General features: G+C 36.6%; 1 protein-coding gene and 1 long non-coding RNA gene across 2 annotated transcripts; one reads left to right on the top strand and one right to left on the bottom strand.

The window, feature by feature from the left end:
• The first annotated feature begins 34,225 nt into the window (after window positions 1-34,225).
• Window positions 34,226-46,492, top strand: LOC143570400 (uncharacterized). Its single transcript, XM_077056083.1, has 4 exons — window positions 34,226-34,647; window positions 34,746-34,828; window positions 34,897-34,966; window positions 46,432-46,492. The coding sequence occupies exons 1-4, from the start codon at window positions 34,226-34,228 to the stop codon at window positions 46,490-46,492; spliced, it is 636 nt and encodes a 211-aa protein (XP_076912198.1).
• A 3,789-nt stretch (window positions 46,493-50,281) lies between these two features.
• LOC143566195 (uncharacterized) lies at window positions 50,282-51,782 on the bottom strand. Its single transcript, XR_013141206.1, has 2 exons — window positions 51,382-51,782; window positions 50,282-50,452 (listed from the first exon to the last, which is right to left on the bottom strand). It is a non-coding gene; the product is annotated as an uncharacterized LOC143566195 (long non-coding RNA).
• Window positions 51,783-72,089: the final 20,307 nt, after the last annotated feature.

The following is a 72,089-nucleotide window of genomic DNA, read 5'->3' as shown; positions in this document are numbered from 1 at the left end:
TTCGTTTAACGAACGAACTGTCACGAATCAAGGGTAATTCGTTACTCTTTCCCTTAACGAACCAGACACGAACTAGAGCTAGTTCGTTATGCCCCCTTATACGAATCAACTAACGAATCACCTTTTAATTTGTTAGGTTTCCATAGAAAACTAGGGTTAGGTCAGGGAATGTCAGAACATTCTCTGACAACCTCGTACATGTTTTTCTGGCGCCGCCATTGCCGGAATACCGTAAAACTCACCGGAAAAACGTATTTTCACCGTTTTACACCGTTTTTCATCGTTTTTCGTCCCGTTCGACCCATATATGAGCTAGGGTGACCCCTAAGCTCATCTTAGTGGGTTTATACCCGATTCCACCCGAATCTCGTGACTTTAACGGTGTCGGCTCGTCGTTTTGTGATTATATACAACGGGTTTAAGCTCATACAATATCGTACTATCTTACCTTAGATCGGGATCGGTTCTTCTTCTATGTTTCGGCTAGAGATCGAGAGAGCTTAAGTGTATGTTTTGTTGGTGTATGGAATATGTGTAAAATGAGGGAATTAATGGTGATTATGGTTTATATATTTAGGGATCATGGGCTGAAGCCCATGGTCTTTCCGTCTTTCTTTTCATAACCCAAGTCCATAACCCATAACCATTCACCCAACACTAGCCCAACTCATATTCTATTCATCTAAACCGATAACGACCCACTATGAAATAAGCGAAATTTATTTTATTATTATAACCAAAAGTAGGATGTTACATCGCTGACCTAATTCGTTATCTTAACGAATTGGGTGGGTAATGAATCACGTGATTCGTTATCTGATCATAGCGAACTGGGGAGACTGATTCGTTATTTGAGCATAACGAATTGATGAACTAATTCGTTATCTTTCCATAACGAATTGGGTTAATTAATTCGTTACCTTCTCCTAACGAATTACACCCATCTTATCCAAACTTTGACTCAGAGGTCAAAGTCAAAATTATCAAGAACACCATATAGTCAACATATCTTAGATATGCAATTAAACCTTCGTTTCTTAACTAAATAACACGATTTAGGTATCAATGGTTTCGGAATTACAGCGCCTACAAACTCTAACCCTTTGTTCGTCCAAATATTCATGTTTATAGGGTGCGGTATGTTCATACATACAGGTTCTTTATACACAATTAATCCATCAAATGTTAATCTGTTTCAATGAGGTTTGTTTCGTTGGATTCGTTTTTACCTCATAAACTCAGATCTAGGATTATTAAATGAATCCGAACTTAAATGAACAATATCCCGTTATAAACGTACCTTAAACGAGTCGGTTCACGAACACGATTAAACCTTGTTGTTGTCTTGGTTCGTCTCAACGTTCTAGCACCAATGAATCTCGGGTTTTCGCCTTCGGATCTTGACTCGGGTTAGTGAATAATGTTTGTGTGTGTTTATCAAGGTGTAGGCTATGGTGTAGAGTAAAATGGAAAGGATTACGTTTGAAGGGGTATTTATACTCCCTTAAGCCCATGGGCCTAAGGCCCATCTTTCCTTTTTGGTCCATAATTAATTCCATCTAAAGCCTACTTATTCTTTCATCTCTATTATTTTATTAAGTCTCTACTAAATTAAGTAACTTTTCCATCATAGGTAAATAATATGTAAAATATTATGTTTGGAAATTTCGGGATGTTACAATAACGAATTAACAGCAATTCGTTATGCCCATTCGTTAAGAAGAAATAACGAATTAGCAGCAGTTCGTTATGATCATTCGTCAAGGCCAGCTCATTATAAAGGCCAGTTCGTTATAAAGGCCAGTTCGTTATAAAGACCAATTCGTTATAAACTCACCTGAGTCCTGCCGCTTAGAACCTGCTAGGGGCTGCCGCCCCTAGAACCTCGCTGCCAGGGGCGCTGCCCCCGGACCTCGGTCGTTAAGGGTTATGATTAAACTAAAAACACGATATGGGTAGTGATAGTTAATTGATACGTGTAATTGTGATACAGTTAGTCGCGCACAAATAAAGAAAGGAATAACCATTAACGGTGAACGTAATAGGACTCAGGTGAGTTTCTAGCTCCACTTCGTTGTTATGTTTTTAGGGCTGTGTGCATACTCAATGTGAATGTTAATACACTTACTTAAATGTGAAGTGTATGCTATTATGATCTATGTGATAGCATGTATGAATGAAAGCTCGTCGGCGCGTGAACGATCTTCGGATATTGCATGTATCGACGGAGAAAGTAATATTAGTATGCCTTGTATGATATATGTAAGTATGAAAGTATGTAATGAAATGAGAATGTACGAAAGTATGATTATGTAAAGAATGGTATGTATGGTTCTAGCACGAATGAAAGGTATGGTTTAAGGAATGTAAGGAACATAATCTAATAATATATGCGAATGTAGGGAACATACCCTAATAATATATGCGAATGTAGGGAAAGGACCCTAATAATATCCGTGAATGTAGGGAACAGACCCTAATAATATCTGCGAAGGTTATAGGGCAGAATGCTCTTTAAAATGTATATGTATGAATGAAAGTATGTATGTATGTAAGTATGGAAGCAAGAATGAATGTATGAATGTATGTAAGTATGTAAGGAAAGATGAAGGTATGTATCTTCGGATACGTATTTACGTAAGTATGTGAATGTAATGCATGTTGCCTGATTAACTAGAACTCACGCAGGTTAATAGACTGAGACAACTGGTTTGAGTGGGACACATGGCAGGATTGAAGAGGCTGGCATATGAAGATTTGTCATGATGTTTTGAATGCTATAATTTATGTTATGTTTTAAAAGACAAGTTATGGACATTTGTAATGAATGGTTGACTTTTATAATTTTTTCGCGAAAGTTTTAATTAACTCTGATATTTAGAACTGTGTTTATAAGTAAATTCAACGATAAAGTAGGGCACTAGGATCAGTGCCTTACAATTAACGCAAATAACCTTTTGAAATTAAATACAATAATAATAATATATATCATAAAAACTTAAAAAAATTAACGAAAAAACCTAATTTATAAAGAACTATGAATATTTAATAGTTAACAAAGGCCGATCTTAAATATATAATAAAAGCCAATCAATTTTAGGTATATATACAGATTAGGGGCAATGATACAACTTACTTATTGAATTTGATATGATATTAGCATAATAAGAAAAGGACGCCTGCAAAAAAAATAAGGATTCAAAATTAAAGCGCAATTAATATGTTGCTGAAGCAATGAAATCGCACCATTGAATCGTTGATTGAAAGGTAAGGATTTGCAATTGTGAAGATAGACAGAGACTTTCAATCCACTTCGCTCAGTCTTCTCCCTGTTTCAATCCACACTAGCGATAAGGTGGGTGCGAGCAATGTCATGTAGGCAGAGGAAAGAGGAAAATGTTAAAATGAGTTGTTATGACCCGTGGGCTATCCGGGTTTCATTAGAAGCCCCATACCGGTCAAAGTGGGTCAAACACATAAAAAGACTCAATTTCCAAATAAAGAAATCTGGTGGCTTGAGAGGGACGGGGAGTGACCAGAGCGCGACACATAGGATATTAAAGGTTTCGTTCGTATTACGCGATTATTTTATATTACTCGTTTCTAATATATATATATATATATATATGATTTTAATTTTATGTATTGTAAGGAAGTTAATAATTATATACTTATGATTTGATGATGAAAATTGTTTCACAAATAAATTAGATGTTATAACCCGGCTTAAAAGTTATATGGGCTTGGTAAAGCCCATGACCCGCTTCTTTTTTTATAATATAAAATTGTTTCTTAATTATAACATATATTTTAAAAAAAATATTAATTTTTAGTATTTCCCTATTTTATAGGATTTTCATATCAAATATTTGGTGAGATTAATTTTTGATTTAATTAGATATTATAACCTGTTTAAGGACTGGTTGGATTTAGTAAGACCCATACAAGTGAATTCGGGTCAAATGAATGAGAAGCCTCCATTTAAAAATCAAGCAATCTGGTGGCTTCCATAAAAGGGGGGAGCGATCACATCGCGAAACGTAAGATTTTTGAGCTTTCGTTTATATATATTATAGATACTAGTTCTATCTCCCCGTATTACGGTGATTGTTTTACATTACTTGTTTATAATATTTATATACTTTTTTTTGATTTTTATTATTTTTTTATTTATTATAAAGAAGTTAATAATATACTTAGAGTTTTTTATTGGAAAGGTTTTACAAATAAATGAGGTGTTATAACCCGGTTTAAAAGCTATTTGGTGCAACTCATGACCCACTTATTTTTTACTATAAAATTGTTTCTTAATTATAAATAATATATTTTCTTAATTGGATATTAAATTTTAGTATATATCTATTTTATAGGATTTTTATCTCAAATATTTGGCTGGACGACGAAGCTTTATTTCAGGGCGGACGACGCTTTACTTCGGTCATCTGTCAAGAATCTCTACGGTTCCTCACGGATCTTTGGAGATTACAGATGGCGGAGACTATTTTTGGTGGCGTGTGTCTCCGGTAGATCTGCGGGTGTTACAGAATTTTTCCGTCGGTGATATTTAAGAACAAGAAGCTTTACTTTGATAGCAAAACCTCTTAAACCCTCTGAAGGTGATTCCGTTACTCGATTTAATCTTTCGATTCCTGTTAAATTTTAATGTTTTAGATTCGATAATACGATGTAATGCTATGTTGGATCTAATTAGGTTTAGGAAGAACAAGAGTGTAGTAAGAACAATGCTTGTGGAATGAATTTGTAGACGACGTTAATTTGTAGTAAAAGCATTTTTTTCATAAACCACGGTTGCGACAGAGACAACTATATCAAACATCGCCGTTGATATTCTACAATAAGACGTTGTTGCCGCCGGAGTTAAGAACGTTGGCAGTTTTTCATTGGCAGAGAAAACCGTCATCAACCTTAACTAAACTCTCGTTGACACTAGAAAAGAAGTGGGCAATTTGGTATGTTTTGGAGACAATGGACATTTGTTTGACTTAAAATCTAAAAGGGACATTATGGGGATTTCCCCAAAATCATATATTAATTTTTAGTATATCCCTAATTTATAAAATTTCGATATCAAATATTTGGTGAGATTAATTTTTAATTTAATGAGATGTTATAACCCGTTTAAGGAATATATGGGTTTAGTGAGACCCATACCCGTGAATTCGGGTCAAATGAATGAGAAACCATCATTTACAAATAATGCAATCTGGTGGCTTGAGAGAATATAAGGAGCAACATGAGAGCTTTTAGAGGTTTCGTTTATATAGATTATAGATTACACCAAAAATCATTGTATTTTCTCTCTCATGTTCAATTAAATAATACTTTTTTATACGTTTATCATTATCTTTTCTCTCTCGTCCATTCACAACCACTTTAAAAAATATTAAAAAATTATACGGAGTGAATGGTGAAACCCCAACTTTAATTTTCCCATATTGCATTTTCTCTTTTCTCTACTCACAACCATTCGTAATCATACTATATAATTTTTAAAATCTCTTTTATAGAAAATAGGCTGAGAATGCTTAAGGTGTTGTTTGTTTTTCCTCAAAAGCACTTCTCCACCTCTTTTGTCTGCACTGAGAAGAGGGCGCGCAGACGTTGGGCTCTGCAGTGTGTTTGTTTTTCCGAAGATGTTTCATTAAAAAACGTCTGCGCGCCCTCTTCTCCTAGAAGTGATGCTATTGTTACTCCTCACCTCTTTTAACCCATTTTATTCCATCGTTCTTCTTATTCATCAGATACTCCCAAACCTTAACTCCTCTCCTCCTCTCCACTGCCGCCCAACTCCTCCACCCTGCAACCCGCCGGCTGCCTCCACACCGCCGCCGCTCCTCTGCACCACACCGCCGCCGCTCCACTGCTCCAGCGTCGCCGCCGCTCCACCGCTTCAGCCATCCGCCGCCGCCGCCCGCCGCTTCAGTCATCCACCGCCGACCTCTTTTCTCTCTGTCCAGGTTTAATACTACTCCACCACCACCACCATTGCTATAATCTAATTGCCTATTCTTTTAATTTCATAAGTGTGTTAGATTGTTAAAGTTTAGATTGTTACATTTTGTTAGTTTTTTGTTAATTTTGTTAATTGTTAGAGGTTTTTGTTAATTTTGTTAGATTTTGATTTGTTTGTAGAAATTTAGGTTTATTGAATATTGTTAATACTTTGTTGTTGAATAAAGTTTGTAGTTTTTTGTTAATTGTTAAAGGTTTTTGTTAGTTTTGTTAGATTGTTATTAGTTTGTAGAAAGATTAGGTTTGTAGAATATTGCTATGAGTTTGTTGTTGAATAAAGTTTGTAGTTTTTTGTTAATTGTTAAAGGTTTTTTTTTAGTTTTGTTAGATTGTTATTAGGTTGTAGAAAGTTTAGTTTAGTTAGATTGTTATTTGTTTGTAAAAGTTTAGGTTTGTAGAATATTATTATCAGTTTGTTGTTGAATAAAGTTTGTAGAAAGTTTAGGTTCGATGAATTGTTGTTTTAATAGAATTGTTGTTTCTTGTTAGTTGATCATAAAAATGGGAGAGAAACAAAAATGGTCGAATGAGCAAATAAAATATTTATTAGAAACTTGCATTGAAGAGATAAACACAGTGGGTGATGTACATAAAAATATACATCTTTTCGGCATCAAATAATCTCTAAAAACTGCAATTTCTGTCAAATAACATAGCATAAAAGACTACTTATCATAATAAAACATAATTTCAGGTGAAACCAAGCCCCAAATGAAGAAACAAGCAAAAAGACGAAGAAAAACATAAGAAAACACAAGAAAACAAAGAAACACGCCCCCATGCCTCAAGAAACACGCTCCCATGCTTCTAACACAAGAAAAGATAAAATCTGGAAGCAAAAGCACGGGGCCGAGCTAATCATCCACGGGGTCGTGGACGAGAATACAGAAAAAGACAAAGAAGAATTGAGCACATGTCACTAAAAAGCATGGGGCCGTGCCTACCAACCACGGGGCCGTTGCCACCTCACAGAAAAGACAAAACAAATCTGGCACATGTCATAAAAATGCACGGGGGCGTGCTCATCAAGCACGGGGTCGTGCCTCACAATCCAGAATGCCTATAAATGGTGGATTATGTTGCACTCATTTGGTGTGCCTTGAAAATATTTATATCCGATTCTCTCTTATAAAAACACACACTAACACTCACTTTAGAGATTTAGTGAAGAGTTTGAAGGCTTGGAGATCATCACCATCAATCATCATCATCAACAATCATTACCATCATTAAGAAGAAGGATTCATCTACATTTGCTTAGAATGTTCCAAGTTTAATTATATATTTGTTACTATCAATCATCTTAATGTTTATCATCATGCTCATTATGAGCTAAACTCCTTTTACCATCTAAAATCTATGAAGAAGCTTTGTTTTACTTGATAATTAATCAAGATAAGTGATGTAGTCTAGTAAAGTACATGGTTATATTACAATTATCTTTTGATGAGAAATGTTTCACCATCTTAAATTACTAAGTCAATGTTGGTGGTTGTCAATTCCATTGGCAATCGTTCATGATCGATTCATGTTCTTGAAAGATAGAAATACTTTGATACATTATCGAAACATGGATCCTTATATTGTACTTAGAAATGATGAGATATAAGTTATGATGTATTTTCTAAACCTTGGTAATCCGAAAATGACTTTGCTTAGGATATAAAATTAGTTAAAGAAATCATATGTTAACGGAATGTGTAATTATAACCTATATAAATCAACCAAGGGGAGGTTGTGTGATGAACTACAACCACCCGAAGTTGTTAGAATTGGTATTTGAGAAATCGAAGTCAATCCTTGTAACGATTCCGACGAAATCAGGTATACCCTAACCGATAGACGTTAGTTCGTCATATGTAATGTCGGGTACATAAGTTACCATGGTAATCATACGAGAATACATGGTTCATTGTATTGATTGTACGTGAATATATAATTCACCGTATTGAATATGCGATCAAACGATCGATAGTTATTGAAACCCGAATGAATCGAGGGTTCAATTATAGACGAGATATATGATATTTAGTGATGTTACGAAGTATTAAAGCTTCGGGATAAGTGGATTAAAGCACAGAAAAAGGATTTCAATTTAATAGTACGTCGGTACGTTAAACGAAACCTTTAATACCAAACCGAGCAAGAGACGATCGATCAAGCCGAAAAAGATGCGTAATAACTAATAATATGACGTTTCAAGTTAATAAATGTCATGGGTTAAGTTTTTTAAAGTTTTTAAATCGGTTTTATATAAATTTTATTTTTAAGCCGAAAAACGACCGTTTAGGCCTCGTTTTGAACGGAATTAAACGTTTAACCGAAAAACGAACTGAACCAGATTATCCACAACATTATCCGGATTACGAGAATCCAAATATGTGGCCTAAAATGAAGAGGTGGGTCCCACCCCACCCCCTAAGAGTGCCGATCGGACCCAAGGGGGTCATTCCCCATTCCATTTTCTTTTTTTCTCATCAAATTCTCCACAATCTTCAACTCTCTCAAGATCATAAACTCAAAACCGATATTTGGAGCAAGAAAACCGAGGTAAAAACCGAGTTAATCACGTTTCCACCTTCGTTTCTTGAGTTTGTTTGCAAGAAAATGAGGTTTCAAAGATGAAAACCGATTCTTGCATGATCAAGTGATGTATACGGGTTATACAAGGGATCTTGGTCCAAGAAAGGAGTTAAACGAATCAAAAACGAATTTTTACGGTTAAATCTTTGTTTTTGGAATCATAACCGAAACCATGAAAGAAATGGCTTGATCGTGAGTGTAACTTGCTTGGTATTGTGGTATGTTGTTTGTAGGCTCTGTGTTTAGTGGTAGATAAAGCGGAAAGACGAGTTTGTAGCTTGTAGTGGCGGAAAACGAAAGGTATATTCGGTTATGTTCGGTTTTGGGAAATTTGGACAGATTGTTGATGCTTTAGATTTAGGTCATGAAATTTTACAGAGGTGTTAAACACATGAAAATATGAGTTCTGTGAATTTTTGGTAATTTTTGGATAAAGGATGAATATTTGGTGAATTTAATGCTCGGTTTTGGCCAAAAATGGTGAAAAATAGTTAAATATCAAGAAAAATTCTGGAAAATTGCAGATAAGCTTTTCATATCATGTATAAGTCACACATAAAATTTGAGGTCCGTTGGAGGAGTCTAAGTAGGCTTTTCGGTTAAACGAGTTCTAGGAATTTCTAGCTCGGTTTTAGTAAAAAGGGCATGTAAAAGTAGATTTAGGTTCTGGAAAAATTACAGGGGACTATGTGGATGGCAGGGGACATCCAGGAAAAATTTGGGATTTTTTGAAGATCGTTTGGTATTTACGATATATTTAGCGTTTAAATGGTGTTTAAAAATAGATAAATAAATTTTAAATATAGAAATTAATTCTGGAAATATTTTTATAAAATTCCCCACTGTTAAAAAGTGATTTGTGCAAAATTTCAAGATCCGAGAGTGAACGGATAATTATTTGTGCTAATTATCAAACTTTTAAAGTTAAAACGTGTAAACCGGTGAAGTTCGCTTAAGCGAGCTGACTGGTGTATAAAAACCCTAAAAATGAACAATTTTCATATAAATGAATTAAACAAGTAAAAATAAATCATCCGAAAATAATTCGGATGATTTGAGTAATTTTAACAGTTTCCGGTACGCTAAAGACGGAAACGGGTCCCGCGGCAAACGGGGCGTCTAAATCGAGCTCAAATTTCACAACTTTACTTAAACTATCAGTCAACGACTATTTTCGGGTCGTGTGTGACCAAACTCATTTTTGAAACATAAAAACGAATAACCGTGCTAGGCACGGAAAACGAGAAAAATAACCGACTAATAGTAATGGTGACCATGGAACTCTAAACGACATCACAATCTGAGTCCGGAGAAGTGTTTCTGGGTTAACATTGCCCCCGGAACAGGTACAGTACTGGGTTAACAGTGTCCCCAGATGTACCAATTAATAAAGTTAAAGATTATGTAAACAATAATTGTATAGTAATGATCGTATGGATCATATTACAGATTGGACGGGTTAACTGATATTGATTGTTGTTACCTGCTTGCATGCGCTAAGGTGAGTTTCACGAGCCCCTTTTTACTGAACTGTTTTAAATAATTTCCCGGGGCGGAAAGCATGTTTCTATCAAAATGTTAAGTACATGCTGATCGCATGGAAATGAATGTATTTATATAATGTTTATTGTACGGGAATCATACGGTAATGTATTAAGATGGTAATTGTCTGAGTTACTAACATTGTAAGGCCCGAAACAGTGTTCTGGGTTAACAGTGTCCCCAGAGGTTATTAAGTGGGTTTCTGGGTTAACAGTGTCCCCAAAGGGTATTAAATGTGTTTCTGGGTTAACAGTGTCCCCAGAGGGTATTAAATGTGTTTCTTGGTTAACAGTGTCCCCAGAGGTTATTAGATGTGTTTCTGGGTTAACAGTGTCCCCAGAGGTTATTAAAAGTGTTTCTGGGTTAACAGTGTCCCCAGAGGTTATTGGATGTGTCTCTGGGTTAACAGAGGTTTCACTTGTGGGCTCAGCATAATTACATAGCTAAGATATGATTACTATAATGATTTGTCATCGATTACTTAAATTAGTGAAACTCACCAACTATTCGTAGTTGACCCGTTTTCTCACATGCTTTTCAGGTACAACTAAGATGAAGTAATTGCTTACGTGCTAAGTGCTTGATGTGTGTAAGATTTGCGTGTTGAATGTTAGGATACATTATAATAAATAGAATTATGTATCGTATTGTATGATGTGTGTATCACCTAGACGGTAATGAAATACAAGATAATGTAATTTGAAGTATATTAATGCATTCAGTTTTCTTTATAAACAATGTGGTTGATATCAGAGGTGTCTGTTGCATCCCGTTTACGTTTCCGCTGCGGTTACGGGGTGTTACAGAAGTTGGTATCAGAGCCATTGGTTATAAAAGAATTAGGATGTCTTTAAAAAGATACCTAAAATATAACCAGTAGCTCAAGTATTATAGTATCTGAATATCAACTAATAATTTATAGTGACGAGGTCTGGATGAACTTGGATGGACAAGTGAGTTGTTATGGTCCGGAACATAATAACAGACTTGTCCGCACGAGGGAATTCAGGGGAAGTCACGGGGTACATTAATAGGTAAAAATGGCAACATATGTGTAAAGTATATAATATTATTTATGTGTGCTAATGTGTATATATATATATATATACGTGCATATCTTGTGGGTACATGTATTGAGAAATGGGACCCGGATAAGGAACCGGGGGATGAAATAATAAAAGTACCGAGGATGCCGAAATTTCTAAAAGCATCGGTTGATGATGAGTCTGACTTATCGGGTCATAATTATGATAGTACCAAGTTAGATCTCTCGTTTGACATTAACCAGAAATATCTAGTAACCGTCACTCCCAACCAAAATTGATGAATCCCTTACCCTACCAACACCGGTACCGTATATCCTAATAACCCCAGATGTTCACCTGAACCGTCGACCCTCACGTACAGACGGATCCGTACCTGAACCCATTCTTATTCCATTAAGGTAAATGAGTAAATAAATAAATAAATAAAATAAAATAAAATAAAATAATATATAGAAATATATATATATGTATTGCTCACTCACAAACATATGAGACAAACCAACTTCAGATCGTGAATTACCGATTTTAGCAAACCTAGAACGCCTAAGGACATTGACTGAGCAAGTGTAGAGTTTCCCATAATAGTAATTAATAATATTTGAAGGCAACCCATGTTGCGCAATTACCTTGAACCTTGCAACTCCCTATGTTATCCTTGCATCCGTTAGATGTCTACACCCATGTATGCTCGAATAGAATGATTACCTATACACAAAGAAGTGTTGGAATCATTATAGCATAGTTGGTTGTTCGTTCGTAGGAGGTATACTGTGTATGCCGGATATACGCATAAACACGGACATTATAACTCCATGGTATGTAATCGTTTGGTGCTCACGGTGAGCATGTAACGGTTATGCTGACATGCAGAAGGATATTGAAATCAAGCATATTAAACATTGATCTTTGTTGAGAAAGATCTATATGTCAGTTGGTGACAAGGGTTATGAAGCGTATTTAAAAGTTAACCGACGTCAGGTTAAGTCCATATGTTATTATATTTGTGGGACATATATACTAGATACCGATGTGTGTAATATGTATGATAATATTCGGTGTGTATGTGTACATGTTGTTATGATTGAGCTGGTAACGAGTTATATGGTGAGATTAGTATTGATTACTGCGTACGGGATGAGTACGGCAGAATGACATAAAATGAGTAACTCCAATGATGGAGATTGATATGATTCAGTTGATTGCTCAAGGATAGCAGATGATGATACCGAATGTCGTATCACAGATCACTGCTAGTGTTGATGCAAATGTGATCGCGGACTTATAGATCGAACAATCACATGATTATGAATATTTCAATTCTTAGTATTATTACTAAGAGTGTTAATGTCCCACCGAATACTATTATGACTACAAGTATTAGTTATAAACTAAACATGAATAGTAGTCGTAATGAATTAGATCCGGTATGAAGGATATGTTTATCGGTTGTGTTAAGGGGATTATTAATAGTTTACTGATGGTAAAAGGAGGAATAGATTAGCGAGTGGATAGAAAAGATCAAAATGGTTAAGGATATTGGTAAGAGTCTAGAACATTGTGTAGTGAAATATGCTACAGATATGTTGGTAGATTATGTTGTATCGTGATGGAACACGATGGTACAAAATTATAGTTAGAAAATTATTGCTCAGATGATATGGTCAGGATTTAAAATTCTTGTGCTAGAGCACTTTTATTCGAGTAATTAAACTCAGAGATTGGAAACTGAGCTATGAAAAATAGAAATGTTGTGTGCTGATCACTTAGAACACGCTAATCGTTTGAAGGAATTGTCATGTCTGGTAACTTGGCTAATTACTCCTGAAATTAAGCGAAGTGAGCGCTATATTGGGAGCTAACTCCATCGATAAGGAGTATAGTCAACCCTGTAAAATATACAACCTTTGGAAGGGTTGTGTCACAAGCCAGCATTGATATATCTGATTCTATGGGAAGCGGAATGGAAGGACGTTAGGTGAAACGTCGAGTGTTAAAGAAGGGAAATGATAAAGGTATAGTGCAAGATAGACTTGTGAATAAGTAGGTATGTCCTACAACCCAGAATTATACTAAGACTAGTTCTGGTGTGAAAACATGAACCGCATAAAGGGTCATTCCTTAAATGTGGAAAATATAGTTATCGGCAGAAAGAAGAATGTCGGGTGATAGTAGGCCACAGGTATGGTAAAGATGGACGTAATGCCCCAATTGTAGAACCAACTGAAGCCATGTGGACCGGCAACCCCAACCCATTCGTGTACAACTACTCCGAACCCAACAACCTCAATAACAATCCATCCAAAGAAATCAAATTATGCCAAACAGTTGTACTTGCTATGAATGTGGCAGTACAGAACGTTTCAAGAGAAATTGCCCAAAGTTGAACCAAGGTGTCATTGGAAGACGAACCTCAAGACAAGCATCAACCTCGGATCAAGCAAGGAGTCGTGCTTTTGTGAGTAATTCGAATAAAGCACGTCATGATCCAAAGGTGGTATTAAGTACGTTGTAGTTTTAAATTAATAGGCTTCAGCGATATTTTTACGGTCGTCGATAGAAGTTAGTTCCTGCTAACCTCCTATCATTTGGAAAGATACCGATTAGTGAAACTATAGAACCCCATACGGTAGAATAGCTAACGGTAAATCCCTAATGGTTAACTAAATTGTACGGAATTGTCCTATTATTCTGAACGATTAACCTTTCCTTATTGACCTACGACCAGTAAAGCAAAGAAGTTTTGACGTAATAGTTAGCATGGATTGGCTAACTCAACATGAAGCAGAAATCAAATATGAAAAGAAGATGATTAGAAGCACTCTTTCGGACGATGAAGCGATTAAATACAGAGAAAAGTGTACGGTATTATGTTGCCACTCAAATCTCATCTTGAGATGTTATAATATTTACGACAAGAAGACGTGGTGTATTTAACAAACGTGATTGCCAAAGTATTTAAAAGAAAACATATAGAAGATATCCCGGTGGTACGCAAATTTCCACAAGTTTTCCCAGAAGAACTCCCTGGATTACCGCCAACCCGACAGGTCGAATTCAGAATCGATTTAATACCTCAAGTTGGCCCTGTTGCTAAAGCATCTTACCGACTTGCGCCAACTGAAATGCAAGAATTGTTGGATAAGGTTTTATACGACCTAGTTAGTCACCATGGGGTGCACCAGAGTTATTTGGGAAATGAAGGACGGAAGTGTTAGGATATGTATTGATTAGGGAGAATTGAATAAAGTGATGATCAAGAGTAGGTACTCACTTCTTCGAAGTGAATGATCTGTTTAACCAACTGCAAGGGGCGATTTATTTTTTAAAAAATTGATCTTAGATATAGTTGCCACCAAATGAAAAATCCAAGAGGAGGACGTTGCAACAACAGCGGTTCGGACTCGTTACGGCCATTATGAATCCTTATTTATGCCGTTCGGTCTAACAAATGCGCAGGAAGTGTTCATGGAACTCATGAACCGAGTCTGTAAACTTTATTTTGACAAATTTATCATAGCATTCATTGATGATATTTTGGATATATTTGCAACGTAAAGAAGAGCACGAACGACGTTTAAGGAAAATGGTAGAAGTATTAAAGCAAGAGGAGCTATACGCGAAGTTTTCGAAATGTGATTTTGAATAAAGAAGGCATAATCCCTTGGTCATGTTGTAAAGCAACAAGGATTTCACATAGATCCAAATAAGATAGAAACCATTAAAATTAGTAGTCACCCAAGGCGCCAAAGGAAATGCGCCAATTTTTAGGACTAGCCAGAGATTAACAGCGGTTTATTGAAGAATTTTTAACATTACCCAACTCATAATCCTTTGTACGACGCTAATGTACAAATTTTATAGATGATAAGAGTCCGCAGTCTCATATTCATCGAAGATGGGTCGAGTTGTTAAGCGATTATGACTGTGACATCCGTTATCACCCCGACAAGGCTAACGTCGTAACCGACGCCTTAAGTAGGAAGGATCGGGTTAAGCCATTGCGAGTGCGAGCGCTGGGGATGATAGTTTAGTCGAACCTTCCGGACCTGACTCGAGTCTCTCAACGTGAGGCGTTGAGAGAGGAACAATTGGAAAAGGAGGAACTTTACGGCAACGAGAAGAATTTCGAACAAGCGCGTGGACGAAATTCTCTATTTCAAAGATCGGGTTTGGATCCCGACCCTCCATGACCTTCGTGAATTAATCATTGACGAAGCGCATAGATCGAAATAATCCATACATCCGGGATCGGATTTGACTATTGATGATACGGATATCTGAAAGGATTTTTATTAATGGTCGAGTTTGGAGAAAGATATGGTTACGTGTATTGGTGAATATTGAGTTATGCAAGAGATAAGGCTGCACACCGAAAACCCTAGGGAACGCAGCAACGACAGAAAAAAATTCGCCAATGATAGTGGGAATAAATTACAATGGATTTCGGGACGCAAATTCCCATGATATATCAAAGGCATGAGGTAAGTTAGGTAATCGCGGATCGATTAACCAGTCCTCGCATTTCATCCCAATCTATGACGATTACCACAATGAATTCTCGCCCAAATTCATGATGATGAAACGGTAACTCGTCGTGGAGTACCATTTTCAATGATCTCAGATCAAAATAGTCATCCCACTTCCATTATTGGAAGGAGGGGAAGGAAGCATCGAGAGCTTGAAGCTTTCTATGGGTGAAGTAGTTATCACCAATTTGTTAAATTGAAATTGGGCGTCAATCAAGCCATAAGATTTGAATTGATTCGAGAAACAACCAATCGGATTTATAATATTTAAGACAAGTTGAAAGCAGCGCGTGATTGGCAAAGGGTTTATGCCAACGTTCAAAGGAAACCATTGTCACGGAATAGAGGTGACAAGGCATTTTAAGGCAGCACCTTAGAGGGAGGTGATATGAGGTTTGGCAAAACCGAAAATAGCTTCTTAATATATTGGACCCCATGAGAACTATCTCCATGGTTGGTCATTTAGTTTATCGATTAAAGTACTCTAGGGGCTAAGTACTATACATGATATTTTGCCATGTATACGGATTGAAAAGTGCCTAAGCGATGAGGCAACGAAAGTACTAGTAATAGAGGTACTCATAGAAGACATGCTTGATATCATAACTAATTCCGTAGAGATAGTAGACGGGAAAACTAAACAGTTTGGACATACCAAGCTTTATTAATTAAGATTAAGTGGAATTCACAACGAGGACCAGATTATACTTGGTAACGCGAGGGTGAATTCTGAAGGAAAAACCCCCCACCTTTCTCTCGAAAGGAGATGGTGGGCGTGTAAAATTTCGAGGACGAAGTTTCTTAACGGGAGGAGAATGTAAAGATTCCGACGAAATCAGGTATACCCTAACCGATAGACGTTAGTTACGTCATATGTAATGTCGGGTACATGAGTTACCATGGTAATCATACGAGAATACATGGTTCATTGTATTGATTGTACGTGAATATATAATTCACCGTATTGAATATGCGATCAAACGATCGATAGTTATTGAAACCCGAATGAATCGAGGGTTCAATTATAGACGAGATATATGATATTTAGTGATGTTACGAAGTATTAAAGCTTCGGGATAAGTGGATTAAAGCACAGAAAAAGGATTTCGATTTAATAGTACGTCGGTACGTTAAACGAAACCTTTAATACCAAACCGAGCAAGAGACGATCGATCAAGCCGAAAAAGATGCGTAATAACTAATAATATGACGTTTCAAGTTAATAAATGTCATGGGTTAAGTTTTTAAAGTTTTTAAATCGGTTTTATATAAATTTTATTTTTAAGCCGAAAAACGACCGTTTAGGCCTCGTTTTGAACGGAATTAAACGTTTAACCGAAAAACGAACTGAACCAGATTATCCACAACATTATCCGGATTACGAGAATCCAAATATGTGGCCTAAAATGAAGAGGTGGGTCCCACCCCACCCCCTAAGAGTGCCGATCGGACCAAAGGGGGTCATTCCCCATTCCATTTTCTTTTTTTCTCATCAAATTCTCCACAATCTTCAACTCTCTCAAGATCATAAACTCAAAACCGATATTTGGAGCAAGAAAACCGAGGTAAAAACCGAGTTAATCACGTTTCCACCTTCGTTTCTTGAGTTTGTTTGCAAGAAAATGAGGTTTCAAAGATGAAAACCGATTCTTGCATGATCAAGTGATGTATACGGGTTATACAAGGGATCTTGGTCCAAGAAAGGAGTTAAACGAATCAAAAACGAATTTTTACGGTTAAATCTTTGTTTTTGGAATCATAACCGAAACCATGAAAGAAATGGCTTGATCGTGAGTGTAACTTGCTTGGTATTGTGGTATGTTGTTTGTAGGCTCTGTGTTTAGTGGTAGATAAGGCGGAAAGACGAGTTTGTAGCTTGTAGTGGCGGAAAACGAAAGGTATATTCGGTTATGTTCGGTTTTGGGAAATTTGGACAGATTGTTGATGCTTTAGAGTTAGGTCATGAAATTTTACAGAGGTGTTAAACACATTAAAATATAAGTTCTGTGAATTTTTGGTAATTTTTGGATAAAGGATGAATATTTGGTGAATTTAATGCTCGGTTTTGGCCAAAAATTGTGAAAAATAGTTAAATATCATGAAAAATTCTGGAAAATTGCAGATAAGCTTTTCATATCATGTATAAGTCACACATAAAATTTGAGGTCTGTTGGAGGAGTCTAAGTAGGCTTTTCGGTTAAACGAGTTCTAGGAATTTCTAGCTCGGTTTTAGTAAAAAGGGCATGTAAATGTAGATTTCGGTTCTGGAAAAATTACAGGGGACTATGTGGATGGCAGGGGACTTCCAGGAAAAATTTGGGATTTTTCTAAGATCGTTTGGTATTTACGACATATTTAGTGTTTAAATGGTGTTTAAAAATAGATAAATAAATTTTAAATATAGAAATTAATTCGGGAAATATTTTTATAAAATTCCCCACTGTTAAAAAGTGATTTGTGCAAAATTTCAAGATCCGAGAGTGAACGGATAATTATTTGTGCTAATTATCAAACTTTTAAAGTTAAAACGTGTAAACCGGTGAAGTTCGCTTAAGCGAGCTGACCGGTGTATAAAAACCCTAAAAATGAACTATTTTCATATAAATGAATTAAACAAGTAAAAATAAATCATCCGAAAATAATTCGGATGATTTGAGTAATTTTAACATATTTTAACAGTTTCCGGTACGCTAAAGACGGAAACGGGTCCCGCGGCCAAACGGGGCGTCTAAATCGAGCTCAAATTTCACAACTTTACTTAAACTATCAGTCAACGACTATTTTCGGGTCGTGTGTGACCAAACTCATTTTTGAAACATAAAAACGAATAACCGTGCTAGGCACGCAAAACGAGAAAAAAAACGACTAATAGTAATATGACCATGGAACTCTAAACGACATCACAATCTGAGTCCGGAGAAGTGTTTCTGGTTTAACATTGCCCCCGGAACAGGTACAGTACTGGGTTAACTGTGTCCCCAGATGTACCAATTAATAAGGTTAAAGATTATGTAAACAATAATTGTATAGTAATGATCGTAGGGATCATATTACAGATTGGCGGGTTAACTGATATTGATTGTTGTTACCTGCTTGCATGCGCTAAGGTGAGTTTCACGAGCCCCTTTTTACTGAATTGTTTTAAATAATTTCCCGGGGCGGAAAGCATGTTTCTATCAAAATGTTAAGTACATGTTGATCGCATGGAAATGAATTTATTTATATAATGTTTATTGTACAGGAATCATACGGTAATGTATTAAGATGGTAATTGTCTGAGTTGCTAACATTGTAAGGCCCGAAACAGTGTTCTGGGTTAACAGTGTCCCCAGAGGTTATTAAGTGGGTTTCTGGGTTAACAGTGTCCCCAGAGGGTATTAAGTGTGTTTCTGGGTTAACAGTGTCCCCAGAGGGTATTAGATGTGTTTCTGGGTTAACAGTATCCCCAGAGGTTATTAAAAGTGTTTCTGGGTTAACAGTGTCCCCAGAGGTTATTGGATGTGTCTATGGGTTAACAGAGGTTTCACTTGTGGGCTCAGCATAATTACATCGCTAAGATATGATTACTATAATGATTTGTCATCGATTACTTAAATTAGTGAAACTCACCAACTATTCGTAGTTGACCCGTTTTCTCACATGCTTTTCAGGTACAACTAAGATGAAGTAATTGCTTACGTGCTAACTGCTTGATGTGTGTAAGATTTGCGTGCTGAATGTTAGGATACATTATAATAAATAGAATTATGTATCGTATTGTATGATGTGTGTATCACCTAGACGGTAATGAAATACAAGATCATGTAATTTGAAGTATATTAATGCATTCAGTTTTCTTTATAAACAATGTGGTTGATATCAGAGGTGTCTGTTGCATCCCGTTTACGTTTCCGCTGCGGTTACGGGGTGTTACAATCCTAATCTTTCTACTTTACGAAACTACTTGCCAACATAAATTGACATCATTGAGATGGTATGACATTAGAAAAGGGTGGACTTTAAAATGCGCTTGCTATATCCTTAGTGCCAAAGATGCTCACTTAAGGTTTAAGGAGCTATATATCATATATTGCTATGGCAAGTTTATCACATGTTCGAATATTATATATCAATGTTAAAATGGAGTGGATTCTTGATCTTAGATGGTAACCTTCGCATAATTGAAAAACTCGTTTAGAATTTCTTATCCTGGTCACCTATATATTATATATAAGTATTTATATTTTATAAGAAGTTTGAAGAAAATTAACCCCAAAATGATTAAAACCTCCGATTAAAGTAAAACAACGATTCATTAATAGAAACATTTGTGTCCACGGATCGATACTTGGTTCTTACCGATACTATTCTACATATACGATAGGTACACTTGCCTATTTTGTGTGTGTTTAGTCTTTGTAGAAATCACTTTTATAAATTTAAAACACGATCTTGTGCAAAAGCAAATCATTTCATCCTTTCTTATTTAACCGCACGCGCAGCACACATCAAGTTTTTGGCGCCGTTGCCGGGGACACGGTACGTTACTAAGAACAATCCAAGTTTTAATTTAATCATTATCAATAATTGTAAAAATTTTTAACTTCTATTTTATTTTATCTTTAATTTTCATTTTTTTTAAATATATAATTTTACGGCTAGCCTACTTTTTACCTTTATTAACCTTAACTTACTTTAGCTTAATTAACTTAAACCATAGATAGTTTATAATAGCTTAGCCTAACTTATATTTTAACGTAGACTAACTTTAACTAACTTTTAATTTAGTGTTTAATTTTGATTTAGTCCCACGAATGTCCTCTAATTTTGAGCTTGCGCTTGTTTCTCCAATTTCTGAACCGGAACGACTCTTTCGTAGACAAACTTGTAAACGAACTACAGAAACCGCAGAAGCAATCAATGACGAATTAGTAGACGCCACCACATCAGGAGAAAATCAAACCAAAGAAATGATGGCGGCCCAGAACAATGAGCCGAACATGAGCCAGTATGCCAAGCCAACTCTCGAGGGCTATGGGAATGGAGTGGCTCCACCCGAAATTACCGAAAACTTCGAAATCAAATCTAGCACCATTCATATGGTGGAAAATTCAGTTCAATTTCATGGTCTCCTCGACGAAGACCCTCTTTCTCACATATCTCGATTTCTACGAATCTGCGGAACCTTTAAAATCCGAACTGTTCAGAAGATCAAATCAAACTCAAACTCTTTCCTTTCTCTCTGAGGGGCCAAGCCCTAGAATGGATAGAATCTCTTTCTTCTGGTTCTGTTACCACTTGGGACAGATGGTTGAACAGTTTCTCCTCAAATATTTTCCGCCGGATAAAACTGCCAAATACCGAGCCAACATTACCGGATTCCGGACCGATGATGATGAATCGTTACACGCAGCATGGGAAAGATACAAAAGTCTTCTAAGAAGATGTCCACATCATGGACTGAGCGTATGGTTACAAGTACAAACTTTCTTTGACGCACAATCCAGTCAAAACAAGATCTACACCTACACATAAAGGAATACACCACGTTGATTCAAACACTCTTGTCACAGCACAGCTTGAAGCTCTATCTAAAAATTCGAACAACTTCAAGCCGAACTATCAAAAACCAGACTCACCTGTGACACTTGTGGAGGAATCCATAAGACGATTGACTGTAAGCAAGTCATCATGGCCATGGAAGAAGTCGATTTCATCGCTCGACAGAACAACGCTTTCAGCAATAACTACAATCCAGGATGGAGAAACCACCCGAATTTCAGCTGGAAAGATGGAGGTAACACTCAACCTTTACCCAGATTCATAAAAAGAGCAATGAATCAACCCTTCCAGCCTAAACCTCAATTTCAACATCAAAGTTCTAGTATCCATCAAAACCCGAGCTACTCCAAGATCGAGGAAATGCTAATCCAACTAATGACCAAAACAAATGAAGCAGAAAAGAAAGCCGACTCAAGAGCCGCTGATATCAGCGGAGTATTATTAAAACATGAAGCCGATCTCAAAAGTCAACAAGCATCACTTTAGAACCTAGAAACTCAAATCGGACAAATTGCCTGACAATTATCCGAAAGACCACTTGGTACTCTTCCAAGCAACACAATCATCAACCCGAATGCAACAGCTAAAGCCGTTACACTCATGAGCGGTACAACCACTGTTGTCACACCAGCTTTAGAATCAGTTATGGAAAAAAAAATCTCCTGATGAAACGCAGGAAAGGCTGACTCCAACAAGCACAGTACAGCCTAAGGAGCCAGTCCGAACCTATGTTCCGCCTATTCCATACCCTGGAAGACTGAAGCAGGAATGATTGGAAGCCCAGTATGGGAAGTTTCTAGAACTCTTTAAGCAACTCCATATCAACATCCCTTTCGTCAAGGCTATTGCTCATTTGCCAAAATATGCCAAGTTTCTCAAAGAAGTGCTGACAAACAAAAGGAAGCTGGAGGAGCTCTCGCATGTCATCCTAAGTGAAGAATGTTCAGTCGTCCTCCAAAGCAAGCTACCGACGAAGATGACCGATCCAGGGAGTTTTACTATCCCTTGTTTCATAGGAAATTTATCTTTTAGCAATGCCCTAGCTGACCTAGGAGCTAGTATTAATTTAATGCCTTATGCGGTTTTTGCAAAACTAGGTATAGGAGAACCAAAGCCCACCCGCATGAGTATTCAGTTAGCTGACCGATTCGTTAAATACCCTCGGGGCATTGTTGAAAACATGCTTGTCAAAATTGACAAGTTTGTTTTCCCAATAGATTTTGTGATTCTAGACATGGAGGAAGATAGAAGTGTACCTCTAATTTTAGGAAGACCCTTTTTAGCCACCGCAAAGGCTATCATTGATGTTTGCACCGGCAAACTCACTCTCAGGGTCAATGACGAGGCAGTCACTTTTGACATAGGAAAATCTATGCAATATCCGCAACAGCACGATGACACGTTATATTGTGTTGACATCATAGACTCCATCGTAAGTTGCTATATGCGAGATTCCTCCATCAATACTCCTTTAGAAACACAAGTCTTAGACAAAACACTCAACAAACCCATTTTAGAAGACGAAAATCTCAACAGTAACTACGAAAAGTCAGAAATAATATACGAAATCATTGAAAACAATGAAAAATCAAAACCATCAATCGAAGAACCACCACCCTTAGAATTAAAAGAACTACCAAAACATCTCGAATACGCCTTTCTAGGAAAAGATTCTCAACTCCCAGTAATTATTTCATCTCACCTTTCGAAAGAAGAAAAGGACGAACTTCTTAAGGTTCTTAAAAACCATAAGAAGGCTATCGCATGGAAGATCATGGATATCAAGGGCATCCGTCCTTCTTTTTGTACTCACAAAATCCTCATGGAGGAGGAATAAAAACCCGTGGTCCAACATCAAAGACGTCTCAACCCCAACATGCAAGACGTGGTGAAGAAAGAAGTAATCAAACTGCTTGATGCCGGATTAATATACCCAATCTCATATTCACCTTGGGTTAGTCCCTTTCAAGTAGTACCCAAGAAGGGAGGAATGACGGTCGTGATGAACGAGAAGGACGAATTAATACCAATGAGAACCATCACAGGCTGGCGAGTTTGCATTGACTATCGGAAGCTTAATGACGCCACAAGAAAAGATCATTTTCCCCTTCCTTTCATACACCAAATGCTTGAGAGATTATCTGGAAAAATGTTCTACTGTTTTCTTGATGGATTTTCCGGATACTTTCAGATTCCCATTGCTCCTAAGGATCAGGAGAAAACTACTTTTACATGTCCATACAGAACCTTCGCCTACCGAAGAATGCCATTTGGACTATGTAATGCTCCAGCCACCTTCCAGCGTTGCATGGTGGCCATCTTTCACGAAATGATCGAAAACTCTATGGAAGTTTTCTTGGACGACTTCTCAGTCTTTGGAAACTCTTTCGATCACTGTCTAAAAAACCTAGAAAAAATGTTAGCTAGGTGTGAAGAAGTAAATCTTGTGCTCAACTGGGAAAAATGCCACTTTATGGTAAAAGAAGGCATTGTTCTAGGTCACAAGATTTCTCAAAACGTACTAGAAGTCGATAGGGCCAAAATAGAAACCATATCCAAACTTCCGCCGCCAACTTCAGTGAAAGCCATTAGGAGTTTTTTAGGTCACGCAGGTTTCTACCGCCGCTTCATAAAAGACTTCTCAAAAATCTCAAGACCTATGACCAAACTTCTGTAAAAAGACGCACCATTCGTCTTCTCTGAGGAATGTATTGAATCATTCAATACATTAAAAAACAAACTCGTCAATGCACCAATCATGACCACACCCGATTGGACCCTTCCATTCGAAATCATGTGCGATGCAAGTGACTTTGCAGTTGGATCCGTGCTCGGCCAACGCAAAGAAAAACATTTTCACCCAATTTACTATGCAAGTAAAACTCTTAACGATGCACAAGAAAATTACACTACAACAGAAAAAGAGTTACTAGCAGTAGGATTTGCTTTCAAAAAATTTAGATCATACCTAGTTCTTTCCAAGACCATAGTTTACACTGATCATGCCGCAATACGTTACCTCTTCAACAAACAAGATGCCAAACCCAGACTCATTCGATGGATCCTATTACTCCAAGAATTTGACATCGAAGTCAAGGACAAAAAGGGAGCAGAAAATGTCGCCGCAGACCACCTTTCGCGCTTAGAATGTCCAACTCCTGACAAATTTCACAAAGAAATTATCAACGATAATTTCCCACATGAAATTCTCATGCGCATTCAAGCAGTCATAAAAGAGAAAGACGAAAGTCCTTGGTGTGCCGACTTCGCAAATTACTTAGCCTGTAGGATCCTTAGAAAAGGACTTACCCACCAACAGCGGAAGAAATTCTTCTTCGATCTTAAGTTTTACTTCTGGGAAGATCCATACGTGTTTAGGATAGGTGCGGATCAAGTCATCTGTATGTGCGTAGTAGGCAAGGAGGCCTTAGACATTCTCAAACACTGTCATGAAGGACCAACAGGCGGACACCATGGTACCGCCACCACGGTCAGGAAAGTGTTTGATGCAGGATTTTTTTGGCCCACTATATACAAAGATACACATACTTCGATCCAATCATGCGATGCTTGTCAAAGAGCCGGGAACATCTCAACAAAAAATGAGTTGGCTCAAAAAGGCATTCAAATTTGTGAAATCTTTGATGTATGGGGAAGTGATTTCATGGGCCCATTTCCTAACTCATTCGGAAATAAATACATCCTTGTAGCAGTCGACTACGTGTCTAAATGGGTAGAAGCACAAGCTATTCCCACTAATGATGCTCGAGTAGTTGTACGATTTCTAAAAAAGTTATTTTCAAGATTCAGTACTCCGAAAGCCCTAATCAGCGACAGAGGTACCCATTTCTGTAACACTCTAATGGACATGGTCTTAGCACGGTATGGGGTCCATCACCGACTGGCAACACCATATCACCCTCAGACCAGTGGGCAGGTAGAAGTCTCGAATCGAGGAATTAAGAGAATTTTGGAAAGAAGTGTGGGGATGAATCGCAAAAATTGGGCAGAAAATTTAGATGACACATTGTGGGCCCTCAGGACGGCCTACAAAACTCCCATAGGAACGACACCCTTCAAGCTCGTTTACGGGAAGGCATGTCATATACCAGTAGAGTTAAAACACAAATCCTACTGGGCCCTCAGAGTAGTGAATTTTGATCTGACGTCCGCCGGAGCAAACCAGGAAGATCAAATTCGTGAGCTCGAGGAACTAAGAACACTGGCCTATGAAAATTCCTGGTCCTACAAAGAAAAGTCTAAACGCATACACGACGCTCATTTAAAAGGAAACAAAAAATTTCAAACTGGCGACCGTGTACTGTTATATAACGCTCGTTTACGTCTTTTCCCAGGAAAACTGAAATCCCGGTGGACAGGTCCATACATAGTTGAATCAGTTTTTAACTATGGAACAATCGAAATTTCAAATCCAAACGGCCAGAAGTTCAAAGTAAATGGACATCGATTAAAACCATACATCGACGGTCCACTAAAAGAAGTTTTGGAGGTATTAACCCTCCAAACTTTTTAAATAAGAAATTAAGGAAACAAGGTCTGGCCTAGACCTTCACTAGGCCTTGTAAATAAATATAAAAATAACAATAATAATAATAAATAAATAATAATATTTTTTTACAACCACGGGGGCGTACCTTCAAAAGCACGGTCCCGTGCCTAAAAATGTGGGCCTGCATCTACGCTGCAAAAATCTCTATCAGACTGGTTTGTAACAGGATTGTCAGAGTAAAAACACGTGGGCGTGCTTATAACACCCACGGTACCGTGCTCGGTTTTCTGTTTGGTTATAAAAGGCACCTTGTGTCATTGCATTTCTTGCACAAACCAAAACCAAAACCAAAAACATCTGAGAATTCAGCATGCCAACTGAGATGAGTGAAGCAATCCCCGTTTCCCGACATTCGAGAAACGACGCCCGCCATGTTTCAAAAACTGAGCTTCTCTTGAAACTCCAAGAACTCGTGAAAGAACTCACCAAAATGAACCTCCTTGCTAAGATGTGTCTTGTGCAACTCACCGAAATTAGTGGAAAACATGAAAATGGAACTCCGAGACATCAATGAACAACTCCAGTTTCAAGTTCTCGGTTTCACGTATTTTCCACCACCTGGACCATTCGGAGGGGGAGAGCCTTTTGGGAACTCTAGGAAACTTAATTTTCAGTTTTTATGTATAAACAAGTGCATTAAGCACTATGTGTTAGGACTTCGGGCTTAACCCGATTATTTTTCTTTTCTTAGGAAACCCGGGCTTATCCCGTAACTGTTCTAGGACTTTTATTTTAATGAAAATTAATTTTTAGATGACCAAACTTCCAAATTATCACAATAAACGTCATTCTAAAAATTCCGGATCTTGAATCGTATTGAAAATTAAAAGGAAATTCACTGAGAAAAAATGCACGGGCCATGCTTTCCTAAGAACGAGGCCGTGGTCACCCCAGAATCTTCAGCATGATACGCGCTGACTCCGTACAATTCTCTGACTCAGAAACATTTATTCCTCTAGCAGCACGGGGCCGTGTTTTAAAGACACGGGATCGTGTTCAACTTTCCAGTCTCTATATAATGCATGCATAAATTCACTATTCCATTCACACCAAACATAAATTACCTAAATGGAAGGAAAACGGGTCGAATGGAGTCCAGTGAAAAAGGGGAAACAACATGAATCCTCCTTCCTTGAGGAGCAAATCATGAGACTCCAATGCATCGTAAGAGATCAAGTTGAGAGCAATATGCAAACCGAGGCTCGAGTAATCAAGTTAATCAACAAAGTTGACCTGCTTATGTTCGAGAACTTCCATGTTGTGGATGGACACAACAAAGATGTGACTTCCAAACTTAACTTTCTCAACCGAGAAATCGTTACGCTCAACAAAAAGCTTAACGAACTTTTGGAAGCCAAACGAGCACCACCACACATCCAGGACTTGTTCGGAAGCGGGGGCCGTTGAAGTTCTAACTTTGTTTCGTGTTGAAGTTGTTTCCGCTAGTACTATGTGTTAGGATCCGAGAGTTGTTGTTGTACTTTTCATTTCGTCTATCTTTAATTATGTCTTTAGTTTTATGTTTTAATGAAATTTAGGATTTTTAATTACCATGTTAAAATAACCAGATAATAAAAACCAGCTAACCAGTTCGACAAATAAACAGAATCTAAATAACACTGTCTGCACTAAGCAGCACGGACCGTGCTTTTAATAGCACGGGGCCGTGTTTTTGGTCACAGAGCAGTTACGAGTTTTAAATGAATAAAATAACTTTCTCCAACCACCAACACTAATAATCACAGCGTTCTGAACCGGAAAACCGCCGACTATCCAACATTTTGCTAATTTCTTCATCAAATCTTCGATTCAAAACCTAAGGTATGTTAATTTACCAAATTGCATTGTTCAAATTCGTCATTCTAGGTCTAGGTTAACCCTAAAATCGCTCAAATCGACCAATTCGGATCAAAACCCGAAAATAATATGGGTTAATTTGCTTGCATAGATTGTTGAATAATTGATAGTTAGGGTTTAACTGAAAGAAACAAATTCGAGTTTAGAGTTTTAGCATAAATACCCGACACACCATTAAACCTAATTTATATAACCGCTTGGAAACGAGGGTTCGAGTCTGTGAAAGTTAGTAATCAATATTAGAAACACGAGCCGTACCCAAGACAACACGAGTCGTGGTCAACCAAAAGTCAAACATCAAAGGAAATTATATCAGAAGCACCAGCACGGCGCCGTGCTTTTTAAAGCACGCCACCGTGCTTTGCTCTCTGTTTCAGCAAAATTGCAAATCTTTCACGAATTTTGGCTAATTTGTGTGTAAATTGCAGATGGCCGAGTATGGGGACGAAGTTCATGCATACCTAGTCTTCAGAAACCGCAAGACAAAGGACAGACAGGCAAACATGCGATTAACTTATCTAAACAACGAGTTCCCCGAAGCCAATTTCCATGCGTGTGAAGAAACTCTGAGACACGTCAACCAATGGGACCACTATCAAAACATTGTGAAGGGACCTTGGAGACGGGTTTTGGGCCAAACGGGGGAATCAGTGACGGAACTTACAAAGGAATTCCTGGGCTCGTTCAATATGAAGAAGAAAAAGTTTGACATGTGGGATAACGCGGCAATCGAATTCCGATGTGGGGTTGTATGGCATAAAACTTCTGTCACCCAACTAAGAGTTGATTTGGGAATTTACACGACCGAGGAGACCGACTCAGACATCTGGTTCGAGGCTAAAACAACATTTACCGATGAAGGTGATGATGATGAAGCTGAAGCAGGTGCCATAAGGGAAGAAGCTTGGGAGCAGTTGAGTTATGGGACAACAAAGTATAGACCGAGTGTTTCAAAAAGCACAGCACTGCGTGACCCGCTCATGAGGTACATCCATCGTTTGCTGAGTCACACCGTCACAGCTCGAGGACAGAGTGAAGGGGTTGTCAACCTGAGGGATCTTTGGGCATTGTACTGTATGAAAAACGAACTACCATGCAATATCACTATGCTATTTTGTAAACTTTTCATGCAAATGCTACTGCCCGGGGAAATACCCCGATCTTCGGTGGTCCCTGGATCCACAACCTCTACAGGGCTTATGGTGCAGACACAGAAGGAACTCCAAGCCTAGACCCGATAGCTCTCAACCTTGATTACTGTGAAAGCATGCAAATGATTCAGCAAATCAGCCCTGGTGTGTGGAGATTTTGTGATAAGAACAACCAAGTTTGGGACCCAGAAGACCCGGCAGAGATGATGATATAGGATGTGCATGAGAGACGACAATCACCACCCAGACAACACCGCCTCCGAACTTACCATCAGAGTGGAGGCCCATCTTCATCAGGGGCCGGTCCCAGTTCGTCACACGATAGCCGATACTCTCTCGAGGGTATATATGGACTTATTGATCAATTCTCATCTAACACTACCGCCTTATTTGATAGAATTACAGAGCAGATGGCTGCCTCAGATGCACAATGAGCAGCCGAATATGCAGAGACGAGGCGAGAGATTGATCGTTTGGGCCATCGCATGGACAGGCAGTGGGGACCATTTGACCCGGACACGGGTAACTGATGACTGGCGGCACTGGTAGGTCAGGCACGGGCATGGGTTGGTAATATTTCATGAACTTATGATGTGTGTTTTTTTTTAAACAATTTACTTTATGTCGTGCTTGTTTGTTTATTTTTATGTTGGTTTGGATATTTTTATGGCCATGGGTGCCAAAGACAATATTCCAGGTACTATCTAGCCCTATAGGGCAAGGGATGGATGATTCCATACCCAATTTTCAGCAGTTTATGTTTGGTTGTTTATGGATGTTTGAAGTTTTACATTATACAGGTACAAAAACAGGAAAACGGACGAAAAACAGGGGACGCTCTGTCGAAATTTCGTTGACCCATAGGGAAGTAACTCTCCATTTTTACCCAAAATACTCAATTAGAATTTTTATAATTTCCATGAATCTTGTCACATTGAGGACAATGTGAGATTCAAGTGTGGGGAGGGGAATTACTTGACCAATTGTTTGTCCAACTAATTATAAAAATTCTCTAAATATTTTTGCAGCAAACAAAGATTATTCTAAACCTAAAAAGAAAACCAAGAAAATTTTTTGCAAATAACCAATTATAAAGTGAAAAATTAGAAAGAAGTTTTGTAATTTTGAGAATAAATTTATGCAAAATATGGCGTTAATACCCAATTCCCCCGTTACTGTGAGATAAACCTCATGCCATATAAATATTTTTTCGGAAGCTTTGAGTGAGTCATATGTTTCGTGTGATTTAGAACTTGTCGCAATTACTCATTTCAAGACCGCACGAAGAGTTGTATAAGGAAGAAGGTAATATTTACACAATTCCATCAAACCCATTACCAAATTACAAAACCCAAAAACCCGATCACTTTATCCATTTTCACCGGTAAAATACAACACTGGTCTTTTACCGGTACACCCTAAAGAACTGGAAATGCATTCTTTCGATTTCAATTTCCTCCAGAACTTAGGGAGAAAATCTTTCTCTTTAGCAATGAGGTGATGAAAAAGTGGCGCCAATACGAACAAAGGCCACCATTCTGTGGAATTTCCAAAAACGCAATGAATAGAAGAGCCAAAAGATATGAACGATGCTTAGGTTGCGGAAACTGGTCCCACGAAGGAAGATGTAGAAAAGTCAAACTCAGTCTCAGCATGAATATACCGAACTAATGAGGATGGGGGCTATTAGGCTCTAAGCCGAACGATCCATTAGAGTTGGAAGTTATATTTAGAACAGGATTGAGGAAGAATTGATCCACATCCTCGATAAAACTGGTCTTGACGATCTGACCTTAAAAGAGTCATTAGGTATATATATATATATATATAAAAAAAAAAACTCTCGGAGAAAAGGAGCTAACCATTGAAAACATCTTAAGACTCCCGACAATCAGTAGGAAGTTCTATTTACCATCCTCATTAACCCTTGAACCACCACAAAAACACCAAACCCCTACTCACACAAAACCAAACCCTTTTACCTTCTGATCTATGCAACCCTTTAAAAGGTGGAGATTTGAATTTATTACAAGCTTATTTATCACATGTTACATTTCGACTAAGAGTGTTCACATACATACATCACATGTATGATCAGATATAAAACCGAGAGTGAGTGAACATTGTGAGAACGTGACGTTTTGCATAAACGGAAGCTCACAAAAACAAAAGTTCATTCTTAATTATCACTAAAAATTTGGTTATTTTGTTTCATCTTCTTGGAAGCTCATTTAAGTGATGGTTAAAATCTAAGCTTGCTGTTTTTAGAGGATATTTATAAGAAGATTGCTTGAGGACAAGCAATTTTCAAGGGTGGGGATGTTTGATGTACATAAAAATATACATCTTTTCGGCATCAAATAATCTCTAAAAAGTGCAATTTCTGTCAAATAACATAGCATAAAAGACTACTTGTCATAATAAAACATAATTTCAGGTGAAACCAAGCCCCAAACGAAGAAACAAGAAAAAAGACGAAGAAAAACAAAAGAAAACACAAGAAAACAAAGAAACATGCCCCCGTGCCTCAAGAAACACGCCCCAATGCTTCTAACACAAGAAAAGACAAAATCTGGAAGCAAAAGCACGGGGCCGTGCTCATCATCCACGGGGTCGTGGACGAGAATACAGAAAAAGACAAAGAAGAATTGAGCACATGCCACTAAAAAGCACGGGGTCGTGCCTACCAACCACGGGGCCGTTGCCACCTCACAGAAAAGACAAAACAAATCTGGCACATGTCATAAAAATGCACGGGGGCGTGCTCATCAAGCACGGGGCCGTGCCTCACAATCCAGAATGCCTATAAATAGTGGATCATGTTGCACTCATTTGGTGTGCCTTGAAAAGATTTCTATCCGATTCTCTCTTATAAAAACACACACTAACACTCACTTTAGAGATTTAGTGAAGAGTTTGAAGCCTTGGAGATCATCACCATCAATCATCATCATCAACAATCATTACCATCATTAAGAAGAAAGGTTCATTTACATTTGGTTAGATTGTTCCAAGTTTAATCATGTATTTGTTACTATCAATCATCTTAATGTTTATCATCATGCTCATTATGAGCTAAACTCCTTTTACCATCTAAAATCTATGAAGAAGCTTTGTTTTACTTGATAATTAATCAAGATAAGTGATGTAGTCTAGTAAAGTACATGGTTATATTACAATTATCTTTTGATGAGAAATGTTTCACCATCTTAAATTACTAATTCAAAGTTGTTGGTTGTCAATTCCATTGGCAATCGTTCATGATCGATTCATGTTCTTGAAAGATAGAAATACATTGATACATTATCGAAACATGGATCCTTATATTGTATTTAGAAATGATGAGATATAAGTTATGATGTATTTTCTAAACCTTGGTAATCCGAAAATGGCTTTTCTTAGGATATCAAATTAGTTAAAGAAATCATATGTTAACGGAATGTGTAATTATAACCTACATAAATCAACCAAGGGGAGGTTGTGTGATGAACTACAACCACCCGAAGTTGTTAGAATTGGTATTTGAGAAATCGAAGTCAATCCTAATCTTTCTACTTTACGAAACTACTTGCCAACTTAAAATTGACATCATTGAAATGGTATGACATTAGAAAAGGGTGGATAAAATGCGCTTGCTATCTCCTTAGTGCCAAAGATGCTCACTTAAGGTTTAAGGAGCTATCTATCATATATTGCTATGGCAAGTTTATCACATGTCCGAATATTATATATCAATGTTAAAATGGAGTGGATTCTTGATCTAGATGGTAACCTTCGCATAATTGAAAAACTCGTTTAGAATTTATTATCTTGGTCACCTATATATTATATATAAGTATTTATATTTTATAAGAAGTTTGAAGAAAATTAACCCCAAAATGATTAAAACCTCCGATTAAAGTAAAACAACGATTCATTAATAGAAACATTTGTGTCCACGGATCGATACTTGGTTCTTACCGATACTATTCTACATATACGATAGGTACACTTGCCTATTTTATTTGTGTTTAGTCTTTGTAGAAATCACTTTTATAAATTTAAAACAAGATCTTGTGCAAAAGCAAATCATTTCATCCTTTCTTATTTAACCGCACGCGCAGCACACATCAGTGGGTAAAAAAGGGTTGAGGTTGCACAAAGACTCATGGGCTAAGGTAATAAGTGTTCTTAAGGAAAAGTTTGGGTTGGATTTGTCTCAAAAACAAGTGAAAAACGCCTATGATAATCTTAAAGCCAAATACATAGGATGGGTGTATTTGAAAAACAAAACCGGCAACATCTACAACCCTCAAACAAATACATTTACCTTAACGAACGAGGAATGGGAAGAATTTAAGAAGGTATGTTCATATATTTTTATTTTTTAACATCTATCTCTACCTTAAGGTTCACCCCTAGTTTATTTTTTAACATCTACCATTAATCTTTTAGGGGCATGTGAAAGCTGCATCCTTGAAAACAACTCCATTAGCATTTCCGGAACTTTATGCACAAGTGTTTGATGATAATATTGCCCCAGGGAATCGCAAGTGGACCTCAACCCAAACATCAGTGGTTTGATCATCCTCTTGTCATCGGTTCCAATCGTTCCAACCATGGATGATTACGAACAACATTTTTGCCGACACAGAAGATGATACCAGCACTACTCCTACTACTAGGCCTACTACCGATCCTACTACCGAGCATACTCCCGAGCCTACTCCTGAGCCTACCCCTAAAAGGGTTAAAACCTCAAAATCATCATCATCTGTCACTCTTGAGGATTTAGCACTTGATATGCAAAATGCTTTGCGACATTTGACTAGAGAAAACCCCCCAAAAAACGCCCAACAGTTACAACAGTTGTTGAATGTTCCGAGAAGTTAAATTTGGTTGGGTTAGAGCAGAGAGACCCTCTATATTTGGTTGCTTTTCATATTTTTGTAATGTCCTCAGACATGAGAGAGGCGTGGATGGCATTGCCAAATGTTCCCGACGTGTTAAAAGGGTGGATCGAGATGACGGCTAAAAATTTAGGACTTATGAAGTAGTGAAGAACATGGGTTTTGTTGAAAACATTATTTGCTTTTGGTGTATGTTTTTTTTTTTGTTTTGTTGAAAACATATTTGTTTTTAGTTATGTTGAAAACATTCTATGCTTTTTGGTTATGTTGAACACATTGTATGTTATTTTATGGCTATGTGACATGGTTGTTTATGCTTTATGATAATGGTTGCTTTGTTATGGCTATGTGACATGGTTGTTTATGTTTTATTAACAGGTTCATAATGAATAATAATGATAAAATACTTCTGGTAGTTGTTATGTACTTGTATATCCGCTTTTTTTGGAAGAGGGGTTTGAAACGAAAACGAGGCAATGATTCGGCAATGACGGGACATAAATACACGTTAGAGTTATTGCAAGGAAATCCCAAACAATGCATTGAATTGTTACGCATGTCTCGTGAATCATTTTTCCGACTATGTGCACATTTTAGAACAAATTATTCGTTAAAGGATATTAAACATGTTTCTGTTGAGGAAAATATGGCTATGTTTTTTATGATAATCGGCCATAACCAACATTACGTGGTTATCAAGCGTAGATTTCAACACTCAAAACAAACAATTCATAAATTATTTCATGAAGTGTTGGATAAAATGATGCTTTTCGCCAAAGATATGATAGTACCAACTTCTTTCAATCCAAATCCAAACATTCTGGGACATAACAAGAGGCTACGAAATATTTTGAAAGGAGCAGTTGGTGCACTAGATGGGACCTTGATGCATGCTGTTGTTCCTACTAGGCAACAAGATTTATATAGAGGAAGGGGAAAGAGTGATTGTTATCAAAACGTATTAGCAATTTGCGATTTAACATGATTTTCACTTTTCTTGTGGCTAGATGGGAAGGGGTAGCACATGATTCTAGAATATTATCAGAGGCATTATCAGATCCACATGCGCCATTCCCATTTCAACCATCAGGTATTTTTATTGTCTGTTAATTATTTCTATGTTAGTTTAATATTGTAATTAATTGCAAATATTTACAGAGAAATACTATCTTTGTGACGCCGCGTATGCACACATACGAGGATTTATGGCTCCATATTGTAATGTGAGGTATTGGCTAGGAGATTTTCGTCGGAGACGTGCGTTAACCAATAAAGAAAAATTTAATCATGCACATGCAAAACTTCGAAACGTCATTGAGCGTGCTTTTGGTGTCTTGAAAGCAAGATTCCCTATATTGAAGAGGATGGCACCATTTCCATTGGAAACACAAAGGAACGTTATCGTTGCATGTTTCGCGCTACATAATTTTATTAGGAAACAGGGTTTGGACGATGAGTTGTTTACACAATACGATCAACCCAACGTATCGATTGGAAATAGTCGTGGGCAAATTGATGCTGATGAAGACGAGGTTGAAGCACTTGGCACTGCATCAGATCGGGAATATATGACTCAGTTACGAGATGAAATTGCTGAGCAGTTAATGCAAAGTATGGAATAAATGTTTCAAAAAATGTTTGTGGTATTATGAATATTATTTCAGTGTTGCTGACCATTATTTAAATTTGGATGTTGAAGACCTTTTTTATTTATATTTCAGTTTATTTAAATTTCAGTTTATTTAAATTTCAACTTATTTAGCAGTCTGCAAATGTTAAAAAACAAACAGTCTTCTTGTTGCAGACTGCAGAGTTTTGGTCCACCTCTTCTGCTACAGATGTTGGCAGATGTGGTCCGCAAATTGCAGACATTTTACCTCTGAAAAACAAACAGCACCTAAGAGTGTGAAGAGTCAAGCTACTAAAAATTGACATATGTTAAAAGCATGAAGCAAGCCTAAGATGAAATTATTTATATAACTATAATATTACTTATATAATATATGATTACATAACTAGTATTGTCATATCTACGTGATGATGACTTATTATTATAGCTATAACTATATAAATAACTAAATAAATAAACAAATAAATAAAAGATAATTAAATTAAATATTAAAAAACTCAAACTTTTAAGTTATTCACGAATAAGCTTGAGCTTTACATAAAAAAAACTATAAATAACTTGAGTTTAAGATATCTTAAATTATATAAGCTTAGTCGAGTTCAATGGTTCAGTTCTTCGGTTTAGACCCATGATAATAACTACTAAATAATTTCTTTCAATTAACTATCAAGATAATGGCTTTAGATGGATAGATCACTGTAGATCATTTTTAAAAATAATACGATTAAGTTTTGAATGGTGGATTATTTCGTAAACTTTAAATTAATTCCATAATGCATATGTTAAACATGGAACCATGCACCCATTTCTATATAAATATTGGTCGGTCAGATAATATGCTAAAGTGCACCACTTCTTCACTTATTACTAGAAAAATGTAGCATATATACTTTTGTTACAATCTAGGGTTGTGTTATGTAACACAACGTTCATATGCATGTAGTAATATGGGATTTGACAAACACGTTCTCTAAGCTATTAAAATTGTAAATAATGTCTAGGAAACATAAACTCACTACATTTTCAACATATACACAACCTCCAAGACTTGGCATATTATACAAACACACCTCCATAGGTACCATGGTGTCAAAGAATCTACAACAATTTTGTATGTAGAAAGATACCGTGCTATTTTTTTTTTCCCTTTTCTATATATTTGAATTAATTGGGTAGTCTTTTCAATAAGTAATTTGATTAAAGGGGAACTCGACCAAGCTGACAACCATTGTGTGTGTCTTCTCTCTCCTAAAGCCGGGTTCCTCTCAAGAACCCTAACACCATCCTTAAATATACATTCTAAAGGGGAACTCGACCAAGCTGACAACCATGTCATCTACACCATTCTCTTTACGATTACTACTTTTCATGCTGTAACAGATACACATATAGTTATAGGTTTATCATATTATTCATGTTTTCCATTATCATCATGAGAAATTAATCAACATACTTCACTTCATATAGTTAGTCACATAATATAAAATAAAACAAGTAAAACAAGAACCATATCTTTAATAAGATAATTTAAAATAAAAAAATGAGTATTAGAATTTTTGCTCCAAAAACGAGATCAAAGATCGTCTTTATATATGCGGAAGTCCAACATAAATTTATGTTGCAACTATATTTTAAAAGGGATTTTTACAAATTTCTTCTTGCTTAACACTTAAATATTGTTTGGTATGAAGAAATGAATGGTGAAATGGAATGAATGATTTTAATATAATAAATTAAAACATATTTGTTGTAATGTGATAATCGAATTGGTTATTTCTTAAGAAATGAAACTCATTTCATTTATATGATTTTTATTCCTTTAAAAAGGGATGTTTTTTTTTCCATTCCTTCAATTAATGGAAATAACCCAATAATAATAATAATAATATTATATTATATTATATTATAGTTATTGTTATATTGTCAATATTATTATACTGTTGTTATTATTAATGTCATTGATTTGTATATATTATAGTATAACTATTGTTATATTAGAATTATTGTTATATTTAAATTTGATAAGTTAACATTGTATAACGCGTATGCAGGGTCGGCTCTAAGAAGGCGAAAATTATTTTGGGCCAAATATGAATTTTTTTTTGGCCTTAACTAAACAAGAAAATTTTTGTTGCGTTTAAATAATTTAATTTTGAACGAGATTTACTTGGTTATGATTTGAGTTGTGTAAAAAATTTTGTATAAAAATAAACTTAAAAATATCTTAAATAAGACTAGAACGTACAACCTCTTGGTAAATTGTCTTACCTCTTTGCCAGTAGACCAAGCTAATGGCTATGTAATTGTGTTGAAACATTTGATTATAGATATTATTTTCATAAAATTACATATAATTAAAAAAAAAGAACTTGGGCCTAACGGGGTGTCGATCTGTGGCTGTCAACTACCCTGCCATCCCTTTAGGCCGGCCCTGCGCGCATGCGTATCCAACGTTTTAATAATTATTTTATTCATTTAAATAATCTCGTTGTAACGAGCGGGTTTTAAAAACTAGTTATTATAAATATTCATATTATTATTAATATTATTTATTAATAATTTTTATTATTTACTAGAAATAATAACAATTAGTATAATTATAATAATAGATATTATTAGTAATTATAATAACTATATATAATTTACATGTTTGGTGCCGCAAGTGGCTTATTGGGCCACTTAGCGGCACCGTATTGGTCGGTAAATTTTGTATTTTTTTAGTTTAGTTACCACAATAAACGTAATGAAAACTAATCAAACGTTAATTTTTTTAGTTCCGGTACCATAACAAATATGAAAGAAACCGTTGAGTTCGCGCTAACTCGCGACTTTATTTAAAGCACATGACCCACAACGCTACCGACCGACCCCCCCCCCCCCACCCCCACCCCCAAATTGGCCGTTGGTCCACCTCAAGTTTTATTTTTTTTTTCGTTTTTAGTTCCGGTACCATAAGTTACGTAATCAAAACTGACCAAATTCGTGTCAAGTTACCGGATCAATGCTCGGGGACCGACAACGCTTTGATTTTGCTACCTCCTGGGTTTGCCAACCAACTACACCGTCTTAAATATTTTGTTTTTTTATATGTTAATGCTTTTATATGTTATTTTGACGAATTAATATTTTGGGTTTTAACCCTCAAATTTTACCAATAGTGTCTATATTGTTACGAACGCAGCCGATACAGACCGAATTCGTGTCGACTCATCGTTGTAACGTTCGGGTTTTACCAACGCCCAGGTTTCAACGTAAGGGTGCGCCGGGATGAAAATCTAGTTAATAATAAGAGTAAAGTGTCATTTTCATTCTTTTGGTTTGATAAATGATACGAATTTAGTCAAAAAAGTTTATTTTTGCATATGAATCATCCACGGTTCCAAAATATTTCCAATTACATCCAAATCACCAACCCCGTTAAATTTAACCGTTAAGTCAGGGGTAGACATGTCTTTTTACTCTTTCTTTATTATAATACTTTATTCAGCGAACTACAATTTTCATCTCTGTGGTTTGTCCAAATCTACGGTTTTAGTTCAATAGTTTCAAGTTTGCAAATTTCGTCCACGCGGTTTCATTTCACTTTTAATTAAACCTGAATTGTCTTTGAAGACGAAGTTCACTTGAAATTCATCTGATTAGACGAATTTCAAGAAAACACCAAAATCAACTTTTTCACAAAACTCACGTAGGAGATAAAAAGATGACCAAAATACACAGAGAGATGGTTTTGGGACATATGATTTTCTAGCTAAATTAATCGGCTAAGACGGATTTGCTTGTAAAAACATCAGGGTAGGTGAAGGCCTTTCCACGTGTCACTATCATATTGGAGATTGAAATTCATCGATGGGATCCCAATCTCACGGCACCAATGAATTTCATTGGATTACATCTGAAAGTTTGAATTTTTTTTTGGCCTATTTTGATAACTTTTCTCCTTAAAAAGTATATTTTGGGAATTTTCCCGAACTTAAAAGACTCCATAAAAAAACTTCCAAAAGAAAAATAAAAAATCATAAAACCCAAAAAAATGCAAAATGAAAAAAATTAAAAATAACAAAAGATTTATATAACATTCCTTGTTCCAAAATAAAAATATATAAAAAAAACCTTTATGGTTTAGCCTTCGGGTTTAGTTGGATTTTATTTAGCTTTTAAGGTAAGATTTTTTGGGTTTAGGTTTTTTAGTCGGGGTGGGTGAGGGTAGGGTAGGATTTTTAGTCGAGGTGGGTAGAAGAAGGGAGTGGAGAGGGAGTTGGGTATTTTTTTAACCAGGGGGGGTGTGGTAAGCTTTTTGAGGGGTTTAGGTTTTTGTGGGTTTTTGGTTGAAACCACACCAATTTAAGGGTAGAATTGTCACACACATATATATATATATATATATCAATAGTTTTTATTTAAAATAAATCAAAATGGGGAAATTTGTCATCATAATGGGGAAATTTGTCATTTTTATAACTAAGGAGGGGGTAAATATGCAACTGGATTTATGAGTTATGTAGATATACATTAAAAAAATTTGAAAGAGGGAAATATGCACTTGCCCCTTTAAAATACCCACAAAGCCAAATGAAGTTGTGAAACAAAAAACGGCCTCACCCTGACCAACTTCTCAAACCCAAATTGGGGTTTGATTCTAACTGGTCGAAACCACTGCCACCTCCACACAGGAAGCCATTGCCACAAATGCCATCTGAAACACCCACCAACTATGGTCAGACCACTCTTCAGATTTGCAATATCCATGACTCTGAGCGTAAGGTGTGACATTTGTCATTTTTGAAAGCCAAAAACCCGACCCATTTTAAAATTTCGACATCTTTCGGATATTCATTTATTAATAAAATGGTGAATTGTTTTTGTATTTATGTTCATGATGTTGTTTAGGTTTATAATGTTGTTTTATTATTTTGATGTTACAAATTTAATTCTAAGTATTATATTATCTTTCTTTAATCAATTGAGTCAAAGACATTTAATGGGTTTAAACATTCAATTAGTTAAATTCATGATTTCAAGCCTTATGACTAGCCATCAAATTAACTCACTTGACCTTGTACTCATTCTCTACATTCCTTGCACAACTAATTTACACTCAAAATCATTCAAGCTTGTCAATTTCTCCCATGTCTCAAGTTTGACTTTCAAAGGACAATTTGCTCAAGAATTACTATTTTCTTTTTCTTTTTGATCCAATCCCCGGGTAATGTTTATTTCTTATCATTACGCATAACGATTGTTTCCATGATGACAACCCAAACGACATTCATGGAGACATATCATCCTTCGTAATCGGCTCGCTTATGTTCGGTTTATGAATTTTATGTTTAACTTTTATTTTTACAAACTAATAATCAAGAACAAACATTTTTTTAACATACTACTTTATCTTTTTCAAATTATGTTACTCACAAACCCGACTAAATAACTGGGTTCGTGTCCGATCAAAAAAAACAAACCACTCGTTAAACTAGTTTTCTTAATTAATTGTTCGGTTGGAACAAACCAGACTCGTCTAAATTAATTAATATTTATTATAACCCATTTATTTTTCTAAGACTAAAATAAATTAAGTTAACAAATCAAATAACCAAAAGTTTTTTTTTATAAGCCCAAAATATATATATTTTTCTTTATAAATTGCTTTGTCATAAATCGAACGTAATCGCCAAATTACTTTCTTTGCGCAAATTCTTTTTAAGCCCAGCTATTTATTTATCTAGGGTCGTTCGTTGAACTGAACTTTGTCGGTTCACTTGCTTAAAGGCATTTTTCGCTCTCTACTCGCATACTTAACACGTGAGTTTTTCATAACCCCTTTTTACCTCTTTTAATATTTATGGGGTGTAGCATGTCACAAGTTTTTATTTCGTTAATTATGCGTTTGTTTACAAAACGATTCACATTTATCGTACATGTTAATATTATTCTTGCATATTGTTTATGATTATACGTGAACTTGCTTGCAACGTGTTTACTGTTTTTATGGTGGAAGTTACGCAAACGCATACACATAGTGGGAGGGTCCGACGGGACATACATGCGCCGTCTAACGTTATGACTTCGGTTGTTTACGTAAGGTGGTTCTCATTTCCCCGACTTCTGCGGCTTCGGCTAAATGAACGGGGGGCGGCACTATTTGATTTCGTTTACATTATGTCTGAATGTTTATTGCATGACGATCGTTGAATCACACATTATATATATATATATATATACACGAAAAAACTTATGAAAACTCACCAACTTGTGTTGTTGACAAAATAAATTATTTTAAACGTACTGCAGGTTGAACGATGAAGTGACAGGACACGAAAATTAGTTATACCATTGGATTATTTCAATGAATAATATTTGCTTCATTTAGATATGATGTTCTTTTTCTCATTATCAAACAATTTGTGTACTTGTGAAATTATGAAATAAAATAAATATATTGTCATTATTAATTGTGTTACGAGCTTATGAGTGATCTATACGTTGCACCCTGGCATATTCCTCTTAAAGTTGGGGTGTTACATAAGGAGGCATGTATCAAAGGGTTGTGAGGGACTGACGACGGAAGGGTGAACGTGGATTAAGCACCGGCGAAGAACAACACCGTCGTTGGCTAATCCTAAATCGTATGACAACGAAGAACTCTAGGGTAGTTGTACTCTTTGGAGGCTATGGCTTGTGCCTTGTGGTTCTGTGGCATTGACTGCAACATAAACTTAGGCTACTTTGTTGCATAATAAATGGTGGATTAGGAAACTACACTTTTATAGTGTTGATTCCTTCACCGAACAAAAGTTTTGAAGATGATGAGATGTAACTTGTTTCACTTATTAATTAAATTAATAATAAATAATGTTAAAATATTTAGAAAACCAAAATAGAGAGAAAAAGAGAAAAAAAGTAAAAATTATTTAGTGGTATCAAAAATATATTTTTATTAGAATTATTAGCTTTGATATGTTCGTCTTTAACACTGGCTCGGTTTGACTTAAACTGAAGATATATATAATTGATGTGGTTTATGAAGAGGGTTTGTAAATAAGTTTTTAATTAGTTCATTAAGGGGAAAATGTTCATTTAACTAGTTAAAGTTTACTGAAATGAGAGTATATGTAATATATATGGTTTAGGAAAGAAAATATGTAATAAGAGAACAAAGTTTGTCAGTTGGTGTTTATCATCGTCGATGTTTGATAGGTCTATCAGTGTGAAGTTCCAAGCTGGCACTTCTAATCAAGTTGTCACCAAGACACACTTGCAATCGATAATCGAGTTGCTCGTGATTATTTGCTGGCAATGATGATCAGCTTTAGCTAATCTTGGTTTTTATATAAGCTTTTTACCAATTATGCAAATCTAAAGCAACCTTATGTGCAGGGGAGGCTCGTAGGGTGTGCGAGCCGCACCATCGGCCGTGACACATATGTTTCGGGGGCACAAACTTTTTTATACATATTACATATATATATATTTTTTTGTTGTTAAAAATAAGTTTATTTACAATGGTTTATTAGATAATTACATGCTCAGAATGATTTCTGCTTATAATAAATCGGTCGATAAAAGTTTTATCCATGTACGTTAGCGAATAAATTTTTTTCGTTAAGGCCTACGGGCCTTTTTATTTTGGCTCGACCGATGTATTTAAATTCTCAGAAACGACCCTACTTATGTGTACTAGTAACAAGAAACAAAATTATGCAAACCAGATCCCCTATAGGAGTTATGCCCCTGGAAGGAGTGCTTCTCCATGAACCATGCCAAGGAGGCGATTCCCCCAGGGCCATGACCCTCTTGTGCTTCTCCTTCTTGAACCACCCAACTTGAAGTGCTAGAAATGAGTACGGTATTATGCATATAACTTGTAACAATGTTTATACTCATTAATCCTTTTATTTTAGGTAAATATCACTAAACTTAACTGGCATTCATGGCACTTGAATCACTAACAAATATGTGTCATATTTACACATTTCATATTTGTAATAATGTCTTTTAATAAATTTATTACACACATTTATGTGTTTTATCTTTTTTAGGGTTATTTTCCACGGGTGATTAATAATACAAAATTCCTATTCTTCATAGAATGGTTTTTCACAATTAGACTCATTGGCTCTGGATTCATATTCTTCTGCCCCTTCTTTGTATCCAAAATATTTTACACACATTTAATTTTCCCAATTGTTGATTCTATTTTCTTTGACAAACCAAAATTAGGGTTTCCAGTGGCGAGATCTACAAGCACAGTACTTCTCAAGGTAAGCCATACATGTGATTACCTTCTTTGTTTTCTTACAATTATGTGTATATGTTTGTAGCGAAATCAGTATGTTTGTATTGTCGAGGAGATAGTTTGTATTGTTCATACTCGGATGGAACTTATGCGATGACTTGTCTTACATACAAGACTGAGTCCAATCCGAAACTTAGAACGACTTTTACTTGGTGTAGCGGACTCTGTATGTTTGGGTTTTTGTTTGAATATCTGTTTTAAATTTTGGATTCTTTAACATTAAGGATCTATAATTTCGAAATTATATATTGTTAGTGTTTACAATTTTTTTTGTCGAATGATATCTAAATATATTATTTACATATTCGGAATCCAGTATATTAACGGTTAGGGTTTACAATTCTGGTTTGACGAATGATCTTGGTCTTTCAAAATTTAATAAGATTAGTGATAATGAAATCCTTTCTTTTGTTTGAAACAAATGGTTTGTTTTTGGGTATTAGTTTTTCCCATGTATTAAATAATATTGTAAGAGATATATCAATGCAAAATTCTTAGTTCATATACATGTAATATCGTGAAAAATTTCGAGTTCAAAATGTCAACTTTTCAAAGTATAGGGACTAAAATTGTCAAATTCCAAAGTTGAGGGTTAAAATGAAAATTCTAATTTTCCTGACCCATCGCGCTACGCGATGGATCAGAGAAGAGCCCCATTGCGTACCGCGATGGGGTACCTGACACAGTGTGACACGTGTGCCAAGTGGCACACGGTGGCAACGTCTGCCGCCACGTGGCAACACGTTCGCCATGTGTCGCCACGTGGAGCGGCGCCTGCCACGTGTCGCCACGTGGCAGGTCTACCCTGTGACTCAACAGACCTATATCGCGATACGCGATAGGTCAGCCCAGGGACCCATCGCGTACCGCGATGGGATCCAAAAACTTGTCTATAAATAGCTGGTCCGGGGCTTCATTCTTGGCACACCAAAATCAGCTCTCTAACATCTCTCTAAATATTGTAAACCCGACCCTCGATCCACCTCGATAAGCGTACCAAATACCTTGATTTGCCTGCCCCGATTCCTCGTTTATGTACCAACGTTTCCTCGAAGTGCGTGCCACCCTCCACCCACATACCAAGAAGGTGTTTGTTGTATTGATGAATCTCGTGAAGCGTGTCGACGAGTGTTGAAGTTTGGCGTTATCAAAATCAAGCAGCGTTGGAGTGCTGCTCGAGTACCTAGGGTTTCCAATACGCCAATAAGGTTAGGCGTAATGTCAATTGAATATAATATAATATTATATTAAAGGCTTAATCCTTAAGTCGAGGTTATACTCGATACCTCGATAAAAGAGAAATAAACATAACAAAGAAATTAATGAAAGATAAGATATTGAATATGATTACGTATATATGTGTGTAAGTATATATGTATGTTCTTTGTTATGAAAATATTATTTAATGAATAATGAGTATTCTTAAATAATAAAAGAAAAAGAATGTGTTTCTTGGAGAAGAAGAAACGTCGGGTTTTTAATATAAACTAAAGGTTTATAATTTACTTTTAAACTAAAGGTTTTCAAGTAAAAGAAAATGAACTAAAGGTTCATCGAGGTTGAGATATAAAATAAGCCTAAAGGTCTTAATCCGGATCGTGTATCCGACTAACAAATATTTATACTCGTACTATAGGTGCGAGATAAAGAAGGGAAAGACCCTTGGACGGTGAGTGAAGCCGCTCCTAAAGCGAAAAGGTGAATACGCCCCCAAACTTTTAAACTTGTTTTAAAATGAGTCAACTTGTTATATGAAATTTGTTTACAAGGAACTATGTGTTCCTAAAACCGTTATAAATAAGGGTATGAACCTAGCCCTCAGGCTGTGGTATACGTGTGTTTGGATCCTTACATAGGTGGTACTACGCGATGAATGGGAACATCGCACCACCCTTGGTCGTAGGACGCTCTCCTACAGGGAGTACGACCGTTGTGTATATTTACGGGTACTTAACTAAGTCGAACGTTGCGGTGTTTGCTGAGGTGACCTAGAGTAGAGGCTCTTATTTATAATGTGTTATTTAACTTTGTTATTCCTAAGCCACGTTGGGCCGAGGCAGGCGTAGTCTCGAGGGGTAATAAAGTAAAAGAAAATATTTTTGCTTCAGCGTGTTCACCAGCATTCGTTGCTGACGTATTTTCTTACATTTTGCAGGTGAACAAGAGTAGCGCTTGGAAGCATCGAAGTGCTATGTTTAAATTCGATGGCTTGGATCTTTTGTTCAAACTTTAATATATAATGATGGCGGTTTTGTAATATAAAAACTAGTAATCTTTTGTACTAAGTTTGGAAATATTTTAAAAATCCCAACTTTTGGTTAATAAATGATTTGTAAAGACAACTGTATCTCCCTAATTGAACCATACTTACAAGAAATGCTTGGTTGGCTTCCGTGTTAATCTGATGCCTTTTTTTCAAAACAGTCATATGAAACATGGAATCGTTTTATTGTTGTAACTGTGTTTTAATGTAGCTGCTAATTGAAAGTGTGGTGGGATCGGGATTCGGGACATTGTTTGTTATAAAAGGTGTGAATTTTGTTGTAAATCTTTCTCATTATCTTATTAATATTGCAACTTTTGAGATTAAATTTTGCTGTTGCAAAACTATCTGAGAATGTTTCTGTTAGTCGGCTAGCAAGTTTATCCAGCTTTGAGGTCCTTTGATTGGTGACATAGTAAGATCTCGGTATATTTTTTTTATGTAACAGTAGTATATTACATGCCTTTTTCAAATCTATACGGCCATTATAATCTCTTTTAACAGGACACATGCTATAGACTTTGCTAGATTGGATAAAGATATGTTGACACCTCTTGCTGAATAGAAGCAATTATACACTTATAAAACAATGGATTTCTGGAAGCAGATTAAACTCCAGCGTATGTCAAACTTCTGCATTATGTTTATTACGGTAATAAATCACATTTCAAAATCAATATGGTTTTTTGGGGTCAACGTGACTTTTTGACTTGTAATTACTTCATGTATGTTTAGATTTCTGAGTCAAAATGACCAAAGTTCGTATTTCAAAATCAATATGGTTACTTCACAAAATGTGGAAATTTTTAGTTACAAATAGTTGAACATAACGATACAAATCCATTTTGAGAATATTGAGGTATTAACTTTTGATATAACCACTACCCTATATAATCTTGATATGAAAGTTTACATATACTTTGAAAAGGATGGATTTTTTACTAAACATTTTTTCTTGTGATCTCTATTTAGATTTTTGAACATTTTAAACTTTTAGGTACTAATTTGAGCATAAACTTGTGGACAACGTATCGAAAATAATCTGCAACATTGTTTGTGGGGGTGAATCAAGGTTGTGAGCACATTACATCCACGCCATTTTCCTTATTATATAACTTGTAATCTAATTTATAATAAGTATTTACAAATTTATGATATATATCGTTTTCATTATTTAACCCGTGTAATACGTACATGGGACTATAGAAAATATCAAATGTTGTATACAATGAAATCTTAGAGATTTAAGAATTATATATATGTTTGTGAATTATAATTGTAACTTTACTTTTTTATTTATTTCACTTATCCTTCAGTTACTTATAGAATTAACATTGTTTAATACACGGGTACCTAACCTAGTATAAGAATATATATCAACAAAAATGGATAATCAGCTTTTATAAGCAACTTTCTTGGGGTTTATATAACAAACTTTAGCATGTCACATATGTGCATCGTCTTCAAACATATTTGAAGATGTAACGAAGGGAAAACTTGGGTTAGCTTATATATCTAATATTCATAACTCTAATACCTTTTATAATAAATATAACACGATTTGCAAGATCTTGTTCCCAAAGACAATTTAGCATTGCTGAGAAAGTGTATTGAAAACCATGTTAGGCACGGCAAACATTTAGAATTCGTGTTCAACCACATCCAGAGTAGTTCTGTTCTCTTAATCGTCGGTTCATCATTTATCATCACACTTTCTCTTTTCTTCACTTACTCCACCGTAGGATCTTTAGTAACTAAACGTCCCTTTTCTTTTTTCTTTTTTCTTTCACACTACGTATTTAGGATTAAAAAAAGTTGATGAAAATAAATTGATCTAAAAAGATAAGGTTGGTGAAAGATTGGCGTAATGGGATGTGATGATTTGCAATAATTGTTGGTACGGCCGAAGAGGACCCCAATCCCATCCGGTTAATTCTCGTGGATACGTGTAAGATGTTACCCCTCAAGATTTCTGCATACTGCAGATAACATGGTTTTGATTTTAATATTTTATGAAAAGACAATGTCTAGCAGTGACAAAGAAATTATTAGATGGCCTACCGATAGGGGACAAATTTCTTTTTTATTTCAAATTCTTTTAAGGACGTGTTTCTTTATATACATATTTTTATTTATTGAATTTATTTCAATCATATCTAATATTTTTTTAATTTTTCGAAGGGTCGTAAAAATGAAAATCTAAACGAGTTGTATGTGCTGTATGGCATGAGAGAAGAACCTGAACCTGATGTAAAACTTAGAACCTGAAACCTTTGTACGAATATTCAAGCATGAGATTGAGTATGCGATTGATTCTAGTTTCTTATGCGGTTTTGTGCATGTGTTATTAGGTGATATAATTGTTTTGATTACCCAAACTTGTTTACCGGCCTCAAAACCTGAATATATTATTATATTAATAAATTGTATAGTTTTAAAGTATATAATAAAGAATGTACTTCCATATCACCCAAAACACACCCGAATATGGCATGGCTTTTTAAGAATATCCCGTTGGTACTTAGACTATGGGAATCGGATACGGTTCTTTCTAAACTGGATTCGACATTGGTTCCTATTTAGGCATTAATTAAAAGGTTGCAATTGTGTTCTTGGAATGGGGGAAATATTAGTCAAATGGTAAGTGGGATCAGGAAACCTACAATGATGGATAAAATGACTTATGAACGGTGTGAATCTAAAAAAAGACCTCTTAGTTATGCTCGAGTTGTGGTTGAAGCAAATGCTTCTAGGGGATTGTTGGAAGAGTTTTATTATTGGTGGAAACCACCTCTATGTAGTAAATGTGGTTGTTACAAACAAAAAAACACACACACACATTAGGCTCCTAAACCGGTTTTGGGGCATATTAAGTCTGGTGGGCCAGTTATGGCCCAATAATACAATTCTGATAGACTCGTTAATTGCTGGTGAGATTTCAAGTAATATTCAAATTCATGCAATATGCAATCTGCTTCTGTTTCTCAGCCCATAAATGCTTTACAAATTACAAGGCACAAGTTACTGGCAAGTGTTGATGGGTTGCCTTCGATCCAAAAATAGTGGCTGCTTCAACTGGGCTGATGGCCCTATCAGTTACTGCTGGTCCAGTTAAAATTAATATTGTTTTGGGCTCGATACATGGTCTCTCTTTTGGGTCGGGTTCGGGGCCAATTTTGGAACAGGTTTTGATCGACACTAAACAAAAAGGTGTTTAGAAATCCGAAAAGTTTAAAGCTTTGAATGATATTGAAGAAATTATGGACGACTATTATGATGGTGAGCTCAGGTTTGGGAAAATGAAAAGGTTGAAGCGCATAAGTAGTTTGATACAAACACCAAACCGCCCGATAATGTGTTTTCAAAATGGTCTTCGGGTCTCCAAGCATACTACAAAATTTTTTTTTAGCGATGATGATGATGACCATAAGGAGTCGGAAGAAATTGAGACCAGGCGATTAATGAAATGTGACAAATAGCTTTCTGGTTCTCAGTTTGCCATTTTTGCATGTTTTATGTTTGTTATGTAGTTTGGGTTGTTTTTGTGGTCTAGTAGAGTAGTAGGCTCATTGTTTTATGTACAAGAGCTTCTAGGTGCTCTTAGTTTGTATATTTTTTTTCCTTTTTAATGAAAGTTTGCCCCGGCTTCCAGTTTATAAAAAAAAAACAAAAACAAAATAACAAAAAAATTAAAACCAAATAACATGAAATATGGATAACTTAAATCAAGTATATGCCTATCTTCAATGTAATGTTAACATATTAATATATTCTACTTGCTAATTTTATTGTCTAATGTTTTTTTATGATTGTATGGTTGAGTTGAATGGCTTTTGAACTGAGCTGGAAGTTGAAGTCGTGGACTTGAACATGGGCTTGGGACTTTAGCAGCAGCTACAGTTTGGGCTTAAGAAACTGATTCTCCTTTTTCCCAACAGTACCCGATTTCTTCTACCCTAAAAAAAGGCTTGTCTTTTCAATAATCGGCGATGGATTTTCGGTTTATGAGCATCGGTTTTGCATCAACATGAACCAAAAGCTTACCATAGACCGTATATGAAGTCACTAGTTTTGAATAACACACTTCTTAAGTGGATTTTCGAAGTTGGTATGTTGTGTTAGAAAATATAAGGTGTTGTTTGTTGCTTAACCACTATACACTTATTAATTATAAAACTAAAGTTTTATACCTATTTGCTATTTAGATTATTTTAGTATGTTGCTTTAAAAGATGCTTTACCTAAAAATCATGTGGCAATGGCGTGATTGAAAAGATATTGCTTTAAAAGATATTGCTTTAAAAGATTTGTTGAAAACTATGTTTCTAACTTTCTAATTCCATAGCAATTAAGTAATCGGCAAGCATCAATGTCCCATTTTATACCATTACAAGCCAAAGTAAATCATAAATAGTTTTCAATATACAAACAAACAACATGTCGAAACAAGCATCTCCGATCATCTGAGTTAGAACACGAACGGTGTCGGAGAAAAAGCAGGAATCGCCACCGTCTGAGTAAATTTCCTGTATATTTGTAACACAATAATAATTCATATGACATGTTAAATATCCATAACAATTGACACCTCACTACAATAATATTGTATCCGAAATAAAAAAAAGTAGCATACGAATTACTTTAAATACATAATAATGATACATGTGTTTGCATATAACAACATATGCACATCGGTTGACCACCTCAAATGTATGTTTATTTAAACAAATATGAATCTACAAGTTGCTCATGTGATTAAACAAGTAGCTACAACCATATCATATTGAGATTTTAAGAGATACATGTGATGCTCACCTATTTTTTTTTTTAATCACTTTTCAGGTACTTAATTGTTATTGAAAAAGTTTATATACAAAAACTTCTTATCATACAAAGTGTAAAAAAATATGGATCATTGATTTAATTCAAACAAATATGCGGTGACATAATTGTAATTACGAAACCTTGATCACACACTATTTTTTTATTTTTGAAGTTTTCCCACTTTTTTAAAACGCTGATAACTTTTTTATACAACATTACTTTTTTAAAATAACATCATAAAATCAAATATTTTACCTCTTTAATTTGAGTACTGTTCCTACACTTTTTTTAAATCTAGTTTTTTTTGTGCTTGATTATTTTTCTTTTTATGCATAACTATATTTCGTTATGCAATTATTTTTTCTTTTGCTTAATTATATTTCTTCATCCCTAATTATTTTTTCTTCTTGAGTAATTATTTTTTTAATTTTATGTGTAACTATTTTTCTTCATACTTAATTATTAGGTTCCATATTTACAATTGTCACCATGTAAACTTTGTATTATAAGAAAACATCGTTTGTATGATACGAAGCCATTTATTAAGTATAATAACTTTCTTGAACATATGAAACTAACAAATTATAAGAACTTAATAACAAATTACAAGAATCTTGATTCGAAAGTTTACCTGTAATCGCCACTACTATACGAATGAGATCGAGGTCTTCCCGACGATCTGGTTTTGTTCAACGGTTTCTTTTCCGCTCTAACAACACTAACCGATTGATCATGACTTTGTCGTCGCATATGACCATCCTCGGCAATCGCTGAGAGCTCCGGTTTCCAGTGTTTGGTGAATTTACCATGCCTTACACGTCGGCGAGTATTCGAGACATCAGAGCAGATGATCTCCGCTGGCGGCGTTATGGCGGTGCCGCCGAAACAGAAACCAAGCTCAGGGAAGAAAAACTTCATTAATATGTGAGATAGTCTCTGCTGAATATGGTGAAGGTGTGGTTGTATGTATAGGGTTATTAAAGCAAGAGTGTTGCACGGGTGTTACGTGAGCCTTTGCTTTAGTGGTGAATTTTAAAGCGAAAAGCTATTGCTCACTTGGTGTATTTATAAAGAAAAAAATAAATGAAGTGGATTGTTGACACTGACGTGGCTTTTTAGGGTTTTATAATATCAAACAAGTTTGTGTTTATCTTCTAAACAGGTAAATATTATATCTTATTTAGCATAAAGGACTAAACTAATGCTTTTGCAAGTCGTGCAAGTCATAAATTAGTAATATAATCCCACCAATCAAGATTCACTTTTCTGTTTCATTTAGAAACCAATGGGAATTAGAGACAAATTAAACAATTAAAAACAAGATTCATGTATCCTTAATTTTTATTTATTAAAGGCAGCCTTATTTTTATAAGGATAATTCCTAAAATAATCTAAAATAGAAGAGAGAAGACAATATTAGTCAAAAAGTTATTTTAATTCTCAAAGTAGTCCAACCAACTAATCGGCAACGTGAGATTGGGAATAGTGATGTGAGTTTTGTTAACCACTCACAGAATGACACTTGTAAAGGTGACGTGAAAGTTACAACGAAATCTGTCTGAGCCGATAGTTTTCTAGCCAAAAGCGTCTTCTGAAAAACCATGGTTTTCGAAAGGAAGTTACTGCCTCGTGAGTTTTCAAAAGTAATCGGTGTTGCGTTTTTTTGAAATTCGTTGCCTCCGACGAATTTCAGGTGAATTTCGTCGTTTTTTGCATAAAAAGAAGAGTTTTCAGAAGAGATAGATTTTGTTACAAAATTTTTAATTTCGATGGTTTTTAGTTGAAAGTTATCTTTCTTTGCATAAAAAGAATAGTTGACAGAAAAAGATTAATTTTGATATGAAACTCATGTTTTTTTGCATTGAAATGAGTGTTGTCAGATCCGATGAGTTTTGATATTAAACTCATATTTTTCGATGGTTTTAAAATGAAACTTATCTTTTTCGTGACAATTTGTCCCACGTTGTAAGATCCGATGACTTTTTCTACAAATATTTTGAATCCGATGGTTTTTTTTGCATAAAAATATCTTTTTCGGCCGTCACAAACTCTCTAAGAAACCCGGACTGATCATCTTCAAGCAGGGTACGGAACTGAACGATGTGGGTCTTCTTCCCAACCCGTGACACTATGTTGCCATCATAAAACGAACCTACAAACCCGTAACCCATATCAACGACTTCAATCCTATCACCTCTCTTAAATTTCATTGTTTTACAAGAGATTTTTGTTGAAATGGAACAACATATAAAGGAAAACATAATATAACAAGCTTAAAATACACATTATTCGGATTTATAAAAATTTAATGAAAATCAACGGAGGAAATAAAATTCATAGGTAAATTATCATTTTTTTAAAATTTTTTTTGTAAATTTATCGGTTTTTTTAAACTTTTTTGAAATTCAACGGACAAGACAATCTTCACTGCAAAAATATCCTTTTCTTTCCAACTTTTTTGAAATTTCACGAAGTAGACGAAATTCACCATAAATGCGTTGGTGGCGATGAATTTCAAAAAAACGTGAATTCCGTCGTTTTTGGAAAACTCACGGGGCCGCTAACTTTCTTTCGAAAACCATGGTTTTTCAGAAGATGCTTTTGGCTAGAAAACTATCGGCTCAGAAAGATTTTGTTGTAACTTTCATGTCACCTTTACACGTGTCAATCTGTGAGTGGTTAACAAAACTCACGTCACGATTCCCAATCTCACGTTGCCGATTAGTTTGGTTGGACTACTTTGGGAATTAAAATCACTTTTTGACTAATATTTTCTTCTCTCTTCATTTGGACTATTTTAGGAATTATCCCATTTTTATGTGTTTATAGCCTCGATAGAGTTGTTTGAACAACCAGATCTAGGAACTTATGCAATCCACATTAACATTACTCGAATCCACAAAGGTCAAGTTATGTTTAAGTTTTTACGATTAACGACACTCAAACAAGTCTCGAACAACTTTTCAATCTAAAGTGAGTTGCTTTTTGTTTCTTGATTTTTGTCATAAAATGACAACATGTCGGTTAACCCATGCATCGGTCAATCCCGTACTACCATTTCATTTCTATCCTCATGTACCCACACACTACAAAATCACCAACGACACCTACCCAAAAGCACCCTAAAATATATGTTTTTTTATAATCTAAAATAAACTAAGCAATTAAATGAAATTAAAATTAAAATAAAATATATGAAATGACTCATCATCATCATCATCATCATCGTATTCAGTAAATCCCACCAATAGCACCGCTATGATAGGGTTTGAGGAGGGTAAGATGTAGACAGCCTTACCGCTATCCTGTAGGAATAAAGAGATTGCTTCCGGTGAGACCCCCGCTCGATAGTAGTTTTGCATAAACCTTGGACAAAAGGCACATAACACTCAACCATTGGGACAAGCTGATTGGTGTATGTACCATTGTCTTTTGGCCATCAACAGCACCACATGATGCATGATTAACCTTCCGCCACTTTTAGCGTTATTTTCATGAAATTAGTAAAATAACGTCAAAATTAGTGCAATTTTACTTTTGCCCACCCGAGGGCCCACACGTAAATAAAAATATGAAATAACTGAAAACCGAAAAAATAAAATACGACAATTCAAACAAAAAAAAACTAAAATATGAAAATTTAAACTAAATGATTATTCGGCCAATTATATTTTCCCCGCAATTTCTCTTTTGCGAGTTATAGAGATTTTCTTCACTTTGTCCTCTAGATGGTCATGTCCCCTAGTATACTTCTTAAAGTCTCAGTCATACATGCCTTTGGCGACGCTCTCGCGTTGTTCCGCAATCAACGCTCTAGAATCCTCCACTTGTTTTTTAGCATCCCTCTTGAAACCATGGAAATTGTGCTTCTACGTCACCAACAAGTTTTAAGAACAATCATTTCAACATACAAAACGGTAACGGAAAACATCGTCGTTGAATTTGGGTTCCACTACAAAATAATCATTCATAAGAACTTTGTTACCTTTTTCGCGATCACGTCGAACGATCCTTTTAGGAATGCTTGATGATGTTGTTGTGTCTTCCTCTTCGACTTGTTCAATGAGATCTTTGAAAATTTGTTTTCTACTATCGTTTGAAAAAATGCCGTTATCAGAATCTTTCGACGGTATTAATATCCCGAGATCATAGTTTGATAAATTAAGTCATGGGGGGTTTGAATGAATAAATATGGTGAGTGAATAAAAATGGTGATGTTTTATAACAAGCCTACTAGCAAGAAGATGAAAGAAAATTAGGGAGAGAATAAGTTTATATTATTAATTGGTGTGTCATACAATGAAATACCAATAGGTATTTATAAGAGGAGGAAAACTTAAGCAACAAGCTAATCTATATTTAGTAGTTGATAATCATAATAATAAACATAATAAAATCTATATTCATAATACTCCCCCTTGATTATCAACTTCATACGCTTTATGCTGCCTCATTAAAAACCTTGTCAGGAAAACCCAGTGGGACAAAACCTTAGCTAAGGGAAAAAGAGTGCAGCGCGTATTTCTCCCCCCTGATGAGAATCAGTTAAGCTCCTTGAGTCGACGCATCACGATCCCATGAACCAGTTTCTTAAATGTGATGTCGGGAGTGATTTGGTAAACGAATCTGCTAAATTCTTACAGGAACGAACTTGTTGGACGATAACATCTCCACTCTTTTGCAAATCATGTGTGGAAAAGAACTTTGGCGAAATATGTTTGGTTTTGTCACCTTTGATATAGCCCTCCTTAAGTTGAGCAATGCATGCTGCGTTATTTTCGTGTAAAACGGTTGGCCCCTCGTCTTCAGAAGAATACCACAAGATCCACGAATATATTGTATTACCTTCCTTAACCAAAAACATTCACGACTAGCTTCATAGATTGCTATTATTTTCGCGTGATTAGATGAAGTAGCGGTGATTGTCTGCTTTACTGAACGCCATGAAATTTCAGTATCTCCATATGTGACAAATATCAAGTTTGAGATCGACCTGTATGAGGATCAGAAAAATAAGATGCATCTGCAAAACCAACCAAACTTGTTTTCGATTGGTTAGTGAAATACAAACCCATATCTTTTGTACCTTGGAGATATCGAAATATTTGTTTGACCCCATTCCAATGTCTTCTAGTCGGGCATGAGCTATATCTTGCCAATAAGTTTAAAGAAAACGATATATCCGGTCATGTATGGCTAGCAAGAAACATTAGTGCACCAATTGCACTTAAATATGGTACTTCTGGACCTAGAATTTCTTCTCCATATCCCGGAGGTCGGAATGGGTCTTTCTCAATATCCAGTGCCCTTACGACCATCGGAGTACTTAATGGATGCGATTTCTCCATATAAAATCTTTTGAGTAATTTTTCAGTGTAATTTTCTTGGTGCACAAGGATTCCATCTTTAAGATGTTCAATGTGTAACCCATGACAAAACTTTGTCTTTCCAAGATCTTTCATTTCAAATTCTTGTTTCAAGTACTCAATCGCCTTTTGGAGCTCCCCAGGAGTTCCAATTATCTTTAAGTCATCAACATATACAGCAATTATGACATATCCAGATTCTGACCTCTTTATAAAAATACATGGACATACAGAATCATTTTTATATCCTTCTTTCAACAAATATTCACTAAGGCGATTATACCACATACGTCCAGATTGCTTTAGCCCATATAAAGATCTGTTTAACTTAATTGATAGATGTTCTCGAGAACTAGATTTATATGATGTTGGTAATTTGAATCCTTCCGAAAGTTTCATGTAAAGCTTCGTTTTTAGCAGGATTGGCTTTGCTGTTCAAAAGGGGGTTGCGGCGCAGCTTGTTGCCCGTTTGCCTGCCACTTTATTGTAATCGTTTTATAGTAAATTATATAAAACTTCGATTTGATTAAAAAAAAATATCAGTATCAAGTGAGCCATAGAGGTAGGCTGTCACAATATCCATTAGACGCACATCAATCCCTTCTTGTATTACCAGACTAATAAGATAACGAAACGTCGTCGCATCCATCACCGGAGAATATGTCTCCTCATAATCAATTCCAGGTCTTTGAGAAAATCCTTGTGCTACCAATCCTGCCTTATATCGTGTAATCTCGTTTTTCTCATTACGTTTTCGCACAAAGACTCATTTATATCCAACGGGCTTTACACCTTCGGGTGTATGGACTACAGGTCCAAAAACATCTCGTTTCGCAAGGGAATTTAATTCTGTCTCAATTGCGCCTTTCCATTTTAGCCAATCATTTCTATTTTTACATTCATTGACAGATTTTGGTTCTTGATCCTCATTGTTTTCCATTACTTCTAGCGCTACATTGTATGAAAAATTGTCATCGACGTCGACTATATTTCGGTTCCATACCTTTCTAGACATAATATAATTTATTGAGATATCTTCGTTTTCAGGTACCTGAGGTTCTTCTGGAACCATTATGTCTAGTGTCTCTTCAAGAGACTCCTTTTCGGGCATTGCAGTTACCTCGACAAGGCCATCATCTTCATTACTTGTGTGACATCTGCCCCGATCCGACCCGACCCAGGTACCCGTTTCTCTGACCCGATCTCTCTTTTATTATTTAATATTTATACTTGTATTTTATTTTTAATAATAATATATATTTCCTGCCCGCCTCTTTCTCCCTCTCTCTTTCCGCCTTCTCTTCCCTCTTGTCCTTTGGTTCTTTCCGCCTAAGGATGTCTGCAGCTCCACGCGCCAGACTCCTTACATGGAAGCCTGCGTGAAGACATCTTGTTCCTGCGATGCGTGAAGAGAACTCTTCTCGCAGCGCGCTAAGAATGCATGTTCTTCCCGCAATGCGCTAAGAATGTATGTTCTTCCCGCGATGCGCTTAGAATTCTTGTTCTTCACGCAGCACGCTAAGGATTTGTGATTCTTCCCGCAGTGCGCTAAGGATTGTTGTGCCAGCCTTCGCGCTCGCGCACTCAGCCTTCCCGCGCTTAACCCTTGTATCTTCTGTTTAAATCTAGCCGTTTGCTTTTGTGTTGTCTTATCTTTTGAGCTGTTGACCTAATCTGCTTTATGTCTGAATAGTTACTTTCGGCGCAGCATGCGTACCAACCCCCATTGGTTGGTAGAAAAAGTGACTGACATTATCTTTTGAGATCTGCTTTTGCCAAGCTTTATCCAGTACCTTTATTTGAACCGCCCATGCCTGTTACTGTTCCCTGTCAGCTTTATCTTGCCCCCTGCAGCTGCCATATCTTTTGATATCTTTTGCTTTTGGATTCTTATGCTTTTTGATATCTTTTGCTTTTTGAGATCTTTTCCCCTTTTCTAGGATTGTGTTCCCTAGGGTTTCTCTATAAATAATAGTATTATTTTTTCCTAACACATCACACACAAAACACTTAATCTCTCCTGTTCTCTTGCTCCTTGCTCTCTCTGCCGTCTTCCTCTCTGCCTCCATCTTCCTCGTTCTTCCTGCTTTTCCGGTAATATATATTATATATAATAGTTTACTTATTAATTATGCTAACTTATAATCAAGACTTAGAACAAATCATTAAAACAATAATCTTATTTATAGGTTAACTTGTGCTTGTTTAAAGTTGGTTCTTGCTTTATCTATCACCGCATCGTTTATCATGTGAGTTATCTCGTATCTAATCCCTTTTTATTTTAAATGCTTTGGGATGTTCATGTGTTCATACAAAACTTGAGTCTTAAACTTGTTTATGAACTTTAGTCGCGCAGTATCCCATGTGTTGAGGACGTTTACTTGGCTGTTTATTTGTATGTGTGTATCATTAACCGCTTTGTTCGGCCTATTCCGCAGTTCCGTTGGTACCATTAGTTGAACACGGGAGACCTATCGTTTACGGTTTTCTTTGTTTACACTTGCACAGATGTTTTCTCGTTTTTATGCTCAATTGGGAGCATGGATTGAACTATGATCTATGAACTATCTTAGGCTTGATCACAATCTGATTACACCCTTGTTAAACTCTAGACATACACGTGTTGCGCGCAGATTTACTGTGATTATCTATGATTATCTATTAAACTTGATTTCTCACCAACACGCAAGTGTTTGACGTTTATTTTAACACATGTTCAGGTTTGCAGTAGCTGTTTTGGAGCTTGTGGACACGTAGGACGTTTTTACTTTTGGACCTAGAACTAAAATGTATCAAGACAAGTTAATGTTGTTTGAATGTTATAATTTATAATATATTGATTTATGTTTGATTTATGTTCTTTATTTTCCCCGCTGCGCGTGCGCGATAAAATGTGTATTAATAAATATTGACACCAATAGTGTCGCGAGTAATGAAGCAATATGTGGCGCCCCGATGTATAATCCGCCTTTGGTCGGGGTGTTACAGATTGGTATCAGAGCTCGTTGACTTTAGGATAGGTGGTTAGACGTAACGGCCTAGAATACCTAAGAGTCCCTTCTCGCGCATGAGAGAAATCTCATGTTTGCGCGCTTATTGTTAATTACTCGCTATTTGTGAATATGCTCGCACTTGCGCGGTATATGATTTTATGTTTTATTTCGCGATATTTCGATTTTTGTCGAATTTCGATTTTTATTGATTTTTCTTACATATTCGTTTGTTGGGTTTGAAAATCCGAAAAGTCATGGTGATACATGAATAGTTGATTTTCAATTTCCATTTACGATTATGTTCTGAGGTTGGAGACTTGAAAAGTCATGGTGATACATGAATTGTCAACCTCCAATACTCATTTTCTTGTATATTTTATATTGAAGATTGGAAAGTCATGGTGATACATGAATCGTCAATCTCCAATACTCGTTTACTCGTATATTTTAAATTGGGAATTCGGAAAGTCATGGTGATACATGAATTGTCGATTTCTGATTCGAATTTGTTACCTTTATTAAGTCTGCATTTAGGGTCATTTAATCTACTTTAACTTTTGATAGCATCTAACTCCGTGAAACCAAGCTTTATAAGATTAAAACTTTGCGCTAAAACCAAGATATTAACTAAAATTAAAATTTTTATAGAATGCCTCCGCTATCTCGCCGATTTCAGAGAAGAGAAGCCTCGCGCATGCGTAGACAGCAACGTTCCCAGGAAATGGCCGCCGCAATAGCCCAAGCTTTGAGCCAAAACAATGTTAATACCTCCAGTTATAACATTAAGTCCTTTAATGCGGGTAACCCTCCGAAGTTCACAGGTCTTGAAGGAGCCACCGTGATGCTCCAATGGCTTGAGAAGATTGAAAACACTTTCCTCCATACCCAATGCCCCTCAGAAAGACGAACCCTATATGCTTCCAGTGTCCTGGAATCCAGAGCGCTTACATGGTGGAATGGAGTAGCTCATGCGCGTGGCGCAGAGGCTGCTTCTAGCATGACATGGGAGGAATTCAAGGAAATTCTTACGCGAGAATTCTGCCCTCCCAACGAAGTTAAGCGCCTGGAGGAAGAATTCTGGAACTTGAAACAATACAGCGGTGAAGCGCGCGAGTACGCGACGCGCTTCCACGAGCTAAGCTTACTGGTCCCTCACCTTGTTACCCCTTCCCGCCGAGCCATCGAGAAATTCCTTGGGGGTCTCCCCATGGAAATTCAAGATTCTGTATGGGCCAGAAACCCAGTTACCCTCTCTGACGCCATCGAATTGGCCGCTGTGCTCAGCGACAACCATGTCAGAGCAGGAACCCTGTTCCTGCGGGGAACTGAGAAGACCAAACCCACCAAGACTGTCCCTGAACCAACAGAAACCAAACCAGAACCCTCAAACCATAACCAGAAACGTAGGCGCAGACAAGCCTATGCGCTTACCAACCCGCCCATTGTCCAACAACCCATTTATCAACCTCCAGTTTACGCGCCTAACCCACTGTCAACCTACCCAGCACCTCCTGTAGTCCACAACTATGCCTTAACCAATCCCGCACTCCCTGCCCCGCCAACTAAGAAACCTTACACAGGAAACCAACCCTTTTGCCCAACCTGTAGACTTCATCACCCACCTCAAGTCCCGTGTCGACAATGTAACCGATGTGGCCGCGTAGGTCACTCCGTTGAGTACTGTAGAACCCCTCCCTCCAATCCGATTGCGCCAACACCACCAGCTTACCCGCAGAACCCACAGCCAACTTACCAAAACCCACGACCCAGATCGTGCTTTAACTGCGGTGATCCAAGTCATTTCCGGAACGCGTGCCCAAGGCTACAAGTTCAGATTACTCAAGCGAATCCGGTGAACCAAATTTCGAACCAAGTGACGCGTGGCCGAGCTTTTAACATAACCGCGCACCAAGCGCAAGCGAATAACGACGTAGTTAATGGTACATTTTTGCTTAACGGATCTTATGCATCTATGCTTTTTGATACTGGCGCCGATCGAAGTTTTATCTCTCGCGCCTTCGAGCAGAAGCTTGCGCGACCGCGCGATGACTTAAAAGAAGATTTTTCAGTTGAATTGGCTAATGGCGAAACTGTTTTAATAAACTCGGTAATTAAAGATTGCACGCTTAACCTTAACGAAAACGATTTTCTGATCGACCTCATCCCTATGCCTCTTGGAAGCTTTGATGTTATCATTGGTATGGACTGGCTCTCGAAGAATCGCGCCGAAGTTATTTGCGCCAAGAAATTGATTCGCATACCTCGAGAAAATGGTGATCTTCATATCTACGGCGAAAAACCCTCCAGTGGTCTTAAACTTATGTCTTGCGCCGAAGCCCAAAGACTCATGCGGAAGAAGTGTATTGCATTTCTAGCCCATGTGGTTAAACCCGATGAAGGAAAGAAGCTTCGCGATATCCCTGTTGTGCGTGATTTTCCTGAAGTTTTTCCTGATGATCTTCCTGGTATCCCTCCCGCTCGTGAAGTCGAGTTTCGTGTTGATCTTGTCCCTGGTGCTTCCCCCGTTGCTAAATCTCCTTACCGTCTTGCACCCGCTGAGATGCAAGAATTGGCCAGCCAACTCCAAGAGTTGACTGCTAAAGGATTCATTCGCCCTAGCTCTTCGCCCTGGGGTGCTCCGGTGTTGTTCGTTAAAAAGAAAGATGGATCGTTTCGCATGTGTATTGATTACCGCGAGTTGAACAAACTCACCATTAAAAACCGGTATCCCTTACCGCGTATTGACGACCTCTTTGATCAACTCCAAGGTGCCTCCTGTTTCTCGAAGATCGATCTCCGTTCTGGTTATCATCAGTTGCGTATCCGCGATGAAGATGTTCCGAAGACTGCTTTTCGTACTCGTTATGGCCATTTTGAATTCTTGGTCATGTCCTTCGGTCTAACCAACGCACCCGCCGTTTTCATGGATCTTATGAATCGGGTGTGTAGGCCTTTCTTGGATAAATTCGTGATCGTGTTTATCGATGATGTTCTGGTGTATTCTAAGACCAAGACCGAGCATGAGCAACATCTCCGATTGGTATTGCAAAAGCTTAGAGCCGAGCAACTCTATGCTAAGCTTTCCAAGTGTGAATTTTGGTCTGATGAAGTACAGTTTCTTGGTCATGTTGTAAACAAGATGGGTATTCATGTCGACCCATCCAAGATTGAAGCAATCAAGAACTGGATTACGCCATCCTCTCCTTCTGAGATCCGTTCCTTTCTGGGCTTAGCTGGTTATTACCGGCGTTTCATTTCGAACTTCTCAAAGATCGCTTTGCCTTTAACAGCTCTGACGCACAAAGGTAAATCGTATATTTGGGGCTCGAAGCAAGAAGAAGCCTTTCTAACGCTCAAGCGTTTGTTGTGTGAAGCTCCTGTTCTTGCGCTACCTGAGGGTAATGATGATTTTGTCGTGTATTGCGATGCATCCAACCAAGGTCTCGGTTGTGTTCTTATGCAACGAGGCAAGGTTATCGCTTACGCATCAAGGCAACTTAAGGTTCATGAAAAGAATTATACAACTCACGACCTCGAGCTTGGTGCAGTTGTTTTTGCCTTGAAGATCTGGAGACACTACCTTTATGGTACTAAGTGTATCCTTTACACTGACCATAAAAGCCTTCAGCATATCTTTGATCAAAAGGAACTTAACATGAGGCAACGCCGATGGAACGAACTCATCAGCGATTACGATTGTGAGATCCGGTATCATCCTGGTAAGGCTAATGTGGTAGCCGATGCGCTCAGCCGAAAACCCTGCCAACTTAACTGTATCTTGCCGCGCACCCAGCTTCACTTCGCGCCGATTCAAAGCAACCTTGAATCGCGTATTCGTGACGCGCAGCGCGCATCCATCAGTAATGGTAACCTTCGCGCCGAGTTAGCGTGTGGCGCGGAAGCACTCTTTGTCCCTAATCTGAGTGGAATTCTCTGCTATCTCAATCGCATCTGGATCCCTTGTGATGAGAATCTTCGCGCTGATATCCTGAGTGAAGCGCACAAATCTCGGTATTCTATTCATCCCGGCGCTGATAAGATGTACAAGGATTTGCGCATAACTTATTGGTGGCCCGGTATGAAAAAGGATATTGCTGTGTTCGTAGCTAAGTGCCTGACTTGTTCTAAAGTTAAAGCTGAACACCAGCGCCCATCTGGTTTGCTCGAACAACCAGAAATTCCTACGTGGAAATGGGAAGGTATAGCGATGGACTTTATTACCAAGTTACCTTTGACAGCAAGCAAACATGATAGCATTTGGGTAGTAGTGGATCGATTGACTAAATCTGCTCACTTTCTGCCCATTCGTGAAAACTACCGTGTTGAGCATCTCGCGCAGCTTTATGTCAAGGAAATCGTCTGCCGCCATGGTACTCCTTTGAGCATCATATCCGATCGCGATGGCCGTTTTATATCTCGCTTTTGGAAATCTCTCCAATCTGCGCTAGGAACTCGCTTGGACATGAGTACGGCATATCATCCTCAGACTGACGGTCAGTCTGAGCGAACTATTCAAACTCTTGAGGATATGCTCCGATCTTGTGTTCTTGATTTTGGAGGTAATTGGGATTCACACCTGCCTTTGATCGAGTTTTCTTATAACAACAGCTATCATTCCAGTATCGGTATGGCCCCATTTGAAGCACTTTACGGTCGTAAATGCCGCTCCCCAATTTGTTGGAGCGAAGTGGGTGAAACTCAAATCACAGGACCCGAACTTGTTCAAGAGACAACCGATAAAATCGCCAAGATCCGTGATCATTTGCTGACTGCCAGAAGCCGACAGAAGAGTTACGCAGATCGTAGGCGAAAGCCTCTCGAATTTCAAGTTGGTGATCTTGTTCTCCTCAAAGTGTCGCCTTGGAAAGGTGTTGTCCGCTTTGGGAAGAAGGGTAAGCTTGCTCCTCGTTATGTTGGTCCATTCAAGATTCTCGCGCGTGTGGGAAAAGTTGCCTACAGACTTGACCTGCCGCTCGCGCTCAGTAATGTGCATCCAACGTTCCATGTTTCCAATCTCAAGAAGTGTTTAGCTGACGAGAGCCTTCACATTCCACTTGATGAAGTTCAAGTTGATGAATCCATGCATTTCATTGAGAAGCCTGTTGAGATTATGGATCGCGAGGTTAAGCAAACCAAGCGCAGTCGTATCCCTATCGTGAAAGTTCGCTGGGAGTCCAAGCGCGGAGCCGAGTTTACATGGGAAAGGGAAGATCAAATGAAGATCAAGTACCCGCACCTGTTCTCTGCGCAACCTACTTCGAGATAAATTTCGGGACGAAATTTCTTAAAGTAGGGGAGACTGTGACATCTGCCCCGATCCGACCCGACCCAGGTACCCGTTTCTCTGACCCGATCTCTCTTTTATTATTTAATATTTATACTTGTATTTTATTTTTAATAATAATATATATTTCCTGCCCGCCTCTTTCTCCCTCTCTCTTTCCGCCTTCTCTTCCCTCTTGTCCTTTGGTTCTTTCCGCCTAAGGATGTCTGCAGCTCCACGCGCCAGACTCCTTACATGGAAGCCTGCGTGAAGACATCTTGTTCCTGCGATGCGTGAAGAGAACTCTTCTCGCAGCGCGCTAAGAATGCATGTTCTTCCCGCAATGCGCTAAGAATGTATGTTCTTCCCGCGATGCGCTTAGAATTCTTGTTCTTCACGCAGCACGCTAAGGATTTGTGATTCTTCCCGCAGTGCGCTAAGGATTGTTGTGCCAGCCTTCGCGCTCGCGCACTCAGCCTTCCCGCGCTTAACCCTTGTATCTTCTGTTTAAATCTAGCCGTTTGCTTTTGTGTTGTCTTATCTTTTGAGCTGTTGACCTAATCTGCTTTATGTCTGAATAGTTACTTTCGGCGCAGCATGCGTACCAACCCCCATTGGTTGGTAGAAAAAGTGACTGACATTATCTTTTGAGATCTGCTTTTGCCAAGCTTTATCCAGTACCTTTATTTGAACCGCCCATGCCTGTTACTGTTCCCTGTCAGCTTTATCTTGCCCCCTGCAGCTGCCATATCTTTTGATATCTTTTGCTTTTGGATTCTTATGCTTTTTGATATCTTTTGCTTTTTGAGATCTTTTCCCCTTTTCTAGGATTGTGTTCCCTAGGGTTTCTCTATAAATAATAGTATTATTTTTTCCTAACACATCACACACAAAACACTTAATCTCTCCTGTTCTCTTGCTCCTTGCTCTCTCTGCCGTCTTCCTCTCTGCCTCCATCTTCCTCGTTCTTCCTGCTTTTCCGGTAATATATATTATATATAATAGTTTACTTATTAATTATGCTAACTTATAATCAAGACTTAGAACAAATCATTAAAACAATAATCTTATTTATAGGTTAACTTGTGCTTGTTTAAAGTTGGTTCTTGCTTTATCTATCACCGCATCGTTTATCATGTGAGTTATCTCGTATCTAATCCCTTTTTATTTTAAATGCTTTGGGATGTTCATGTGTTCATACAAAACTTGAGTCTTAAACTTGTTTATGAACTTTAGTCGCGCAGTATCCCATGTGTTGAGGACGTTTACTTGGCTGTTTATTTGTATGTGTGTATCATTAACCGCTTTGTTCGGCCTATTCCGCAGTTCCGTTGGTACCATTAGTTGAACACGGGAGACCTATCGTTTACGGTTTTCTTTGTTTACACTTGCACAGATGTTTTCTCGTTTTTATGCTCAATTGGGAGCATGGATTGAACTATGATCTATGAACTATCTTAGGCTTGATCACAATCTGATTACACCCTTGTTAAACTCTAGACATACACGTGTTGCGCGCAGATTTACTGTGATTATCTATGATTATCTATTAAACTTGATTTCTCACCAACACGCAAGTGTTTGACGTTTATTTTAACACATGTTCAGGTTTGCAGTAGCTGTTTTGGAGCTTGTGGACACGTAGGACGTTTTTACTTTTGGACCTAGAACTAAAATGTATCAAGACAAGTTAATGTTGTTTGAATGTTATAATTTATAATATATTGATTTATGTTTGATTTATGTTCTTTATTTTCCCCGCTGCGCTGTGCGCGATAAAATGTGTATTAATAAATATTGACACCAATAGTGTCGCGAGTAATGAAGCAATATGTGGCGCCCCGATGTATAATCCGCCTTTGGTCGGGGTGTTACAACTTGCTCCCCTTTTCTTTCGAGGATTTTTATCTTTAGAACCGATTGGTCTACCACGCTTTAAGCGTGCATTAGACTCGTTACCAATACGTGGTTGTCCATCAGGGACACTAATTTTTATTGGAGCATTAACAGCTGATATATGTGACCTAGTCACTCTCTTTGGGTCAGTAAATGCGTATGGTAATTGATTTGCCAATTCTTGTAAACGAATTATCCTTTGAACTTTTGTTTCACACTGTTTAGTTCGAGGATCAAGATGAGATAATGATAATTCATTCCAAATTATATGATTTTTCAGCTGTATTTCATCTCCCCCTAATGTTGGAAAGGTTGTTTCATCAAAATGACAATCACCAAATCGAGCCGTAAATAAATCTCCCGTTGATGGCTCTAAATACTTAATGATAGATGGTGATTCATACCCAACATATATTCCTAACCTCCTTTGAGGTCCCATATTTGTGCGTTGTGGTGGAGCGATTGGAACATATACAACACAACCAAAAATCCTTAGATGGGAAATACTTGGTTCCTGACCAAAAACAAATTTGAGGATGAAGTATGATAACTCGTTAGTCTGATGCGAATTAGTGTTGCTGCATGTAAAATCGCATGCCCCCAAGAAGTAACTGGTAGTTTTGATTTCATAATCATCGGTCTTGCAACCATTTGAAGTCGCTTGATAAGCAATTCGGAAAGTCCATTTTGTGTATGTACATGAGGTACAGGGTTCTCTACACTTATCCCAATAGACATGCAATAATCATTAAATGATTGAGATGTAAACTCACCATCATTATCTAATCGAATTTTCTTAATGGGGTGATCTGGGAAATGTGCTCTTAGTCTTATCAACTGAGCAAGTAGTCGTGCAAATGCCATATTACCACTTGATAGTAAACACACATGTGACCATCTAGTTGATGCATCAATTAGCACCATAAAATATCTAAATGGTTCACTAGGAGGGTGTATGGTTCCACATATATCCCCGTGTATTCTTTCCAAGAAAGTAAGGGATTCGGTCCCCACCTTAATTGGTGATGGGCGAGTAATCAACTTCCCTTTTGAGCATGCAACACATGTAATGTCCTTAGTCTGAAGAACCCTTTGGTTCTTTAAAGAGTGCCCACATAATTCTTCTATAAATTTTCGCATCATTATTGAACCAGGATGGCCTAACCGGTCATGCCAAACCATAAAATTTTCTTTGTCCATAAACTTTTTGCTTATGACCATATTAGATTCAATTGCAAAAATTTCAGTGCAATACAAACCGGAGGCAAGTGCGGGTAGCTTTTCTAATACATGCTTTTTACCCGATTTCATACTTGTGATTTAAATGTACTCATTATGCCCCTCACTTATTGTCTCAACATGATATCCATTTAGACGAATATCTTTAAAGCTTATTAGATTTCTTTGAGACAATGGTGAAAATAAAGCATTGTTAAATTTAATTTGTGTTCCACCAGGTAACACGATACAAGCTTCTCCAAAACCTTCAACTAATTTTGTACTACCGGATATAGTACTAACACTAGCCTCTTTTATAACTAAATTAGAAAAATAGTTCCTTTTCTTGAGAATTGTATGTGTAGTTGCACTGTCTATTAAACATATATCTTCGCCATTAATAGGGTGTTTAGTTAACCACTCCATATGCTTATGATGATTCAACTCCAAAAGCAATTCGTGCTGATAATGTGTTTTATAACAAACCTACTAGCAAGAAGATGAAAGAGAATTAGGGAGAGAATAAGTTTATATTATTAATTGGTGTGTCATACAATGAAATACCAATAGGTATTTATAAGAGGAGGAAAACTTAAGCAACAAGCTAATCTATATTTAGTAGTTGATAATCATAATAATAAACATAATAAAATCTATATTCATAATAGGTGAAGAGTTATTGGTATTTATTTGTAATAATAATAACTAAGTACACATTTTTGTTTTCCAACGGGCATATCTTCTTCACAACAATGGTTTGTCTTGATCTGCAATTAAGCAATCTATCCACATGAATGACGGTGGGTTTACTTTGTGGTTTGAAATCCATAAAGCTTACCTTACATGTGTCCGTTCACCTCTTATGGATCCATACCCCAATTGCAAGATATCATTGTCATAAGTCACTTTTATCAATTTATCATGATAAGTATTCACCTTTTTAGCAAAGGTTCAATGAATCACATCTATCTTGGATGTGAGACTTTTTGCGGTTATTTTACTAAGTGCAATAATGTGAGTATTAATCATATCTCTGATCTACAGAAAGGCACCATTGTTGAGACGAGGATAGCTTCAGGTTAGGACTTTGGTAATAACTAATAAACTTCGGAGATATACTTAAAAGTCATTTATGGATGTAGTAATGGAGTTTAATGCCAAGATTTATATAAAACCCCACCATGATCATGATATTATATGTTTTATCATTAATTTCCGATGTTTTGGTTTATTTACATGATAACTTTCTAAGAGGTCGCTTATCCAAATACCGCTTCTAATTAACAACTTTGATGATGAGTTACGAGATCTAACGTACGTGTTTGGCTCCATGGTGAGTGATGTTTGGTAAGTCATACACTTTAGTTGGTTACGGTCCAGGGTACCTTGAGGCTCGAGCTTGGACCGAGATTACACCAAGCTAGACCACTTCAAATCATAAAATCAATATATACTTTATTATTATGAAAGAAAAGTGTCTCAAAAGCTTGTTACAATAATTCTCTATTGATCACATGTTCAAAACATTTATCTAAGCCCTATATTTATATATATAACCATAACTTGGTAACCAAGATATTACCATACTAATCCTATTACAGTTGAGAAACTATATCAACTTGATCGACTTGTCAACTATGTCCTTCCATATTTACCAACTTGTGAATACGGTACAAAATTATCAACATTTTGTAGCCATCTTAAATAACACACGAGTTGTTGTTATCATTCCATATTGGAACACTCTCATTATAACCATGATATTGTCCACTACCGACTAACCGATTTATTCTTGACAAAGTCATGACTCTTGAGAAACTCCCATAGTTAACCATCCTTGTACTACTGTTATCTTATCACACTCAAGTGTATTATGATGGAATTTGTTGTGCTTGTAACTCCTTAATACGATTGGAATGGAAATATAGTGTCTCATGGTTCAAATCGCAGAATCTTGCCTCAATCATCATCTATTAAGACCCACCTTCGTCATACTTGATCACAGGATGTGAGTATATATTAATCAACATCTCTCTAATCTAAAGTCCGATGTGAGATTCTTTTAAGATGTTCTATACTAGAAGTCATGGGTACCAACCGACTAAGTCACCTCCAATCCAAAAAGGGTGTGGACATTTCATCCTGTTGTAAGGATAAAGAACTAAAAAAATATATATAGAAATGACATTACTACAAGTAGAACACTTAACTTTTTTTTTTTTTTTTTAACCGTTATTGATTCTGTACTAATAAATTTATAGTATGAAAAGCAACATGTAATATCAAATAAAGTTTTTTTTTTATTACAAAACAAGTTTATAGAAACATCCAAACGATTTACAATGAAGTGACAGGTAAGCGGGCAACAAGCTGCGTCGCAACCCCCTTTTGGATAGCAAACCCAATCCTACTAAAAACAAAGTTTCGAATCTTATGGGCCGATACGTTACTATGCACAACTTTCTGAACCCTATTCAAAAGGTCCCGGCATCTGGAGCTAAGAAACCAAAAGTGTCAAAAGCAAATAAAGATAGATATTTCAATTGGCGACAATGTAAACTTTGAAACCAGAATTTAGTTGCTCCATTATGGATGGCCACCTGTTTAGATAAATTAAATGCAACTTATAAGGAAAGGCAGTGTCTTGGTCAATGGCCCCGGTGGTCGTGAGTAAGCATGTAAACAAGATTAATATAAACCCTTTGATCATGACACATAATTGGTTGGTGGTTGATGATATTAATACCAGTTCTTTAAATTATAAACTTAGGGCTGCATAATCAGCTTAGGTACATCTTATTCTAATCTTATTTTTTTGCTTTAATTTAATTCCCTTTTTGTAAAAATAAAAGCATAAAGTATTAGGTAAATAGTAGGCTTTGAGTTATTATATCTTACTTTGCTAATAAATAGATCATGGCATTCCATTTTAGCAGGACGGTAAGGTGGTTTAAGTGTGAAATAGTAGGAGGTTAGGGGTTCAACCCCACCATAGTGTACATCATTGAACTATTCAAAAAAAAAATCTAATAAATAGGTCATATTCGTGTTAATATTTTAACATGTTTAATTAAATTGGGTCATGTTTGAGTTGATATGTTAACATGTTAATCCAGGTTATCTCAGCTGTTGAATTACTCGTAATACATAATTCTCAACAAAGAAATTCATTCAAACATAACAACAAAAACATTCAAGAAGTTTCAAATAAACATCTTGTCTCAAAACAAAACATCGGTTCATTTATAAAAACTTCTCAATGGATGTTAGTCTTTAACTTGAATATCCCGTTGATACAGTTCAAGTCGACACAACCTACCTACAATCAACCTGATATGCATAATCAAGGTCAGCTAATGCAACACATCATAACAATAAAAATATATATATATATATATATATATATATATATATGTATATATATATAGAGAGAGAGAGAGAGCAAGGTTATAATAAAAAGTCGATTTTTCCCAAAAAGTGTAGAAATTGTGTTTTCACCGTTTGATCTAATAAAACACACCGCACAGTAAACACACTTTCTATATTCACCGTCAGATCAACATATCTAACGCACCAGATCACTTCTTACACTTCTTAGACACACTTCATAACTATCCATTAAGCATGTGCATGGTTTGTCAGCCATCCCTATACTCATTACTATGAAAGTGCAAGGCTCAATAGCCTTCCCTATATTCATTTATATGAACACGTTCAAGGCTTCTCGACCTTTCATATTAATCCAAATTTCAAGTTACAAATGTATAATTATTAATTTTGTTTTGGAAATTTGAGGCCTTAAAGATGAGTGCCTAAGGCTCTAGATTGATTTCATTGTCTCTAGAGACATCTATGTGCCAACCTAACTCAATAAGTATCATACTTAGTTACTTCACTACTTTTCACAAATCATTTGTCATCAAACATTACCTATACGAATATGAACACGGTGAAGGCTTGTCAACCATCCCTCTGCCCAGTCTTATGAGCGCATTCAAGGCTCGCCAGCCAGGGTCAACTCAACCACTTTGGTGACCTAAAACGATGTTTAAAAACGAGACCTTGTAAAAAAATATCTTGCTTTCACTCCAAATACATCAAGATGTTGTCATCATTTATTTTCTTGTAAATACATATGCAATGTAGTTCCTCACACTTTCGGAACTAATTCAGTTTAAACGTCGCTCAAATCATAAACATTAATCCAAATCCCAAGGTACAAATATATAATTATTAATTTTGTTTTGAAAATTGGAGGCCTTAAAAAGTTAGTGCCTAAAGCTCTAGCTTCATTTCATTGTCTCTAGAGACAACCCTGTCACCAACCTTCCTAATGCTTAGTCTTACCAGCACATAAAAGGCTCGCTAGCCTTCTCTATGCTCACATATTCAAGACTTGTCGGTCTTCCCCATGTTTTCACCATCTTAATCCATCTAACAGTTTACAACATATAACATGTAATAGGTTCGCGGGCCTTCTCAATGCTCTCACTAAACTTCATTCATAACTTTTTCATACTTACTAAGTATCATACTTAGTTATTTTATTTCTTTTCACAAATCATTTGTCATCAAACATTACAATAGATAATTATTAATTTAA

Source organism: Bidens hawaiensis, unplaced genomic scaffold (genome assembly GCF_021521415.1).
Source record: "Bidens hawaiensis isolate Kalapana, Puna unplaced genomic scaffold, B.hawaiensis_p1.1 tig00000097_1, whole genome shotgun sequence".
Classification (NCBI taxonomy): domain Eukaryota; kingdom Viridiplantae; phylum Streptophyta; class Magnoliopsida; order Asterales; family Asteraceae; genus Bidens; species Bidens hawaiensis.
This window is presented reverse-complemented; position numbering and strand designations above follow the sequence as displayed.

Coding starts and splice junctions, on each gene's coding strand:
- LOC143570400 (XM_077056083.1), top strand. CDS start 34,226: ATGACGGGACATAAATACACGTTAGAGTTATTGCAAGGAAATCCCAAA. Junction 34,648..34,745: donor CATGCTGTTGTTCCTACTAG/GCAACAAGATTT, acceptor TCTTGTGGCTAG/ATGGGAAGGGGTAGCACATG. Junction 34,967..46,431: donor GCTCCATATTGTAATGTGAG/GTATTGGCTAGG, acceptor CTCTTTTAACAG/GACACATGCTATAGACTTTG.